This window comes from Phragmites australis, chromosome 1, assembly GCF_958298935.1.
Source record: "Phragmites australis chromosome 1, lpPhrAust1.1, whole genome shotgun sequence".
Taxonomy (NCBI): Eukaryota; Viridiplantae; Streptophyta; class Magnoliopsida; order Poales; family Poaceae; genus Phragmites; species Phragmites australis.
Window position 1 is genome coordinate 51450060 of NC_084921.1, and position 71568 is coordinate 51521627.

The 71568-nt window shown below is 40.8% G+C and overlaps 5 protein-coding genes and 1 non-coding gene across 19 annotated transcripts; all 6 read right to left on the reverse strand.

Annotated features, from left to right (window-relative positions):
• Positions 1–4930: 4930 nt before the first annotated feature.
• Positions 4931–25021, reverse strand: LOC133926016 (uncharacterized protein At5g08430-like). Of its 8 annotated transcripts, none has more exons than XM_062371757.1 (19): positions 24466–25021; positions 24010–24089; positions 22799–22992; positions 21675–22536; positions 21370–21491; positions 18241–18300; positions 17245–17295; positions 16637–16708; positions 16316–16472; positions 15119–15172; positions 13842–13898; positions 13479–13535; positions 9875–9931; positions 8566–8622; positions 8260–8334; positions 7753–7809; positions 7562–7606; positions 6859–6924; positions 4931–5610 (listed from the first exon to the last, which is right to left on the reverse strand). In XM_062371757.1, exons 1-19 carry the CDS (start codon positions 24564–24566, stop codon positions 5126–5128), a joined length of 2709 nt encoding a protein of 902 aa, XP_062227741.1. In that variant the 5' UTR covers positions 24567–25021; the 3' UTR covers positions 4931–5125. The 8 variants fall into 8 exon arrangements, with proteins under 8 accessions (XP_062227741.1, XP_062227749.1, XP_062227735.1 ...); XM_062371765.1 differs by having other exon boundaries at positions 8278–8334; positions 22793–22992; XM_062371751.1 differs by having other exon boundaries at positions 22793–22992.
• A 2719-nt stretch (positions 25022–27740) lies between these two features.
• On the reverse strand, positions 27741–27822 carry TRNAS-AGA (transfer RNA serine (anticodon AGA)). The gene has a single exon. It is a non-coding gene; the product is annotated as a tRNA-Ser (tRNA).
• Positions 27823–29103: 1281 nt separating this feature from the next.
• On the reverse strand, positions 29104–31069 carry LOC133926065 (uncharacterized). The gene is made up of 2 exons (XM_062371809.1): positions 30294–31069; positions 29104–29403 (listed from the first exon to the last, which is right to left on the reverse strand). Exons 1-2 carry the CDS (start codon positions 30858–30860, stop codon positions 29296–29298), a joined length of 675 nt encoding a protein of 224 aa, XP_062227793.1. The 5' UTR covers positions 30861–31069; the 3' UTR covers positions 29104–29295.
• Positions 31070–45038: 13969 nt separating this feature from the next.
• LOC133926074 (uncharacterized) lies at positions 45039–48278 on the reverse strand. The gene is made up of 7 exons (XM_062371821.1): positions 47725–48278; positions 47209–47261; positions 46927–47019; positions 46619–46842; positions 46177–46243; positions 45375–45482; positions 45039–45193 (listed from the first exon to the last, which is right to left on the reverse strand). Exons 1-7 carry the CDS (start codon positions 48137–48139, stop codon positions 45167–45169), a joined length of 987 nt encoding a protein of 328 aa, XP_062227805.1. The 5' UTR covers positions 48140–48278; the 3' UTR covers positions 45039–45166.
• Positions 48279–51582: 3304 nt separating this feature from the next.
• On the reverse strand, positions 51583–53804 carry LOC133926081 (uncharacterized). The gene is made up of 2 exons (XM_062371831.1): positions 53535–53804; positions 51583–53004 (listed from the first exon to the last, which is right to left on the reverse strand). Exon 2 carries the CDS (start codon positions 52887–52889, stop codon positions 51699–51701), a length of 1191 nt encoding a protein of 396 aa, XP_062227815.1. The 5' UTR covers positions 52890–53004; positions 53535–53804; the 3' UTR covers positions 51583–51698.
• A 5770-nt stretch (positions 53805–59574) lies between these two features.
• Positions 59575–65360, reverse strand: LOC133926087 (protein WVD2-like 7). Of its 7 annotated transcripts, none has more exons than XM_062371883.1 (10): positions 65063–65360; positions 63248–63371; positions 62374–63022; positions 61598–62104; positions 61348–61409; positions 61157–61252; positions 60966–61053; positions 60369–60458; positions 60073–60158; positions 59575–59960 (listed from the first exon to the last, which is right to left on the reverse strand). In XM_062371883.1, exons 2-10 carry the CDS (start codon positions 63256–63258, stop codon positions 59936–59938), a joined length of 1614 nt encoding a protein of 537 aa, XP_062227867.1. In that variant the 5' UTR covers positions 63259–63371; positions 65063–65360; the 3' UTR covers positions 59575–59935. The 7 variants fall into 7 exon arrangements, with proteins under 7 accessions (XP_062227867.1, XP_062227852.1, XP_062227839.1 ...); XM_062371868.1 differs by having other exon boundaries at positions 62374–63072; XM_062371855.1 differs by lacking the exon at positions 65063–65360 and adding an exon at positions 64409–64652 and having other exon boundaries at positions 62374–63054.
• Between the last annotated feature and the right edge of the window lie 6208 nt (positions 65361–71568).

The window sequence follows — 71568 nt, forward strand, 5'->3', positions numbered from 1 at the left end:
GTCTTCGCGTTGTCGACTGTCTGCGCGCGCCTGGGGTTAAGCCATCGTGGGAGGTGCGTGAGGAGGCCAGAGCTGTCACGACGGACTGGAAGCGAGGCAAGCGGATCGGAATGGTGGTGACGTTTAAGCAGGAGACATTCACCTTCCTTCTTCTTTTCGGGGTGTTTGGGCTGGTGGAGGATGCTGGCGAGGTGCTCGCGTCACCGATTGCGTACGTGTGCCCTTGCGCGCCGCGCCGCCTGCCTGCCTGCCGACCGCGCACGCCATCGTCGTCCACCTGCGGCTTGCCCTCGGTGAGTCGCCGGAGAATTAGGGATTCGCTCGTCCAGCTGCTTGGGCAACACCTCCCCGCGCCACCCGCTTGCTTGCTCGCCGACTCCGAGTCGACGCCTCACCGCCGGAATTAGGGATTAGTGACGCGATTGCCAATTGGGGATTGTGTTGGGAGAGGGAGATTGACCGATTAGGGATTCACCGTTCGGCCTAGGCTGATTAATTCATGGGCCGTGTTTGCCATTCATGGGCTGGGCTGAGAAAGAAACACTGGCCACTTACTCGTCCACGACCCACTCCAGGGAGTCGTCTTCTTCCCAGGGGCGCCCCCGCCGAGCTCTTCCTCAGCGACTTATACGATGATGTATCTAAATTGTATTTCAATTAATTAATTAGACGATTATATATTAAGATAAGAATTAGCACACACTTACTTTTTAAAGTATCATGTGTTAACCCATATCTAAAAACACGATCGCAGCCATGAATGATTAAGATATAATTTCAATAGTGCTGATATGTATTTTATGCCTAGGATCTGAATACATAATTTTACAATAAACTTCATCATATCAAAACGTAATAAAAAGTGAGTAATGTAAATATATTGTAGGTCTTTAAGTCATTTCAAAGATCGAGAATAACGACTAGAGGGGGTGAATAGGCGTCTTACCAATTTATTTCGAAACAGATAACTTTCTCCTGTTCATCATCTAACACATCTCAAAAATCAATAGCGGAAGCAAAATCAGAGAAAATCAAGTTACTATAAAAATCACTAGAAAAATTCATAGCTCTTGTGAGTGTATATAAATCCTAGGTTCTATTGAAGTTCATCTCACGGATTATCGCCACAAAAGATAATAAGTTAAGTGGAAAAATCGCAAAGGTCATCAAAAGAACAAATTCTTCAAGTTAATGATCAAGAGACAAAAGAATTTAAGACCCACTTATATATATTTGTATGTTACTTTTATGCCTCTAGCAAAAAGAAAAACAACTTCTCACAGTGTGAAAATTTCAACCTTCAAACGAAAATGAAAATAAAAAAAAAAAAGAAAAAACTCGTAACAAAGAAAGGGAACTAATATACAAAGACTAGAAGCAGATGAACACACGCATTTAAAAAACAATCTGTTCATTTCTTGCAGAGGACAACCCTGTTTTCGATAGATTACAAGATATTTTCCTTATAAAAAGCTCTTATCTATTACAAAAGCTAAGCTCTCATCTTCACTCTTCTGAAACCTATCTCTCAAGGCTCAAATGGCTAGCTCAAACCTCTCCTATAGCCTTATCCCTCTATTTATAGGCCTAATTACATTGCTTAACTCTTAAGCTTCTTTGTTCCCAAAACATCCATCTCTTCCAATAGCCTCCTACCCACCACCGGGGTATTTTAGTCAATTTTTCGCTACATCTATCGAATGGTCATAGGTTCTTCATGACTTAGTTTCGCCCCGACGCAAGCTTCGCGATAATGCCACATGCATTCTATACTTCAACGTTTTTGAGGCCAAACCGTGCAACTACCTTGCACGCTTCTCAAAGCGTGACTCACTGCCACTTGATTTTACCCTAAGTAAGCATCCCGATATTGACGTGTGTACTCTATCTTGCGATCTTGATCATCGACAAGTGTATCCCACTCTCGATCCCTTCGGACTGTCTTATCATTTGCACTGGTATCCCTTTTGCTTTACTTCGTCAACACGTCGTCTTCATCCTTCCTTTCATGCTTTGCTTGACCTCCATGTACACAACTAGGATCATCTTTGACTCCAAGCACCCATATTGGCCCCGATCATCCCGTCATCAGCCACCAAGTTGTATTCATCACCTGTACAACACAAGACAAGCAATCATATATCTTCAAACCATCTCCTGTTAGTATCAAATCTAAATCCTCAGCTTAATACACATCCCAGAAAAATCGTGAACGTCGGATGATCCAGCGTCCACACCTCTTGAGCGCCAAGTCATCCGGCGTGTGCTCCTTCTCCAGACTATCTATCTTGCAACCTCTCTGCAAGAAATGTTCCGACGAAGCATCTGATATTCATCCATTTGAATGTCAAACTATCCTATATGTACAAGTTCACCAGAGTAAGTTTGCAACCTCAAAAGCTCTAGCGTTCAGTTCACTCCTCGGACCATCCGATGTACACTTTAATCTTTATCTATGGAATGAAATATTTTAGTGTGTACATATGCCTATTGTCGGACCATCCGACGCATGTAAGTCCACTAGAGCTAACTTGCAAACTCTCTACAAGAAATGCTCTGGCATTCACAGTACCCATCGATGAACTATCCGGCATGTACTTTAACCTTTTCTTCAGAGTTGAAATACTCTGGCGTGTACAACATCTGAACGCTAGACCATCCGATGAGTTCAAAATCCTAAGCATTGGACCATCCGGCTTGTACAATTTTCATAGATTCGGATAGAAACACACAAAATCCATTTCCTCCATAACTTTGGTTCGTTATTATCATAATTGCAGTATATATATATATATATGCTCATGCAATCCAACAATCATCAAACTAAATTCACAACCTTGTTAATCATTCATCACATATAAACCAAGACATATTTTAACTTGATTTCTCATAATTATAAATTCAACAATTTAAAACACTACTTGCTGAAATTACAGGTTAATAACCATTTACATAAGTCTGAATCTCAACAAAGCATCAACTAACGCTAGAAAAAGCAAAATACATCAAGTTAATCTCCTAGCATGTTAGAGTTTCTACGCAACAAAAATAACGTCTACAAATAACAAAAGAGGTGGCGCCATTTTCCGATGGCACCATCGAGTCACCACGTGTAGTCCACCACTGCTCTTGCTCATCGCGACATCGGCGGGTATAAAGTAACTGTATACTATTTCTTTCTCACTTACAAAAACTCAACGATAGTAACATGAGTACGAAGATACTCGCAATACTTACTCATAATGGGTACATATAATAACTCACTCAAAGGATCCTGCATTTGGAATAAGTAGCAAGGAGTTGGCTACAAATTTAAATGAATTTACACGCAAAATCAATTTATTGACTCAACAGTGTGAGCACCTAACACATCTCAAATATTTTCTATTCTAGCCCAAAAACATAAGTATAAACTTTACCAACTCAAGAATGTGCTGTTCCTAATATAGATGTACACGGCTCCCCAACATACAACTTAATCACCATCACCCAATTATCGAACTCTACGATCTATGTGGGTGGACATAAACATGCTCATAATCGAGAGCGTAACAATTCGAATTGATCTTACACCATGCAGTAGTACATCTTTACTCACATGACTTGGGTCCATCCACTTAGCCTCCGAGATAACTTTTCTCATACCCGAAATTACCCACTTGCACTTACCCCTATGGCACCGGAGTTACTACGAGCGTGTCTCGGACACCTCCGTCTCCCAACCACCTTGCTTCTCCTCATTATTTTTCTCTTACGTATCATAGGACCACAAATCAAGTGTTAACAACGACCAACAACAGTCGGTGCTTAATCGATACAAGCGGTCTATAACATTAGGGGTTCCCCTAACATCATCCATATCTTGTCTCATTCTCACAAACTCTTCATCCCAACACCATTTTCATTGTGAATAATAACTAAGCCCTGTAGTTTGTGAACGATAGAACGCTCCACTGTTCGACCTCTACCAGTGACCCAAGCCTACTAAGCACAACATGTTCATTTTAAGTTTGATGATTAAATAATAACACCCTGGTTTACAATGGATCAAGGGATAAACAATATCAAAATAGGACAATGCAATAATTAGAATCTACCCACGAAATCCTAACATCGACTTGCTAACCATACATGACATACATATAGTTATGATTTATCAAAATTAGATCTCATAAGATCCAAAGTAAAAGTGAAGTATGCATAGATGCTTACTTTGGTTTTCCGGTGCTTCGCTCATGTACGCCTCCGATACGATATCTGTCTGAAATGCATGAACCGTCGACGCGTCACTCTCTAAGCAATAGAGTAACGTATCACATAAATAAAAGAATAAGCTATGATATATGCTTATGATACATGATCATAAACAAGATGTAAAGCACCATGCCATAAAACATCTGTAAAAGAATGCTAGATCGATTGGACCAGGAGTAGTTTAAACATCGTATGAAATAACCTAAGTTTATTGAATTATGGGTAACTAGCGATCAGAGCGACTTGATCCATGTAAACAAGAAGCCTCCATTGCACAGTGCTAGTAATTTCACTTTGTTTGCGAGAAAAAGAACTACTTTGGTACGTCAAATTGCAAACCACCACGGTAATCCATTATTCGGAATGGAAATGGGGTATCTCCGATTTTTTTTTGCAAACCAAACACAAATAAAAGGAATCAAGAGGTAGCTCCGTATCGTGACAATTGACAGATCGCGCCCAATTTATCAAGTCTAATCCAAGCATAAGAATCATCTGCAGGAACCCAAGGCCTGTCCTGCTGAAACGCTGGGACTCGGCTAAGCCACTCGCCGGCAACGACTGCTGAAACTGCTACTGCTATCCCATATCCTGCCAGAAAAAGGAATTTATCGGAGGTGTCCACGGACGCGCCGACATTCCATATGAAACCAAACTAGTTTCCTTTTTTTCCCCCCCATTTTCAGAGGGTGCCAGTTTCAACCCTGAACATGCTATGTTTACCCAACTCGACTGTCAATGGAGTACCAACTGACTGTAAATCCGACCCAGAGTGAATTAAAGCCCGAGCATTCTCTGGCAGAATGACCTAAGGTGTTTCAGGACTAGACAAAAGGAAAATAACTGAAAAGGCTCGACGGAGAGGCACGCTCTACAGATTCAGCTGGAAGGCATCTGTAAGCAAAATAGCCTGCTCCACTGTCTGCCTCGTCCTCCACACTCGGAAGTCGTCGCTGAAGAAGCCGCCTAGTTTCCACTGCCTCAGATGCATCAGTGAAAATGGCCCTTGGGAGACTCCTTGGGGATCTACGTAATGCCACAGGGGTGTGAGAGGTGACATCCCATTCATGGCTGCACGCGCTGGCTCGTGCTGCTCCGGGTGAAGAACCACCCCGTTCATGGCTCCCAGAGCATGCAAGGCTACACCAGAGGCTGAGCCGGGTCGCTCCATGTGAAGATCCCCACCATTCGTGGCCCTTGGAGCAAGCAACGCTTCACGTTCTGGCTCACGTTGCTCCGTGTGAAGATCCTCATCTTCATCACTGTCTAGATTGATCAAAACTTTGTTGCCTTTGTCACGCCTGGAGTGGCCACCTTCATCTTTGTTGATATATATGGCTTGAGCTCTGCTACCATCTGCGTTAAAAAAGGTTAATTATGGTTGAATAAATAGGTGAAACCAGCAGAAATTTAATGACAGGATTGAGAATAGCATGCCACAGTGCAATCTCTTCACAACAAACAGTTAATGTACAACTACTTCTGCAGCGGGATCTGATCAACAACAATTCAATCAGATTAATAATCCATGTGTTTAAATGTGTATAAACTATATACACATACACACACTGTATGTATATTCTGCAGGTATGCTCACTGTAGTTCATGTCTACGCACACCCCACAAGTTGTAACTCACAGTGTTTCGGGTTGTAACTCACGGTGTTTCGAGTTGTAACTGCAGAATGTGCGCAGTGCGAATAACAAGTTGTAACTCACAGTGTTAGCTTCTCTTGTTACAATTATGTATTTATGGTAGTGAAGTTGTAACTGGTCTACCTAACAAGTTATAACTCATATTGTTTCGAGTTGTAACTGAGGAATATACGCAGTGCGAATAACAAATTGTAACACACAATGTTAGCTTCTCGTGTTGCAATTATGCATTGCTGGACGTGAAGTTGTAACTGGTCTACCTAATAAGTTGTAACTCATAGTGTTTCGGGTTGTAACTGGAGGATGTGCGCAGTGCGAATAACAAGTTGTAACTCACAGTGTTTTAAGTTGTAACTGGGGGATATGCGCAGTGCGAATAGCAACTGCGCATAGGCGCAGAATAGCCTCACCGTGTGTGTGTCTATATATATATATATATATGTATATGCTCAGTCATATTTACTATATAAAACACGAGTTGGTTCTTACGTCACTTTTTCTCTTACTCTCCTCGTGTATAATAAAAACTCGTAAAATTCAAAAAAATTACCCACTTTCACCATCCACCTTAATCCTCCAACCTCCCCGCCTCATTACCGGCTATGGATGTGGGTCCGATTTTACAAATGAAAATAAATAAATAAATTAGGATAAAAATTAGCGAGTAATCTCCTCGTCCTTTTTTGGCGCTCTCGACGTATTCGTTTGTCGGCGCTCCCATAACGCATCCACATTTCTATACATTGAGTTAATACTTGATGTTACCATATCCAATATTTGTGTTTTTATTGCAACGAACACTTAGCTAGTCTAAATTTTATTTGACACTTAAATTCAATATGACCGAACTTGGAAATTAATGAGAAATGGGAGCTGAGCACGCAACATAGGAAACCTCCAGAAACTTTTTAAGGGTTCATCATATTAGCAAAAGGTTTGTGTAACAAACCTAGAGTATTGTGCATTTGAGAATGCGGCACAGAATCACGAGTAACACCACTAGAAAGGGCTTCAGCTGCATTGATAAAAATAAAATACGTAAGATCCAAAACTAGCAGTACTAATCCCACAATCAATATTTCAGCAAAAAGATTGTGAAGGTTAAAGATGTTGAAGGGATAATCAAAGCATTACGGACATGATCATCACTCATACAATTGTGCATGAACGTTGTAATCGCATGCAAACAGAACACATTATATCTGCATGTTACATGCAAGGAGGTACTACTGCTATTAAATGTCACGTTCTAAGGAGTTTTTTCTCCTAGCTTGTTGCTTTGCATCACTGTACTAGTATCTAGTGCTACTGACACCCACGCCACTAAGTGCTATCGTGATTTGGGTGTTAAATCGGTTTCAAAACTCCAGTTCCTCAATATTATCAACCATCCTATTATGTTTTCAAGTCAAAACTCAAGGTACTGCGAATACAAGCATCTGTCCTTTTATTTATGAATTGCTCGATATTTCACTATTTTATTTATCCTAGCATCAATTGAGTTCTGATTTAAAATTTCATATGCAAGTAAAATATATCTAGGACTGCTTTCACTGTTTTTGAGAACTTTTTGAGTTGATTCGATATATAAATCAAAATGGTTAGCATGATAGCACTTGCTAAGTATTAGCACTAGATAGGTCCCATCTTACCTTCAGAAGTAACTTCACGAGTATCATAACCTTGCTTCGATGCAACTGGAAGCAGACAAAATCACCCAATAGCCCAAAGATGGTGGTTAGTTAGTAGTTACCAAAGGGATAATATAAGGTAAACAAAAGAAAAGCAGGTAGAATAATTTTCCTGAACATTAGCTACCAAAAACATCATAACTGAAACAAACCTTCTGATGATTCTTTGTTAAGAAGGCTCAAAGGATCAGTCATTTTCTTTGTAGCACCTGGAGACAAGCAAGTAAGCAGGTGCGTATTAGATGCAGAGCAGGTAAATCCACCATTAGTTCCACCCAATACTGGAACTGTAGTTCATAATAAGTAGAGGTGCGAATAGCAAATTATTAGATGGAATACAGTGCTTAGGAGAAAAAGTCAAAACAAAATCTCCACACACAACGATGTGACAAATCATAAGATGCACCTTAAATGCCCACAACAACAACAAAGCCTTTTGTCCTAAGCAAGTTGGGATAGGCTTATGTTGTTTCAACATAGCCGGTCCCAAGCCCGGGCAAAGAATGAGAGTTATGATAGGCTTGGCGAGACAACGTAAAAACCCAACCACTCATATGAAGATGAAACCCCAAACAGATGCACCTTAAATGCCCAATTGGCAAAAAAAAAAAAAAGGGCCAACAAATGAAAAACAGCATTGGATGATGAAAACTCATAACTGTTTACTAAAGAGAAACCTTCTGGTGATTCCTCTTCACGGACTCTTAAATAATCAGCTACTTGATCTGCTGCACCTGGAGACAATCCAGGTAAGTAGGTCTTAGGCTCCAATTGGCATTGTGGTGGCTTTCCAAAAGCACTTATTTATTTCTAATTTTGGATGCAATAATTAGTTAACAACATCTTTTGTGGGGTTTCAACAGCAAAATCTTACTAGAAATCTACAATTAATAGCTATTCCGTAACTAAGTGGGTTCCACAATATAGCACAGCAACAACGAAGATACCCAAGACATCAAACAAACCTTTTGGTGGTTCCTTGTTAAGAACATTCAAAGAATCAACTGTTTGCTGTATTGCACCTGGAGACAAGCAAGATAAGCAGGTCTTTGCATCAGAGAGTGATCAGGCAAACTGCCATTAGTTTCATCTGATACTATGTTCAGAATAGCACGTAGCAACTATTTAGAGAAAAAGTTAGATGCAGAATGTTGAGTTATTGAGTAGAATGGAACTTTAAGGGCAAAGCATGGTAAAAGTATACGTTTTAATCACACTGATACCAAATCAGAACAGCACGTAGCAACTATTTAGAGAAAAAGTTAGATGCAGAATGGAGAGTTATTGAGTAGAATGGAACTTTAAGTGCAAAGCATGGTAAAAGTATAAGTGTTAGCTTAAAAATGGAAGAGTCCAGTCCACGACACATTAGAGGTTATAAAACAGCTGACAAATCAAAATGCATAAATTGATCTAAGTTATATATATCTGTTGATACATAAAATGATAAAAATATGGATGCTTTTACAAAGCACATAACACAAACAAATGCTTAAGAACCTAAAAATGGACTTAGGGAATTCAATAAAAACTGTATCCAATAAATTTCGGACATGTTCAAAACGTACAGAAGTACTCCAAGTTACATTGAGTTATGCCTACTTCTAAATTATTATAGGCTATTCTAATTGGTCCTAGAACAGTTTTTGCATTAAAAGGGTGTACAAACGCCAACACTGGATTTTGGTAGAAAAGAAAATCTTTCTCGACACCAAATTACACTGATCTATAAAACTTTTACTAAGCAAAACCAATCCATTTCAATATTATTCTTTGAATTTAACAAGCAACGACAAAACTCACAAAATGAGAAGGACGATTTTCAATATTAACCAAAATTCAGAGTCAACAATGATGGTGGATCAATTCCAACCAAGCCAAAGTCAGTAAGATTTCTGAAAATAGTTCCCGGCTGTCCGTTCGAATGTACTTTTTATAAGGAAATATCACTCTTGATATTTTAAAGGGATAATTCAAGAGTTGAAGCATTCAATATGAAAAGGTTGAAACATTGTCATTTCGGTCCACCCCATTTAAAATTCCTTCCTATTTTTTTCCTGGCTTTTATGACAATTTTCAGCTTCTAGCGTGAAAGTGTAAGGTAGACAAAAAAAAAGAAAAGAAAAGAATGTAGAATAATTTTCCTAAACATTAGCAACCCAAAACATCATAATTGAAACAAACCTTCTGATGATTCTTCATTTGGAATGTTATTAGATTGAGAGCAGGCAAATACATCGTTAACTGTAGTTCAGAAAAGGAAATGAAACAAACCTTCTGTTGATTCTTCATTAGGAATGCTCAATGCATCAACTACTTGCTCTGTTGCACCTGGAGACAAGTAACATAAGCAGGTTTTGGTATTAGATAAGGAGCATGCAAGTACACCGTTAACTGTAGTTCAGAAAAGTAAAATTTTGTTATATACCATCCGGAGTTCACCAGTTCAGATTTTTACCACCAAAAGATGCCAATTCATTTATATACCATCCAATGTTGCCTCTGTTTGTTAATACCACTCCGTCTAATTTTACCCTTCCTACTTAATACAGACCGAATGCCCCTGACCCATTCCTAAAGTCATGCATTCAATCTCCGATCAAACACTCAAGCTGCTTGCAACCAACTTGTTCGAAGCCAACTTCGACACCCTGGTGGCTGTGATCAAGGCGTCCGAGCATCACAACATGCCCATAATCGTCAGCAAGGTCGGCTGGCCCACTGACAGTGACAAGCATGCCACCAAAGCATGTGCACAGCTCAGCGGCAACATCGGGACCCTGCTCCAGCCAAACTTGTACATCAAACAATGTATCTCCAACCGAACAAGTACCCAACTTACGGTTAGAACCAACTAATTGAGGGCTAATGAGCCGAGCGCTTGGAGTTTGTAATGCCAAAGTGCCGGTTGAGTTTAGTATGGTGCAGTAGTTCCTAGTGCTCCTTTTGTCATGTTTTCAATTGTGTAGCTCTATTGTCGTGTTATGCTATGAAATGGTGAATGCAATGTCATCTGACCTGTAACTAAGGGCTCGAATCCAAATCTAGATTGTGCGATTTGAGCAGGTAGCTCCCTTTAAATCGAAGTGGGAGGGTTCCGACGTTTGAATTAGGTAGCCAGTGTCAATTCCTATTTCCTAGTGGTTGCTTGCACAATTGTTTCCACTCCTCTGAACTGGGCACCATCATCGTCGAATGACCGCTCACACTCAACCGTGATGTGATTTGGTTTAAAAACAAAAAATCTTGAGGGTAAAGCTCAAATGTCACTATTGTGTCTTGCACCAAAGAAAAAGGAGAAGTGCAAAAAAAAAAAAAAAAACAAATAACTAAGCTCCTTCCTTTTGGCTTCGAACACCATCCTTCTCCTTCCCTTCAAACTTCATTACTGTTGTAATTCATCTTGTTGGCTCCAAATGCCGACACCTGATTTCCCACTTGTTGACATCACCTGTAGATGACAAAGCCTCTGGTTCTTGACTTCTTGTCCTGACCTTTTCGATTATTCGTTCTTCTCTTGAAACTCCACAAAGTTGGCTTCGGACACCAACTCTCTACTGTTTCTAATGTTGGCCCTGAGTGCCAACCTCGATCCTCTTTGTCTGTCTCCTCTTGGAACCCCTATTGTTGGCTCCAAACACCAACTCCTTGTTTCTTTGCTTGACCATCTTCACTATCTTGGAACTCATCATTGGTTTCGAACGCCAATTTCTTTCGACTTCTCCTCCCTCCTTATTGGCTTCGAGTGCTGACTTTACTTCCTTCCCTCCAAACCTTTTTGGCTCATCATTGTAGAAAGATGAATATACTGCAATGGGTGATTTGTAATGAGCCTTGTGAGTTGTTTATATAGAGTACATGGTAGCTTGGATCTCAAACAATCCTAAAGATAAGATGAAAACTAATTCTACCCTACCATAACAATTAGAGTATACGGTAAAGGATCCGCAACTCTAATATCCCTCTGCAGCCGTACATGAGTAATGTGGAAGCTCATACTGGAGTGGAAGCCGACGATTTGCTCAAGATGATGATAGCCCTTTTGTTGTCGAGGTAGCCGAGAGCGAGGTGACCGTGGTCGTAACCGTGGAGGAGGATGCAAGTCTAAAGCACCAACGCGAGCACATGCATGCAAAAAGTCAGGTTGATCCGCCCGAGGACCTCGACTGACGGCGGCTTCGATGGGGCCGCGACGGCGACCTGGAGAAGGCGCTAACTCGAAGCGATAGCTAGCGTGGTGATGAGGGCGAGTAGCATGGGGTGGAGTCATTGCTTGGAGAGGCGGCGACCCCGACGATGATGGAGTGACCACGAGTGCCAGAACTACAACCACGATGGGCGATGCAGCGACAAACTCGTTCTCGGTGGTGTGACGGGCTTGTGCTTGCAAACGACAGGCCGACGATGATGATCCAATGTGATGACGACGACAAAAGAGGTGCTTGGAAGGCCGCGGATGAGGACCATGTTGACGAGCAGTGTCCAGCCACAACGCCATAAGAGGAGAGGTGCTAGAGAGGTCGAAGACGAAGCGGTGAATTCTGGAGTCGAGGAACGTTGGCAGGGCGATGCAAACCGATCTATGATCGAGGAAAAAAATAGAGAAAACCCAATATGAAGATAATCGGGAAAGCTCTAATTGATGGCCGATCTATGGATCGGTGACACGACTAAACTACAGGTTGTGTAGCCCCGGGAGAGAACATGGAGATCGCATCTTCTAGGGCGGCGCAATGGAAGCTGTGGAGGCAGCGGCTCAGGAGCGGTGCCGAATCTATACCATGTAGAAAGATGAATATACTATAATAGGTGGTTTGTATTTGAGCCTTGTGGGTTGTTTATATAGAGTACATGGTAGCTCGGATCTCAAACAATCCTAAAGATAAGATGGAAACTAATCCTACCCAAGCATAACAGCCGGATCCTTGCAGATCCTTTACCATATACAATAACAGTCATGTCCATCTTGTCGACTCCAAACATCAACAGCATCTATGTTCTATCGGACTGGCTTGGTTGAAGCTAACAAAACCCACCACTCAGAAAGTATTGACAACGACAAATATATCATTAACTTTGTTATATTATGTACCTATGTTAGCCTCATTATCGCTCTTAGCCCTTCTTTTGTGCTAGGCTATAACTAACAGAGTTAGATGGAAAGTTGAAGTACTAAGAGATGCAACTTTGGACTGTATATAAATGAATTGGCATCTTACGGTGGTGAAATCTAAAATGTTGAACTCTCGATGGTATATAACCATTTTTTCCATCAAGAAAAAGTAGAAGCGCATAGTAGCAAACCATAAATGGTCATAACATAAAGGTTCCACAACACACTCCAAACATAGAAGTGTGAATAAAACATGAGATGCACCTTAAATGCCAAATTGGGAAAGAAAAAAGGCATGCAAACCAAAAACAGATACAACTTACAATATTTCTCTTCTCTAACATCAAATAATATGGCGTGCGTGCAAAGGGAAACAGTGAGAAGGGATAAGGGCAGATCGCCCTCTAATCACCAGGCTTCTCCCATGCGATAGAGGTTCTGATCGATACAAATTTGGTGGGCAAAGCCCTTTAATGTATTATTGCTTGATTGTAAACAAAGACTTGGCTAGCCTTATATAAGAAGTGCCCAGCTAGCTAAATTAGGAAACATGACTCTGAAAGAGAATAGGAAATAGATATACTAATCTAAATGTATTAGAAATAGTAATATGCATATCTCAGTCAGCCGTAGGGCCAGCTGAATCAGACTTGGTTGCTGATCCGGGCAAATCCAAGACCTTTTTCCTGTGCCTCTGATACTTAATCCCATAGTATCCGTCCATAACATTACTGAAAACATCACAGTTGCTAACTAAAGACAAACCTTCTGGTGGTTTCTCTTTAAGAACTTCAAAAGATTCAGCTACATGCTCTGCTGCACCTGGAAACAAGGTAAGAACATCTAAGTAATGAAGTAGAAAGAGATCAATCAAACACACCGTTAATTCCATCTACTAGTCAAATTGAAGTCCATAATAGTAAATATGTAAGAGGAAAAGGTGGAGAATAGAAATTTTTTAAATGAATGAAACCCCAAGAGGAAAAACATAAGAAAAAGGAAGCTTCAATTTGCTCCTTAAATGTAAAATTGGCAAAGGGAAAAAATATAATGCAAACAAAGGGAAGAAAAGGTAGAATGATTTTTCTAAGCATTAGCTACCCAAGACATCATATAACTGAAACAAACCTTTTGGCGGTTCATCTTTAAGTACATCAAAGGAATCAGCTACCTCCTGTGTTGCTTCTGGAGACAAGGTAAGCAGGTGTTCGTATTAGATAGGGATTAGGCAAACTCACCATCAGTTTCATCTAATTACATGAAGTTCAGGATAGCAAGCAGCAACTATATATGGGAAATTATTAGAGATATGAATGGAGAGTTACCAAACGTTGGTGGAACTTTATGGGGCAAAGCATGGTCAAAGCAAACCATAAGGATCAACTAAGATGGAAAGTCCAATCAATGACACAGTTAAGGATTAGAAAATGGCACATAAATCATATTATCATTGTTAAGGGTAAAAAGTCATTGTACTCTAGTATAGTGTTTGGGATGTGTCTCATGCCTTGAACTACATATATACCCTATTGGGGCTGTTCAATACAACTGGCTTATTCATCCTAACAATCATAATATATAAATTGATCTAATCTGTATTCTATCTATAAATAAAGACACGGATCCTTTTAGAAAAAGTATAGTACATGTAGATACTCCCTCCGATTCCAAATGTCAGTTAGGCTTGTGTACACAGATTAAGAAAATAGATCAAATGACTTGGTTGACCTTCATTTATACTACATTGGAAAAGATGGGTCATTTATTCATGAGTGATAGCATTTGTTTGGCAAGGGCAAGGATGGATGAAAAGAAAAAAAGTGCCTAGTGCCTACAAGTTCTAAGATGGCTTATATTTAGGAAGTGTTGGGAAAGCTAAAACGACTTATATTTGGAATGAGAAGGAATACTATAAATAGCTCTAAAGAGTATTTAGCAAATTCAATCGGGACCAATAAACATGAAAAATATCCAAAATTACACTTGGAATGAAATATAACAAGTAACAACATAATTGATAAGTAAAATTCTATAAGTACGAACTTCTAAATGAACCAAAACTCAGAGTCCATAGTGACGATCGATCAATTTACAACCAAACCAAAGTGTCAGTGAGATTTCTAAAAATGGCTTCCCGTTGTCCATTCAAATATACTTTTATAAGGAAATATCACTTTTGATAGTTCAAAACAAATAATACAAGAGTAGATGTATTCTTTGCGAAAAAGGTTGAGAATTGACTGTTGAGACATTGTTATTTGGGTCCACCAGAAGGATGGAATATTCTTTTCTGTTTTTTTAGATTTTGTCAGCATCTAGGGAACATCTCAGATCTCACCTGTCTTTGCAGGTGTAAAGTATTAAATATTAAAGAAACAGCTTTGCCATACGTAATATGAGCAAACCTTTAGAATTTTTCCCCATGTCCACCAAACAAGAAGCTCTGTCTCTTTTTTTACCTGCACAATGATCCAATGTTTTACTCTCACTAGCAAACTAAAATCATGTAATTCCTGTTCTAAGGACACAAATATTTTTTTTTTTAAAAAAAGAAGTAACGGCCAACGTGCACCCACAAGCAGTGTGATAAAATAACCCCACCATGGTGCAAAGATCCACCACAAGTAATTATGTAATAAACCCATATGGAACTCAAAATATTTTTTTCAGAGAAAAAAACATTCATAACTTTTAGAACTCCTCTTGATAAATGTGGATACAGATGTCGATGTATATCCAAAGATGTTCCAATGTCGAGCTTGATGTGGTTAGAATCCATCATCCATGTACTCTACTTTATAAATAACAAATTATACAATATGTTGTGCCTAATCAAAAGTTGTTTGGCATAAATTGTTCAATGATGCAATCATTAGCTTGATCAGACTTTTTATTATATCATTGGGAGTTGCTATTTGTCATTACTTTTATAGTTTCTAATTGTTAGGAATATAGAGTCCTTATCCTTTATGTACACGTTATTAGAGCCATTTCCCTGTACTCTCTCATGTACTTTGTATATTACCCCATTGGGGCTATCATTGAATACAAGTTGCTATTCCTAACACTAATGATGTTATGACTTGCACAGAATTATATACCCATAAATCTCGTATCCATACTGCCTTTTAAAGTCTAGTGTGTGTGCTTATATCCTATATATATATCCAACCCATAAGTATATTATCTGCGTTCACAACCAAATAAAAAAATGCGTGTGCATTGGACTTGTATCCTCTCCAAATCAGCTCATCTGAACACTGCATTGCAAGTATTTGCTAAATGAAAAACCGCAATCTTTCCCGGAATGGAGCTTCTATTTAACAGATAGCCAGCTTTTGCAAGGGCAAATATATGTACGTACTGCAAACAAAGCTAGACAAATAGTTCCACTTTGTCTAACTAACTGTGTTTGGTTTTCCCAAATGTCAGATTATGAACTTCTGTAATGTTGGTTTCTACAGTGGGAACCAGGGGGGAGATGTTGGATGGGGGTCATGAGGCATGTAACAACTTAAATATTTAGCACCATTCTGAATGTAAAACAGATGCAAGGGAAGGAAAAAAGTGTTTTAAGAAGATAAAATTTCAAGTATTTGCACCTCTATTCTCTTGAGAAGAGTTGCCGGCTGCAATTTCGAGTTCAATTTCTTTTTTCTCATCTTCTGGATCCGCAACAATTTCTGGAACCTCTTCAAGGAGACGCTGTCTTCCAGCTGGTGTGCTTAGAAGCTTTTTTCGGTGCATTAGCTCTTCCATTGTAATAAAAGAATCAGTCAAGGAAGAAAACCATGATGGAAAGTCTATTTCCTAATCCTAAGAAATGTACTATTAATAGTAAAATAGGAAGGCAAGAACACATCTAAAAATCAAACTCTATTATTTTATTACTATGTGATATCAGAGTCAATCTGGAAAGGATATTCTACACGCCACCCTTTTTCATGTGCTCTATCAATCTCTTTTTCCAGTCTCAGAAGTTCTTTATCAATCCACTGAAAAGGGGGCAATTTGGTCAATAGGAATGGAGAAGCACAAGACAAACATATGGAAAGGAAGAATAAATTAGTAAGGTAGTAAGAAAGTGCTGAAATTGGCATGAGAACTTAAAAGTTTGCTTCCAGACTTTGAATGCCATCTAAAAAATGTCAAATTTTTAATGTCACGTAGGTAACATGCCCACTCAGACCTATAACACTTCTACAACAATTGGCATGTTCTGTATGTTTGCTTGCTACAGGACAAGGTTAGGGTAAAGTGGGAAAATATATTCAAGTTTCAAACCCAAAGAGGAGGACAAAACATTTAAAATATTAAATTATTTCTGTATAAGTTTCAAATCAAACTAAGGTTGATATCCATACTCTGTGGTGGGTTTAAGAAAAAGTTCAGAATCTTTTGCTGAATGGTGCACTATGTCCTCCAGTAAGATTTACGAAGTCACTTATCTATCTGCATGTATTTTCTCTCCAACATATACAAGCATGAAGTATAAAATTAGTGCCATCCAGTGATTTACGAATGCGCTTACATGATTTACTATGTCCTTATGTACAGTTGCCACCTTTTCCTCTAACTCAGCCTTCAAAAAGAGCGAACTCAGAGCAGTAAAATAGGAGCTTAGCATATGCACATTAGATGCTCAAGTAAAACAGGAAGCAGACCATCTTTAAGTATTTCCCAGCTGACAGAAATTAATAGGTGTAGACTTAAGTAAATAAGCTGGCTTATATAGTAGCAAGACATGTGTTCCTTGTTCTTTGTGTGCGTGCTGCATACCCCCACCAATCACAAAAGAGTGTAGCAAAGAGATTCAGAAATTGTCAATATTTAAATTGGCTGTATGAAAAATGGTGTGAATAGATCTGTCTTGGAAAACCCTTCTTAATTCTATAATTTTATAATGCTGTGCAATATATTACTGTAAAATTGGTGGTCCACATTGCATTTAAGAGACTGCCAGTGCCCAAAGCATAATTTTTCTATGGCTAAATGGAGTAGTGGAAAAACATAAATGACATGACCTGGCATAAGCAAAGTAGGTAACACTAATGCATAACTATTAACTCAACATTTTCTATCCTTCTATTCAGATGATGTGCGAATTCCAGCCAGCATAACCTACAGAAAATATTACTGTGGTCCTTACATTGTCTCTATTAAATAAATAGGATCCGACAGGGCTAGTAAATTCCCTTGCTCTTAACTAAACAATCTGTTTTTTCATCCTCCTAATTCCTCAGTGTTGCTACAGTACTTTGAACAGTATAAGAAACTGCCTAAATCACTCTAACTACATATGTACAGTATAAGGAGCATACATACTCCTGCTTTACTTGTATATCATTCACGATAAATGGACACAGACATACAACATATGCAGATAAACAAAATATTATCATCACCAGAGCAATTAATGTGAGAAAAAATCTCTTATTCAACTACATAGTAAGTAGGCTCCATCCAGTATATTGCATGGTTAGGCATTGCATTTAGGAAAACAAAGGTTTTCAGAATGTGAGCTTACAACAGTAGCCCTTTTCAAGCGTCCTTTCTCAACCAAAGGAATAAGATCATTGCATTCATCCTGTTATCAAGGGAAAAAGGCACAATTATTTCACCACATCATTTATTCCGGGAAAAATTAACGCTATATTATGAGTTGGAGAACCAATGTTGCAGAAACTGCTCTACTTAGTAAAGATAACCTACTTGAAAACAGCAGTGGCACGAATTCAATTTTGTATCAGTAACAACTAATACACTAGCATTAATGGTGTTAGAGATATATTTGCCTTCTGTGTAATATCCCCGTGTTATAAGGGTTTATTTGCATATTGCTCACTTGTACAAGTATATATACTGGCATATGGCCTCTAGGAAATATAAGTTGTTATTTCTAACATGGTATTAGAGCTAGGTTTTCCTTCGGGACGCAGAAACTCATCCCAAACCTAGTCCACCTACCGCTTTTTCTCTCCCTGTCAGCTTTCTCCTTCTTCTTCACCAATCGGCTTTCTCCCAGTCGGATCCGGCTTCCCTCCGATCAGATCCACCTCCAGCTGTGCCCGCCCTCCCCGCTACCGCCACAGTTGCTAGGCCCGCCATGACCGTAGTCGTCGCCACGGCTGCCCCACCCGCCTGCTCGCCCCGCCGCCGCTCCGGTCATCTCCGCCTCGGCCGCCGCCCGATCCGGCTTCCCTCCAACCGGATTTGCCCCGCCCAATTCCTTTTGAGCGTATGTGGGTGTCTTTCTAACTACTTTTGTCTTCGTATTTTTGGTTAGTTTATTACGTTCTTCTCGTCCCTCGTGAGCGTGCCAAACTAACTTCTCGATCTGTTGAGTGTCTTTCTAAGTTACAATGTTGAGCATAAGGGTTCTCAATCTGTCGGATGCGTACTTTCGGGATGTTACTTTTGACGAATCACGTCTCTTCTATCCTCGTACCTCTCCTTCCACTTTTTCAGCTTCTTTGGTTGAACCACTGTCTTTTCTCACTTTTCCTACCACACCCATCACTGTTTGGTCTTCTTTTCCCAGGCACTTGGTGCGCCTTCTTTGGTGCCTCCTCTTGGTGCACCTTCTTTGGTGCCTACCTCGCCCTTGACTCCAACCCCATCAGATCCTACTCCTTCTGGCATGGTTGTGTCTTCTCCTTTCCACTACACTCGTCATTCTCATGTTGTCTCACATCCTGCTATGCCATCTTCTGACGAGCTTTCTCCTTTTGGTGATTCGGCTACTGTGTCTTCTCGCTACTCTCCATGATCACTAGCCGATTCGTCCTCCTGATCGATTTGGTTTTATTAGTGTTGTTACCGCTAAGCCATCTTCTTACTGTGATGTTGTTCATCAAGAATGACAACATACGATAGCAGAGGAGTTGGCTGCTGTCAAGCACACTGGCACGTGAGATCATGTTCCTCTTCCCCCACATATTCGTCCAATCATGTGCAAGTGGGTTTATAAAGTTAAGATCCGCTCTGATGGTTCTCTTGTGCACTACAAGGCCCATCTTGTTGCCCGTGGTTTTCAGTAGGAGAATGATCATGACTATGTTGAGATTTTTGCACCTTTAGCCCACATGACCACAATTTGCACTCTTCTGACTATGGCCTCTGTGTGTCAATGGTCTTTCTCTCAGCTTGATGTCAAGAATGTCTTTTTTAATGGTGAGCTATGTGATGAGGTATACATGCATCCACCGCCAGGATATTATGTTCCTGGCGGCATGGTGTGTCGTCTCTGTCACTCTCTTTATGGCCTTAAGCACACCCCTAGTGTCTGATTTTAGCGTTTTTATTCTGTGATCATTACTGCTGGTTTTTCTGCTAGTGCTCATGATCCTACGCTCTTTATCCACACTTCGATTTGTGGTCGGGCTCTTCTTCTCTTGTATGTTGATGACATGATCATTACAGGAGATGATTTTGAGTATATCGCATTTGTGAAGGCTCATCTCAATAAGCAGTTTCTTATGTCCGATCTGAGTCCTCTTCATTACTTTCTTGAGATTAAGATTTCTTCTACACTTGATGGCTTCTTTCTGTCCCAAGAAAAGTATATTCAGGATCTTCTTCATCGTGCTTATCTCATTGATAAGTGCATTGTTGAGACTCCTATGGAGTTTAACCTTCATCTTTGGTCCACTGATAGTGAGCCTCGTACGGATCCCACCCACTATTGTCATCTTGTTGGGAGTCTTATTTACCTTGATGTCACTCGTCCTGACATTTCTCATGCAGTGTATATCCTCGATCAGTACGTCTATGCTCCCACTCAGCTCCACTATAGTCATCTTCGTGTTTTGCGCTATCTTCGTGGGATTATCTCTCATCGTCTATTCTTTCCGTGTTCCAACTCTTTACAACTCTATGCATATTTGGATGCTTTTGGGCTAGTGATCCCTTGGATCGCCGGTCTCTTTCTACCTACTGTGGTTTCCTTGGTGGTTCTCTCATTGCTTAGAAAACTAAGAAGCAAACCACAGTTTCTCGTTCTAGTGCAAAGGCTAAGTTGCGAGCCATGACTTTGTTGACAGCGGAGCTCAGTTGGTTACAGTGGTTACTTGAGGATTTTGGTGTTTCATCTCCTGCACCTACTCCTCTTTACTCTGACAGTATAAGTGCTATCAGTATTGCTCAAGATCCGGTGAAGTATGAGCTCACCGAGCATATTGGTGTTGATGCTTCTTACACACGGACACAAGTACAGGCCATTGATCTTCAGTATATTCCTTCAGAGTTTCAGTTAGTTGATTTCTTCACATATTTTATTGTTTAGGGGGAATTACACTTACTTGCTTTCTAGTACAACTCGAACTAATCCAAATCCAATAGGAATCAACGAAGGCACAGAGTAAACCTCAACATAGATTATATCTCTCCAAACTCAGTGCGGTTGATCCATCATAAGTTTGAGGAGGTGTTAGAGATATATTTGCCTTCTATGTAATATCCCCTTGTTATAAGGGGTTATTTGCATATTGCTCACCTGCACATGCATGTATGTGTGTTTGTATACTAGCCTATAAACTCCATGGAATATAAGTTGCTATTCCTAACAAATGTGGTAGAAAGCAACGTGCGACTTGAAGGACATGTCCAAAATGGGGGATACCGCTATTCATACTGGTACTGGAATATAGAATCATACCTCTTCAAAGTCCTCCTCCGACAACATCGAGATCTCGACATCATCCCACATACCGGTAACACGTAAGAGAATATCTGTACATGTGTCCTTTACCTTATACTTCTCTGAAGACTGTATAATGCCTATTATGGATGTTGTCATGAGTAAGTGAGAAAGGTGTCTCCTTTCTGAGGGGGATGTAAGTATGTAACAAGAGTGATTTGACTTTGCACCATACTAGTCTACTACCAACATTAAGGACATGCTCAAAAAATGAACAATGGCTACTATCAAGGCTAAGGAGAATGCATTCAATTGAACTTTACCTGTCACAAGCCCAAGTTGGTATGTCTTTTTAAGTATTTGATAAATATGGGTCCTGGGCTTATTCTTGACTCTAACAAAACAACCAACAACTTTCTGTTCGAATGTGTCTGGATGACTCAAAAGATTAAGAACTAAAGATCTTCTCAAATAAATTAGCTTTAGGTTATTCTGATTAAGTGAGGCAAAGCATCTCTTGTTCCTTTCTGAAACCTTCTTAGCAATCTTCGGCTCCAGACTAGTCCGTGGTTTCTTTTTCATAGTTAGTCCACTGTCATCTTCAGAACCATCAAGACTTTCATCCTCTGAAACAGCATTTGCAGCAAAGTGCATTTCCAGAAACCTATGGATTGAATTCCAGTTCACTTTACTTCTCTTAAACAAAGGGCGCAGCTTATCATCACACCTGAATTTTTTTTTCTTATTGTCCTGGAACAGATTCTTCTGTCTGATGTACTCCTTAATAACTCCAATAACTTCGAATTCATCAAGAGGTTTTGCTGTGTCCTTGCCAAAACATGACAAGAATTCAATCAGCTCTTTCGAACCCCAGCCAACATATGTTTTCTTGTTTGATTTGCTTTTCTTCAGTGACGCGTTCACTTTATTTGGTTTGCCCTTGGAGTCAAAAGGAAATGTTTGCTCATTGTCATCATTATCATCCAATGAATTTTCATCTGCCTTGTGATCTTCATCTGGAAATTTCTCTGAATCTGCTCCAGATTTACAGTTTAGGCTTCTATCAAGAAGCACACTAGCTTCTTGCAGATCAAAAAATGACAAATTTTCTCTGTCTTTAATTACTTCCCAGCAGTCTTTAAACAAATTTTCATAGATCGCTGAACCTTGGTAATCGATCTTTGCCTGGGGATGCACATGAACAGTTGTCAGAAAAGACAAAAGGAAAAATACATAGAGGAGAGATCAAATGGGTTTTTGTGTAAAGTCTACACTGCCTTTGCATTCTTTACACAAAGAAATTCAACACAAATTATGTAGGGAAGAACTAACAAATAAATATACAGTGAATGGCTTTATGGTAAGCAACGAGTTTTTTTTGCATGATTAACTAATAGGAACTCAATACTATGATTCAAAAAATAGTTGGGTATATGCATACAATTACCCCATGAGGATTAGCATAAGCATTCTTCTCGCTCAAGATTGCCAGGTTCAAACAGCTTCTGCAAAATCCTTTGCTCTGCTTCCTCACTTGGACAAACTCAACTTTTCCAAGGCAGTCACGGCAAACCGAGTAAAGTGGACAGCACAAACACTGATAATCTGAACTCCCTTTGCAGTTGACACATGTGTGCCATTCTGTGCATAGTCAGGATTAGGCCCAAGAATCAGTAATATCAATTTACCACAGAATATAAGTTAAAATAGGTAGTTTGAAAACAGAAGTCCAAATTTGTCGAACATCAGTTTAACATAGCCCCAAGAATCAATACCATCAGTTTAACATAGTACAAAAGTTAAAATAGGCAGTTTGCAAGCATAAATCCACGGCTGGAGCAATGTAGAGCAAATATGAGGCGGATTTTCATGACCATATATGCCATGTTCAACACTGAACCAATACATGGACAAATGGTGCAGAACTACAGATTATCTGAGACAATTTAAGTACAGACTAGCTTATGTCTACATCTGATAAAAGTAGTCGGATAATTAATGATTTTCTTAAGTTTTTTATGGAACCATTGAAATGCTGGTACATATTTCCGTGTCATGTTGCTTGATTCTGGAACAACTAGCTAGGTAAAATGCCTAACAAATAAAAGTTTGAGCATCCAGCAGCTAATTTTTTTAAGAAAAACAAAAGATATCGTAAAATGAGCAATGGAGACTTCATAAGGTACTATGATTTAGGATAGGCGGACATAACCAATGGATGAGCAGGTGAACACGAGTAAGCGGAATGATATGTGTCCAATTTCAATGCGGTGCTATGTTTCTTGCAACGACCCACAGTACCCACCCCCACCCCCACAAGAAAAGAATATCAGTCAAAACTATGTTCACATTTTCATAGCAGTCATGCATGATCATGCATTATTGAAACATTAAAAAGGTTAACGTATAATTGCTCGCAACAAATTAATTAAAAAATCCATGAAAGGGAACATTGCAGTTTCATAAAGCCAGGATGGAATTTGCATTGGCCATGTTCACCAAATGATTAGGTGATCATGAGTGTGCAGCCGTATGTCATGCAAAAACCCCATCTCCAAAAGAAAAAAAAACATCCGTCTCAAACTATTTTTTGACATTAACATAGCATTCATGCATTCATGATAAGAACACTAAAAAGGACGGCATATAAGTGCTCACCACAAATGAATTGCTCGTCGGAAGTAAGAAAATCATCTCCCTTTCCCGTACAGTGTGGATGGTAAAACTTGAGGCAGTCCCTGGAAAGTATCAGAAGGCACAGTTAGCTTGCAAGACTGTTGGATGAGATTGGATTAAAAATGAACCAGACAATGCTGTTCCCAAAGCAACCAGAGACATAAGCTGATTGGATTCACCATGCAAAATCGCTGCATCAACATCTACCGAGCTACATTGCACACAATCACGCAAGCACGCCGGAGCAATCCAGCAGAATGCAAAACGCTAAAACGCAACCCACCAATAGCTACAAAACCCGGCCTTTATCGGAGTCAGCCCCAGAGCAGACCGAGTCAGCCAACGACGGGAAAAAAAAATACAAAACGCCGCATGTTCGCCAGCAATACCGCCATCAGAGCTGTGGAATCCGACGTACAAAGGACGAGGGAGGCTTACTTTAAGTCGCAGATGCGGAGGTCGTCGCCACCGTCCTTGCATGTGAAACAGCGCGCCTCGGTGATATCCTCCTCGGCGACTCGCTTCCTCTTCCCGGCCATCGCCGACTCCCTTCCTCCCCACGCGCGGCGGCGCGCGTCGGAGCCGGCTCGGACTCGCCCCCCCAAAACCTTCCTCAAAACCCTGAGGACTCCTTCGCCTCCCCGATCCCGCCCGTGACCCCACTACGCCGACGCAAAGGATGCCCGGCGTTTGACGATTCGAGCGGCGGCGGAAATGGGCGGCGGCGGGGTGGTCGAGACGAGCGAGGGTTTGGCTGGTGGGTCTGCACGCAAGAGAGGAGAGGAGAGGAGAGGAGCGGAGTGGCGCGGGCGACTGCTGGGCGAGTGAAGCGGCCGGTGCTGAGGGGAGGGAAGAAGGGACCGGAAACGGAAGAGGTGGCCGGAAGCGCGCCGGAGCGCCCGCTGACCCGCGCCTCGCGTGACGCGACGCGTGGCTCCTCGTTGGACGCCCGCTCCTTTCCTTCTTTGCGTGCCGGTCTGCGGAACAGGAGTGGAGGAGGGGCTGACGTGGTGGGGCAGGGCAGGGCAGTCTGTCCCTCTCTTTGTCTGTACTGCGCGCCAGTGCGTGATGATGCAGACAAATATTTTTTTTTGACTCTATCTATATTATTTATTTTATAATTTAATAGTTAGATTGAAGAGGAGAGAGTAGATACGGTTATAAAGAGAGAAGATCTTTTATAGGATATGATTTTATAAAATTTACTTCTTTCGTTGAGTGGTAGCTGGTTGGGTCAGTTTCTACTTCTTTTTTCTAGTTGAAGAATGGGTATTGGTTTTCTGCTTTTCTATTTTTTTTGCGAAATAAACTTGCTCAATGCCACCGCGAGTAAATTTACATTTCTTTTAAACATCAAAGTTTGTAGTTGAACTAACTTTTCTATTTTACAACACATGAAGGTGTAATTAAAAGAGGAGCATCTACACTTGTTGTAAAAGTTGAGCTAGAAAGACGAGTTTACTTGACTTCATTTGACAATCAGAAATGATGAGGAACTCATGACACTAGCAGTATGAATCGGTGTGAGTAACATTTTTGTTCGAAAAGTTTCATAGTCGTTGGTAGTAACCATAACGCAATAATTGCTTGTGTAATTTTGGATTGATACACAAAACTATTAAGATGTTATGTTCGAAACGAAGTCAATGTTTATGATTGTTTTGGCTAAAAAGAGAAAAATAGGAAATTTCCAATGGTGGGTAATTGTGAAGAGAGAACACTAAGAGGCGTTGGATGGTCTATTGATTATGTAGTGTCAGTGGTAGTTTCCTTAGGTAGAGCCTTAGAGGTGAAATGAGATGTGTGAATAAAGTGTATTGAAAGGAGGCATATGAGCATTTTATGACCACATATGACCAGGCAACAAATGGTTTGAATCAAGGTGGGTGAGGTTCTTTGCCTTTTGCATTCACTAGTGCATCAATCCACAGCAATCATATGATCCACATGGTTTGTGTCATTTGCATCTTTATTAAGTTGTACTCTATGTGTAAAAGACATAGATACGCTTATGTGATAAAGATATAATCTATAGGAACGTGGTTTTTGTGCCTTCATTGTGTTGTATTCTATATATAAATGCATTGGATGTGTTTATGTGACAAAAATAAGATATACACGCGATATGCATTGGTGCCTTTTATTATATTGTACTCTATATAAAAACGACATAGAGTGCACTTCTTGACATAAAGATATAGATCAATCCACTGTTAAGGATGATCCCTAGCACCTTAGGACATATGGCATTTTGGTGGATCCTGGATGCCTTATGAGTGATAGCCTTTTGTTTGATATAGGACTAATGGGTTGGTATTCATAGTAGAAAAATATATTATGCACGGAGGAATAATTAAATTGAAAGATATCATTTTTACATTAGAGGGATGAGTTGGCATAACAAATCAATAACACATGAGGAATAAAATTATCATTGATTCTGAGGCTGAAGTCAATAAAAAAAGAAGGATATGTTTTCTAATATTTGAGGAATAAGTTGGTGTAACAAATCAATAATACACGAGGAACAAAATGACCATTGATTTTGAGACCAAAGACAATAAAAAAGGAACGATATTTTTTCTAATATTTGAGGAATGAGTTGGTGTAACAAATCAATAATGCACGAGTAACATATGACCATTGATTCTGAGGTAAAAAATAATAGAAAAAGAAATATATCATTTTTTACATTTGAGGCATGAGTTGGTGTAACTAATCAATAACACACGAGGAACAAAATGATCATTGATTCTGAGGACAAAGACAATAAAAAAAGGAAAGATATATTTTCTGATATTTGATGAATGAGTTGTTGTAACAAATCAATAACACACAAGAAACAAATGACCATTGATTATTACGTCAAAAATATTAAAAAGGGAATGATAACATTTTTTACATTTGAGGCATGAGTTGGTGTAACAAATCAATAATGCATGAGAAACAAAATTATCATTGATTCTGAGACCGAATATAATAAAAAAAAAAGGAAAGACATTTTTTCCTGATATTAGAGGGATGAGTTGGCATAATAAATCAATAACAAAATGGCATTGATTCTGAAGCCAAAGATAATTAAAAAAGAAATATATCTTTACTGATATTGGGGGATGGGTTGGCATAACAAATCAATAACACACGAGAAATGAAATGACCATTGATTATGAGTTCAAAGACAATAATAAAAAGAAAGATATCTTTTTTTTTAGATTGGAGGGATGAGTTGGCGTATCAAATCAATAATGCATGAGTAATAAAATGACTATTGATTTTGAGGCCAAAGAAATAAAAAAGGAAATATATCTTTTTTTATATTGGAGAGATGAGTTGGAATAATAAATCAATAAATGGCCATTGTTTTTTTCCATCGAGATTTGGTCTGCGGGCAAAGAATAAAAAACGATAGAGAAAAAACCTTCTGTTGGATTTTGGATAGAAGAGTTGGCATTGAAAGTAGCAGAATGGATGACGTGAGACGAACAAAGGAACAAAGGATTCACTCTCTAGGCTTCATCCGAGGGGGGAAAAAAGACAAAAAGACTAACTTTTCGAAGGTAAAAAATACTGTAACTTTTAGGACATGTAAGAGGAACGAAGGATTCACTCTCCAGGCTTCATCCGGAGGAAAAAAAAGAGGACTAAATGACTAACTTTTTTAGAGAAAACAATGTGTAAGGTACGAGTCGGCACTACAGTAAAGATGAAAAAATCGTGGTCGGCAGGATTCGAACCTGCGCGGGCAGAGCCCACATGATTTCTAGTCATGCCCGATAACCACTCCGGCACGACCACTTTTCTTTGCATTCGAACTATAACTAATAACATTTAGAATGCTTTCTCTCCAGATTTCCTCCCCCCACACCTTGTTGTCGTCTCGTGCCCCGCACGATTGCTTTAGGAGAAGAGAAACGGAGTTGTGGAGTTTAACTGTCCATGATATTGTAGGAATTACGGAGTTAACTGTCCATGCTATAAAAAGGAAGTTGACCCTATTACATGCCAGTGACTCGGTGACTGATTTTTACACCGTGGCTAACCTTCTTTGTTATTCTTCTTCTAACGTAAATAGTGCAATGGGATGTACATAGCATGACAAAGTTTGAGTTCGACTTGTGCCATCACTTCAATCCTAGAACAGGACTAGCATGGTCACCCCCTTGAATCCAAAGGCTGAAATTGAGTACTATGTTGATTCTGTCAGAGTTAGTTGGACTTAAATTGTTCTAGGCTGATAAATCAGGAATCTCCGTTTCCAGCTTCAGTGTTTGAGAGAAAGAAGAATATACAGAACCTTTCTTTTGGGTGTTGAGAATTGAGATGCAGAACGAGGGAGTGACAAATCTCCTACAGCAGAGCGTATCGTGGGACTGACCGCGCGTTAGTTGCGAAATGCAGTTTTGTAGGAACCTATCTGGTGGCATTTCAACCAAAAACATATTATGGTTTTGACACATATTATGGTTTGCATTCTTCGGCTACCCATACCTCCACTGAAAACATAGGTAAAAGTCTTAGATTGGTTCACAGACATGGCCTATCCCTTGTAATGATGTGCTGAAATTCATAGTCAGGAACTTCTGTAAATGTAATGTAGTGATTAAAAACTAATCAACAGTGATGAATCGAAGCTCAGCACAGTTTATAACTTCCACTCTGCATTGACTTATGGGTACTTTAGTCTTCAGTCATATACATCCACACTACTATGGGTACTTTATTCTAACTTCCACTCTGCATTGACTTATGGGTACTTTAGTCTTCAGTCATATATATCCATACTATTATGGGTACTTTATTCTTCAGTCATATATATCCATACTATTATGGGTACTTTAGTCTTCAGTCATATACATCCACACTACTATGGGCGCGGAGCTAAGATTTTTGTGTTGGGTGTGCACTCCAAAATTTTATAAGACTATGACTATGGGTACTTTAGTCATATGTATCCACTCCTTGGCTCCGCCTATGACTATGTATACTTTAGACATATGTATCCACACTGATCAAGCACATAAGATGAAATAAGGCTACAGAAGGGGAAAAAAAAATAACATGAGTACAAAAGAAACATCAACTAAAGCAGGCCTAAATAGCATTGCACATGAGCAGGAACTTATGAGTTCTACAACAGTGTAATTTCAAATTCCAAGTAGCCGGTAAATCTGCTTGGGGTTGCATAGTATGCTAGCGAATAGCAGGGAGAGTGACACTGGGTGGCTGGGGGCAATTGTATTATTAGCTCTATGTCACTGAAGACACAATTCACAGGTGCCCCAGCACAGGCCATGGAGTCACTCCATTGGCAGGAAGCATAGGCTTTATGATCGGAGCTCGCCGCATCATTGCTTGACCCTTGAATTGGGATGCCTTCTGCAGAGGTGTGAAAGTTCAAGATGAAAGGGGCGGTCAGTAAGAGAGAATATAGCATTGCAAAGTGCGTACAGAGCTAAGCAGTAATGAGTCATGTAACAGAAATTGGAATAGCATGAATACAATCATTTTGAGTGTTTAATCCCAACATTCCAATCAAGGATCATTTGGAATGTCGATTTATCATTCACATTTCACATGTGGCGGGAATGGTCTTTGCACTGCCATTCGTTCCATCACCAAGTCTTATGGTCTATTTGTTTTAGCTGGGGATTATAAAAAAACAACTTGTAGATTGCGGATTGTAAAAGCTGGATTATGAAAAACTTTTAGATGGTTGATTCTTGAAAAACAATTTGTAGATTGCGGATTGTAAAAGCTGGATTATGAAAAGCTTTTAGATGATTGATTCTTAAAAAACTTTGATAAGTAGTTTAGTAAAATGGACTTTCACAATTATTGAAAAGCTAAGGAAAACCAGCTTTTTATATTCTCACAATCCATTAACAAATGGATTGTAAAAAACTGATTGTTTGTTTTAGGTTCAGATCGTAAAAGCTGAAAACAACAATCCGAAGCCGAAACAAACAGACCCGTCATAGCAGTAGAAGCAGCCACTGATGATGCGCTTGTGGAAGTAGCAAAGCAAGCTCATCGAATTTCTTATGTTTTCTTTTATGCTTTACCTTCAGTGAAAACAGCACATGAGCACCTAGAGCTCTCCTACATCATATATTCAGGCAAGAAAAAAGGAGCAGCTAGGCTCTCAAAATAAGCTGGTTATTGCTAAGCTCAGTATCAGTTTCTGCAAGCGATCCAGCAAGCAGCGTCTCAAGAAGGCAAGGTTCACAAACAAGACGCTTGCACGGAAGAGGATCGAAAGGCGTCACCTTTTCGTCGAAGACGAGGCGGACGCGCTCGACGGCCTTGCTCTGGCGCCGCATCCGGTACAGCCGCCGCCCGAGCACGGCGAAGCCGAGCAGCGCGACGGCAAACGGCACCGACCACGCGCTCCTAGCCGCGCGCAGGGCCCACAACCGCAGCGCGTCCAGCGGCAGCTTCCACCACAGCACCGCTCCTCCTCCCTTCGCCACCGCCCCCTCGGCCCCGGCCTCCTCCCTGGTCCGCTCCACCGGTTCGGTCGGCTCGACCTCGGGCCTCTCCCCGTCCGAGGACGAGTCCGACCACAGCGCCGCACGGTCACGGCTGGGGAAGATGAGGTCATCGGGGTCCGGCTCCACCCAGCTCGCGCTGCCGGAGTCCGCGATGAGCTCCCCCACCTCCTCCTCGGAGTCCCCCTTCGAGAGGGACGCCCTCCTAGGGTACTTGGCGTCGGAGCCGAGGTCGAAGTAGTCGTGCTTGATGGCGCCGGAGTCGTCCTCCACGCCGCCGGCGTACGGCTCGGCCGCCCCGGCGGCCGTGGGGGACGCGAGGAGCAGCTCCCAGTCCTCGTCCATCTCGAGGAGGCTAGCTAGCTATGGAGTTTGGCCGTTTGGGCGCGGACGGGGGTGGGATTCGGGGGCGAAGAGGAGGATTTGATTGCGCCTGCGCCTGTGCCGTGTCCGGTGGGGAAGGAGGGGAGAAGATTCGCGGGTTGGAAGGGAACGGTGGTTGTTTTGCAGTTGCTTGGAGTTTAGCGTTTGGGGGAGAAAGGAAAGGAAATGAAAGTAAAGAAAAGCGAAGGAAAAGAAAAGAATCGAATTTGATTCTTGTTTGGTTTGCATGATGAGGAGAAATCTGATGATGCATCCGTGAACGGGTCAATTTACAAATTGGTGGCCGTTAATTTCAGCAAGAATATTCGATACAAACTTCTGTCAGATTTTTCATCATTTTCAGATAAGAGGTCGTGCCGGATTCTCCAAAAATAAAATCCAGGTGATTTTCGCTTGACAATTAACTGCAATTTCTATTCAATAGTTTTGTTCAGCTTGGTTATAGTACTGTTCACGGCTGCCACTCCCAAATTTTGAAAGTTTGATCTAATCTACTGCCATCGTGATACGTGAACACGTGCAACAGAAATAAGGTGGTTATTCAAACCAAAAAAAAAATCCAGAAATAAGATGAAATGTGAAATGGAATTGCATTTTTAGAGGCCTGCATGCAGAAAGTGTGCTTGGTGGTGGCGGCTGCGAACCTGTGGATTTCCCCTTGTTTCGGAAGCGTTCATCGACAGCAATTTGATTTGTTCGGCGGTCAAATTTACGCTGCAGATATTTTGTTTCACAAGGCTACCCGTAATCTCGTTTGTCTGTTTTAGTTTTCTCTGGTGGTAGAGGTCTAGGGCGGCAGAGCATCCGTCCGGTGAGAGCGAAATTCTGGAGTCTACTCCTCCTCGTCGTCGTCGTCGTTCTCAATATTCGCAAAACGAAAATTTGACAAGTGTTTAGTCAATTGTTCGGGCTGTTATTCCTCGAGCGTAGTGATGATGCTGAAAGGCACATTGAAAGGCACGAGTCTGTCCACGTCGGCGTCTCAGTTCTTTCTTTTCAGCACGGATGCGAGGGGACTGATTCTTTCTCCGTGCGAAGGGCACGTCGTGTTCTTTACTTCTTTTAAGATTCCGACTCCGGGAAACTCAATTGAGTTGGAGTGATTGGGTGAACGCTTATCTTCTTTGCGGGTGGGCTTACGAGAGAGGTTGGCTAGCGGTAGTCGACCTACCAGAGGAGGCGGGACAGGGGTGTGGCGGTGAGGCGGCGGGACGCCGTTAATTGTGGATGGTAGATGATCGTCTGATGGATTTGTCGGACGATGGATTTGGTAATTATATATAACACACGGATTTATTCTAAATAACTATTATTTTTCACAGCGATACACGATTTGTTTATAAGTAAAAGGTAAATAATTTCGATCGACAATTTTGAGGATTGCCGCATGGACGATTTACGAGCTGATTGATAAAAAATTACCATCCAAATCACGAGGATTCAAAGTAGCAGTGTGCAACTACTCTAAAACTAACATAACATATAGAAAAATAAAATAAAAAGTAGATGCAATAGTTACGATTGACTGAGTTGTTACTTATAATCGGTCGCCATCCTCAACTATTTATAGAAGGGATATGATCTTAGTCTAGAAAATCAAAGTATTACTCTATTTCAATGCTAAACACATCAGGTTCGGACAAAAATGCAAAAGAAATCTGAACAGATCTTCGAATCTAAACTGACTCGAATTTAATTTAAACACCGGATGGTCCGATAAGAACAAAAATATTAATATCAAACTATCTAGGGAGTTTAATTGGCTGGAACCCTAGATTCTTTCCTAATATGTACCGAATGTTCCGATATATGAATTGTACTCGCTGAGTCTCTCGTTGAACTATATTTTTTAGAGAGCAAACTCTCTGCAGGAAATTGATTAACCTCACCGAATGGTCCGGCGCTATCCCGGATAATACATCGGACTAATTTTTCCAGAGAGCAAACTTCTCTGCACAATTGTCTTTACACTCACCGGATAATCTGGTGTATTCACCGGAACATGTACTGGACTGATTTTTACAGAGAATAATTCTCTCTGAGAAAGCGTCTATATGCTCATTGGATAATTCGGCTTTCAGTACATACCTCACTAGACTAATTCCTGCGGAGAGCATGTTTTCAGCGAGGATTAAGCTATGAGCACCGGATAGTCCTTTATCCGCTGGATGTATCGCCGGACTAATTTGTCCAAAGAGCATATTTTCAGCACAAACTTGAGCTACGTTGATCGAATAGTCCGACGTTCGCTTCATGTCTCACCGAACTATTTTCCAGAGAGCATGTTTTTTTTGCAATAATTGACTTAAATTACTGTATAGTCCGGTGACTACAAATTCTCTACACCGGACTATCCGACGTTCATAAAAAACCTAGGTTGTGCCATTTTTTGCTATCAACATATGCCTCTATTTTTTTTAGTAAAGTGTGCGTACGGAAAAAATACTCTAATACAGTATAATCTTGATTAACTCATTATCTACTTTAGATTATGTCTTAGGACTATATGAATAGTATATCGGTCATGTATATATGTTCTAAGGATGATGATAATTACATCGTCCATGTAAAATTATATTTCTTAGGACGATAGTAAATTACATCGATCATGTATGCTTACCTTCTCAAGCATTTTGCCAAACGCTCGAATAATACTTCTTCAAGTACTTCCCATTGAGAGCTCTAGGCAACTTATCTCCTTGTATATATTGCAACATATACGAATTTTCAGGTACGATTCCTGCAATCTTAAAAGGACCTTCCCAACTAGAAGATCATTTCCCGAAGTTATTATCTTTGGACCCAATAGGTAAAATCGTCTTCCAAACCAAATCTTCGACTTGAAACGATTTTGCATTCACTTTCTTATTGTAGGCTTTAGCTATTTTCAATTTATCATTCTCAATTTCTCTCAAAGCTCTAAACCTTTCAACATTGAGATCATCTATCCTATCTACCATAGCATTATAATAATCCATAGATGACAAGTTATTTTATCGTGCCACTTTCAACACATCAAGATTTACCTCAATGTGCAAAATGACCTCTTGTCCATATACTAACTCATAAAAAGTAACTTTGGTAGCATTATACTTAGATATACGATGAGCCTATAATGCTTCACTCAAAATCTCATACCATCTTTTTGAATGTTTCTCTATCTTCTTTTTTATGATCTTAATCAAAGTTTTATTGTTTGACTCATCCTATCCATTGGCCTGAGTATAATATGGTGAGGAATTAAGAAGCTTAATTTTGAATGATTCGGCAAATTCACGCACTTGATGAGAAATGAAAGAAAAACCTTGATCGGTAGTTAAATTTGAAGGATAACAAATCTATAAATAATACGCTTCAAAATAAACTTGATTATCTCCTTATGTGTCATGTTCTTCAATGGAACGGTCTCGGTACACTTTGTAAAATAATTTGTAGCAATCAAAACAAAGCGATGACCTTTGGAAGACGAAGTATAAATTTGGTCGATGAAATCTAAAGCCCATCCATGAAATAGCCATGGTTTGATAATAGGATGTAACATAGAAGTAGAAGCTAATTGTATATCACTAAACTTTTAACATACTTCACATACTTTGTAATATCTAGAGCAATCATCAAATATCGTCGGCCAATAAAAATCAGCTCTCCTTAACAACCACATCATTTTGTGATCCGACTGATACGTATCACAAATATATTCATGTACTTCACCCATAGCAATTTTACTTTGCTCCGAACCCAAACACTTTAAAAGCAATCCATCTAGGTTCCACGATATAATTCATCATCCAAAATCATATATTTTAAAGCTTGTCGCCTAATCTTTCTATCTACCGTTGAACTAGGATTTTGTAAATACTCAATCATTGGCTTTTTCCAATCACTAAGTGTAGGCAAATCTGATTTTCGGGGCAAAACTGAACTCCCTTCTTGTTGTTAAGCAAAATGAACACTAGCACAAGCCAATAACGGTCTTTCTAACACAAAGAGCATCCCTCTACTTACTCTATAACCGGATACTTACTGCGCTAAATCATTTGCCCTCATATTCTCTTCTCTAGATATGTGAGTAATGTTAAAATCATCTAAAGTTGCTATGATATCTAAATATTTATCTAAATAGCTATTTAGTGACCCATCAAAGTATTGAAAAACCTTAGAAACCTACTGCACCACTAATAATGAATCACCAAATGCTTCTATATATTTAACACCCATGAATTATAAAATTTGTAAACCTAACAAAAGAGCTTCATACTCGGCTTGATTGTTGGTACAAAAGTATTCTAAACAAACCGATTTTTCAAAAACAACACCTCTAAATGAAATTAAAATAATACCAGCACCTTGACCTTCTCTACAAGTCGAGCCATCAAAATATAGTTTCAATGGACACACACTAATAACACTAACTGATACATCATTATCAATGCGATGGTTAACAATAAAATAAACAACCATTTGGCATTTCATAGATCTTAACGATTCATAAACTAAATCGTATTCATTTAAAGCAAACGCCCACTTTCTGATTCTATCACTCAAAATTGGCTTTTGCAATATGTATTTAACAACATCCGTTTGGCACGCAACCACATAAGCACTATTTTTTTCAATAAATGCGTATCTCATTTTCACATCCAAAAGACGTCAGCTTAAATAAGTGATAACATATTCTTTCCATTCACTTTCTTGTGTAAGAACAACACATATTACCGTCTCTTATACAGCAACATATAGCCGAAACAGAATCCCAGCTTTGGGCGCCCTCAACACGGTGGGTGATGATAAATATTTTTTGATCTCATTAAAGGTTTTTTGTTGTTCTGCACTCCAAGTAAAATCGGCTTCTTTCTTCAACCGAAGTATAGGAGTGAACGCACTAACCTTACCGGATAAGTTAGATATGAACCGTCTTAAGTAGTTAACCTTTCCTAGCAACTTTTGCACATCCCTTTTTTTATTTTGGTGACCCCAATTTTTCTATAGTTACTATCTTATTAGAATTTATCTCTATCTCTCTCTCATGTATTACGAAACTCAAAAACTTGTCTGTCGATACACTAAAAGTACACTTGAGTGGGTTCATCTTTGAACCATACTGACGCATACTTTCAAAAACTAAATGTAAATCAGCTAAATGATTATCCATAGCATCCGATTTGACAACAATATCATCAATGTATATCTCTAAGATAACATTAAGTAAATCATGAAAGATCAAATTTATAGCTCTTTGATAAGTAGCACAGACATTCTTGAAACCAAACATCATGACAACTCATTCAAATAAACCAACAAAAGTCGGTCAACGAAAAGCCATTTTGGACATATGTTCTTCGGCCATGAAAATTTGATTATAACTTATAGAGTCATCCAAAAAACTAATAACTCTATGACCTGAAGTATCACTAATCAACATATTAGCAATAGGCATATGATATTCATCTTTAGGAGTAGTTTTATTTCAATCTCTAAAATCAATGCATACTCTCAATTTACCGGTGTTTTTTTGAACCGAGACAATATTGAATATCCATTCAGCATACCTACAAGGACGAATAAACCCCGCAGCGAGCAACCGATTTATTTCTTATTTGATCCGCCTATACATGTTAGGATTAAAATTTCTAGCCGACTGTTTGTGAGGTCTAAAACCTGAATTTATGGGAAGCTGATGCTCTACAAGCTCATGGTTAAGTCATGGCATCTCATGATACTTCCAAGCGAAACAATCGATATATTCCTTAAGAAATGCAACCATTTCACCTTTTTTGACATCATGCATGCTTTTGTTCACAAATATCAGCCTAGGAACAATGCCATCTCCTATATCTACCTCTTCTAATGGGTCGGCCGACGAAACCTTGTCCTATCTTTTCTACTTCATCAAAATCGTCAATAGTTTCATAAATATTATTCTTTTTGGACCGATATTGTTCCACATGCTGTTGTAACCAATCTAAATTACTTTGTTCATCCATTTATAACATTATATTGCTAAGTCAAGATGAAGAAATTGGTTGTACAGACATTGGTACAAAATCATCTCTAGTAACACTAAGAAAATCATAACCCAAGAGATCTTGACCGGATAAACATTGTACATTCCCGTGTTTTCAATCTACCGAAGCATCGGCTAAAGCAACAAAAGCCGATGTATCTGTATGGACACTCTATGCTTCATTATCTACCCATTGAATCAAGAATTAGTATAAACTAGAAGATACACAACGATTTGCATGAATCTAATCATGTCCTAATAACACGTTGTAATTAACTTGCACATCAGCGACGAAGAAAGAAGTAGTCACCATCTTGCTCCCAATGGTGAGCTCCGTAGAAATCACGCGCTTAGCCTCCGTAGGATCATCAGTAAAGCCATTAAGCACCAAGTTCGTCTTCATGAGCTCATTGTCCTCCTTCCCTAGTTTCTTGAAAACCGAATATGACATTAAGTTCATGGTAGCTCCACCATCCAATAGCATCCTAGAAATTGACCTTCCATCAATATGTCCCTTAACATACAATAGTCTCAAATGTTGGCTCGATTCTTGAGGCTTCTCAAATGTGGCTTCTTTCAGACCAATATTTAGTTGAGCAACCTCTTTATCAATAGCTCGAAACTCCAAAGATAAAACAAAAACCATATTGATATACATGCTATTATGTGGCGGAGTGTCATCTCTAATTACTGGAGATCCATTTAGTATATCATTCTCATCATCACTAGGTGTCACAATAGGTGCTATAACTTGCTTCACTCTCTATTCCTGCCGAATAGGCAACATCGACTTGATTTCATTAAATACTTGATCCCTCATCTTTTCGGCTTGAACTTCCCCCATCTCTTGCTTGCATAATCTTTGTAGCCTTCTCTTTTAGGAGTGTGAGAGACCTTTAGGACACCATTGAGGTTATGGTTTAGTTTCGGGCAGCAAGGACATCTTTCTTTCAATCTTCTGATCGCTCGAACTATCGATCGGCTTAACATTAGAAGTGACTTCTTTAATCCTTAGCACCACAAGCTGTGGTGCTACTGTAGGAGATATCAATTTAGTCCCAGGATCAGTATCAGCCATCTCTAAAACTTCCTTTTTGTTGCCACCCACCAAACCGCCACTAGCCGATTGTTTTTGCACTTTGTTTTCATCAACAATCGGTTGTTTTTTTTTCTCTGTCCAGATTTGATTTCTCATTAGGAATGCATGTATTCTTCACACGATATACCTTTTTAACTTCCTTCCTATCCCTCCCATTATTTAACTGATTGTTTGAACCAAACTAATGTTGTCTAAAATGAGATAACCGGTTGAATGCCGAATGTCGTGGTGCTGTCCATCCTGGATGGAATGGTGCAAACTGCATAGGAGGTGGAGCCCAAGGTCCACACAAACACCATGGTAGACATGGAGGAAACACCATAGGAGGAGGCCCCCACATCATAGACATTAGTGGTCCGAAAGGAGAAAATGAAGCTGTTGCAATATTATTCTCCTATTGCCTCTTCCTCCTTTCAAACTCACATTTTGGAGGTGATCTTGAACGTTTAAGAGTATTTATCCGGTTGCCTCCTTTTTGCCCAGCCTTACTACTTTTATATTTAGTTAAAGTGCACTAAATGCAGATTTTGGATTTTCAAGCTTCTTAGTGGCTTTGCTTTTGCTTTCATTGACCTTTCAACGACCAATCTCTGGACTTTTAGTCATGACCATCTTTGGCCTCACATTATCCTCACTAATATATAAATATTCAACTTTGTGTCTCTAGTATATAAATATTTATGAATTTTTTGCTCAAGTTGTGCTCATGTATGAATAGAGTTAGATGCAAGCGAAGTAAACAAGTAAATACATTGCCGAAAAGTGACAAAGAAAATAAGCGTAATCTTAAAGCATCACTATCACGGCTTCACCACATCACTACCATCCTTCCCGTTGAATTTAACAAAATCAGAAACTTTAAACCCAAGGGATATGTAATTGTGTCATAATAATCAGGGTATGGTTTTTAATAAACACGTAATTTACCTTTAAGTTCTACCCTAAAATGTTCCCTCAAATATTAATCATTTGCTCTTTGATGCTTTCAGGTCCCAAAAGTGTTTCAGCCGTAGGCCGATTAGGTGGTATATTAGCATATTGTTGCGGCCTACAAGCTTGGGGTGGTGTGTCACGGGAGTGTGATGCTACGAGTTGTACATACGGAGTATTTGGTGAAGGAGCATTAAAGTAAGTATCCGACAATAGATCATAAAGGATGTTGGTACCTTGTGGAGGTATGAGAGGCATATTGTATGCCACGGTATTGTATGGGATTAATGGCATACTTGCTGAAATTTCATTAGCTTGGCTATTAGCTACATATGGAACCGAAGTAATTATGTTAGATGTAGTGTTTGGTACTGGAAAAACAAATGAGGAAATCTCCGATTTGCTAGTATTCAACGTATTAAACAAAGGTGTCTCCACATTGGTCGAACCCACATTAGTTCGACTATAAGTTTGTTGTATCGACATACCTTGTTGTATAGACAGAGGCATTGCAAATTGTGCCGATGAACATAAAGGGACTTGCTGAAATTTGCTATCATTTTTGGAATTAGAAGTGCTAGCATTATGCAATTGGGGCTGTTTTTTTTTTTACCTTTTTCATCTTGCAAGTCAATAAACAAAACCCTAACACGATAGCACATGATCCGAACTTTTAACCAATGTTTCAAAATTATTAAACATAGAACCATCAACAGATACCTCATGCTTGGCATAGACGATTGACATCAGATCGCCCTTCTTGATGACACCTTGACATGTTTTCTAATAGCATGCGAGCATCATCTTCTCTACCTCCCGCTTTGAGCTTCAATAGCTTGGTGATCCTCTTCGGGAAGCTCTTCAAGCTTTGGTGAGATAATGTTGTTGGTGTTTATCTCGGCCCTCCAGCCATGGCGCGACAGCTAGGGAAGTGAGCAGTAGGCGCCAAAACCCTAGGTGAAGGTGTTGGAGAATCCTCGTTCCCCAACGGAGTCGTCAATTTGTGTTGGGTGAGGAATTTGGCAATCCCATGTAACACATGGATCCGTCCTAGATAACTATCGCTTTTAGCGACACGTGACTTGTTTACAAGCAAACAAGCAAAGGATTTTACCAACAACCTTAGGGATCACCACTCAGATGATTTATGAGTAAATCGATAAAGAACTACCACCCAAATCGCGAGGATTCGAAGTAGCAGCGAGGAACTACTCTAAAACTATCCTAAGGTGCAGAAAAGTAAAGTAGAAAAAAATAGATACAATAGTTGCGATTAACTGAGTTGTTGCTTGCAATCAGCCGCCACCCTCGACTATTTATAAGGGGGACATGGTTCTTGTCCCGGGAATCAAAGTAGGACTCTATTCTAACCCTAAACATGCTATGTTCGGCCAAAAACGCAAAAAAAAAAACCCCGAATAGATCTTCAAATCCAAACCGACTCGGATTTGGTCTGAACACCAGATGGTCCGGTGAGAACAAAAATGTTAACATTGGACCATATGGCGAGTTCAATTGGCTAGAACCCTAGATTCTTTCCTAATATGCACCAGATGTTCTGACGTGTGAATTGTACTCACTGGAGTCTCTCGCCAAACTATATTTTCTAGGGAGCAAACTCTCTACAAGAAATTGATTAACCTCACCGGATGGTCCGACGCTACCCCGGATAACACACCAGACTAATTTTGCTAGAGAGCAAACTTCTTTGCACAATCGTCTTTACACTCACCAGATAATCCGATGTATTCATCGGAACATGCACCAGGCTAATTTTTCCAGAGAGCAATTCTCTCTGGGAAATTGTTCATACACTCACTAGATAATCCGGTGTTCACTACATATCTCACCGGACTAATTCTTGCAAAGAGCATGTTTTCAGCGAGGATTAAGTTATGAGCACTGGATAGTCTGGCGTCCGCTGGATGTACCGCCGGACTAATTTATCCAGAGAGCATGTTTTCGGTACAAACTTGAGCTACACTGACCGGATAGTTCAACATTCACTTCATGTCTCACCGGACTATTCACTTCATGTTTTTTTGGTAATAATTGACTTAACTCACCGGATAGTTCGATGACTACAAATTCTCTACACCGGTCTATCCGACATTAAAAAACATGGATCATGCCATTTTTACTATCAATAGGGCCAGTGCCAGGATTAGAGGTGTATTTGGTTGCTCGAATCTCTCCCGGGCTGGCCCGGTGGATGCGTATAATCTCAGTAGAAAATGTATTTAGTTGCATGTATCTACTGCTCTAGCTTGACCTAGCAGATACAAATATACGATATCATCCTGCCCATTCAACCTTCACTCCGAAGTCTAGCACGACAGATATATGCTCTATATCTACTCATGCAGGTGAGCATCTTTGTTAGTGTCATAAAATCATCTTCATTCAAGTAATCAATCACAATATCAACTCTGCTATCCGTTCATGTAGCGTTCTATTCAGTCAACCAAACAAAAATTTAGATCAAACTATTCAGACAAATACAAACAACTAAACACTTATTTCTTCAATAAATATAATACAACTCAACCTACTTATACAGTACAACTCTATAAAACCTAGTTCAAAAAACCAAACACACCAAGAGTACGTGCAACGGGCACGTAGCTTTGTTTGAAAGCTGAGATATGGTTTATTAGACGTTTTGCGAAGTCATTGGTGGGGTTGGTCGGTTTACTCAGCGAAAGTCAAAGAGTTAGGCCGCCAGCGGCAAACTGGGTGCCTGCAGCTGTAAATGATCATACGTCGTTGCTGTTTTGCGACCCACTCTGAGTGTTGAGCTCTTCCTATGGCTGCAGCCTGCTGTTTGCAGATCGCAAGATTCCTCTTTGAGCCTTGAGATCATGGCATGCTTTATTGGTCTAGCAGGTCTATTCCATGGGGGACGCCCTCGTTTAGCAGCTCCGTTGGCACTGTACGGCTGCGGAGCTCTCAAGGTTAGTCAATAGTCATCTATCTACCCGTCGTATTATGCCATTTTCAGTGAGGACAACGAAACCACAGTCCTGCGATTCAAGACTAGAGCATTTGCGGCCGTCAACTTTTCTTTTCACACCTAACATAGCGAAATAGCCCGATTTTTTAAACTTTTTTCTCTACATTTTTTTTCAAACAATTCTGGAGGAACAGGTTCCCACCTATTATTATGGTTTGTTTGTATGCCTCAAACCCTATCAAGATTTCGGCTCATTTCATGGGTTTGCTCTTCCTCCTAACTCAGGTGACACTTTGGATACATCTTGGGCCGAAATAACCAAACCATCCACCCCTGTCCCCTTGATCCATGGGGATAAAAAAAGCCTCCCAATTCGTGAATTTGTCTCCCGCTCACTCATTCACTCCAATCCATGACCACTCTCCTTCGTCAAATGTCTCACCTTCTCTGCCTTGGCCTCGACGACCTTGCTGCTGCTCATCTCGATGCTTCTCCTCATTATGCCCGCGGCGCCTGGAGCACGATTGTTCATGGTCCCGAGCACCTCTCCCGAAACTGGGTCTTCTCGGGCCTCGGGGAGATGGTCCCCGAGGGAAGACGTCACGTGGCATTCTGCTGTTCTGGCCTCGGGACTCAGGGACCCTTGGTTCCCATGTCACCGACACTCGGTTTCTCCGTCACCGCGAGGGTGCCTCAAACTCCATTTTTTCTAGGCAGAGACACGAGGAACTCACCATGAATCCACTAATTGGTCACCAGCGCATGCGCCCAATTTTCAGGCTGGTGCGTCGCCATCGCCTCCACCTGCGCCGCCAACTGCACCAAATCGTCATCACATGGTCATGCGCTTATGGGACGACATTGTCAAGCCACTTCATCCTACATATGGGACCATTTGTTATGATCCCTCCTGCCAGGCTATCTTTGCTACCTCGTCATCATATCGTGTTGTCCTCACCGATGCTCAGTGGCGCACGGCCATGGAGTCTGAGCTTCAAGCATTGCACCAGAATGAAACTTGAACTTTGGTGCCAAAACCTCCTGGTTAGAATGTTATAAACTGCAAGTGGGTGTTTAAAGTTAAATAAAAGCCAGATGGATCTATTGACAAATGCAGGCTCGCCTCATTGCCAAGGGATTTACTCAACAATATGGCATTGATTATCTAGAAACTTTTAGTCCGGTAGTTAAACCAGCTACGGTTGTTCTCTCCATCGCCATATCCAAAGGTTGGGATCTTTGTTAGATTGATATCAGTAATGCCTTTCTTCACGGTTTTCTCACTGAAAGTGCATAAATGCAGTAGCCACCCGAGTTTCTAGACTCTCGCCATCCTAACTATGTATGCAAACTCAACAAAGCTATCTATGGCCTTAAGCAGTCGCCTCGAGCCTGTTATTCTTGTCTCAGTGATCGTCTTCACCAACTTGGTTTTGTTTCATCTGCAGCTGATAGTTCCTTTTTCATTTTCTCTCATGGCGGGGCCACTATATATATGTTGGTATATGTCGACGATGTTGTCATTGCAAGTTCTTCCTCCCTTGCCACTCACCGTCTTCTGTAGCAGTTGTCTGACTCTTTTCCAGTAAAAAACCTTGGCCCACTTCATTATTTTTTTGGAGCTTGAAGTGGCTTCCAATTCCAGGGGGATGACTGTTACCCAGAACAAGTATGCTATGGATATTCTTTGGCGTACTCATATGGTGAATTGCAAGCCTGTTTCCACACCCATGTGTGTGCATGACAAGCTGTCTCGTGGTATTGGCAAGCGTCTTGGTGAGACGGATGCTTTCACATATCGGAGTACTGTGGGTGCGCTTCAATACTTGACCCTGCCTCGGCTTGATCTTTCTTTTGTTGTGAACAAGGTTTGTCAGTACTTGTCACAACCCACTGACATTCATTGGGAAGCTGTCAAGAGGTTACTTCGTTTTGTCAAAGGCACGATTGATACTTGACTCAGTTTCGATGATCTACCTCTACACTTCTCAGCATACTCACTGATGCAAATTGGGTGGAGTGTGTTGATGATCATCGTTCAATCAGTGGTTTTGCAGTATTTTTTGGTCCTAATCTAATTTCATGAGTGCTCGCAAGCAACCTACTATATCTAGATCATCAACGGAAGCTAAGTATAAAGCTATGGCCAATGGCACGACAAAGGCTACCTGGGTGCAGTCTCTACTCGAAGAATAGTGTATTCCACAACCAAGGGCGCTGGTTTTGTGGTGTGATAACCTCGGTGCTACGTATCTAAGCGCTAATCCAGTTTTTTATGCACGTGCGAAGCATATCGAAGTGGATTTTCACTTTGTTAGAGAGAAGGTGGCATTGGGAGCTCTGGAAGTACGCTTCATCTCTTCAGTAGATCAAATCGCCGATGTCTTCACTAAACCAACCACCAAGCAGGTGCTGAAACGACTTCGATCCAATCTCAACCTAGTGGTTGTCGGTCGACATTGCGGGGGATGTCAAACAAGGAAGTTGTACATGTATATCTGGCAATATCTGACATCTCACGATATTATGAGATATTGATCTCAATCCGTTGAGATTCTTTCTATTGTAAAATTCCTTGTACTTCAATCCATTCTATACTATAAATTGAACATCAACCTTGTTGGTTGATTACGCCAAAACATTATCTCTGTCTGGCATAAACAGTGCCACACATGTTCCACGTTGAGGACCGCAAGCGGCTGAGATCTACTTGAAGGTGGAGGAGATGACCGAGAGGATCCGCGCAGATGGGTACGTGCCTGACACCGAATGGGCTGCAGGACGAGGAGCCGGAGGGGAGGGAGAGAGGGCTTTTGAACCACAGTGAGAGGCTCGCCGTGGCATTAGGGCTGCTCACCGTGCCAGACACTGCACCCATCCGCGTATTCAAGAACCTCCGAGTGTGCAGCGACTGCCACGCCGCAATCAAGATGGTCGCCAAGGTGTACGGCAGGGAGGTCATACTGAGAGATGCGAACTGCTTCCACCACATAGAGGATGGAGACTGTTCTTGTGGTGATTACTGGTAAGGATTCGGCAAAGTTGGCTCTGTTTGATTTTGGTACATTCAGAATAGGCATTTGAATGTTTATCGTGGAGTGAATCCGTGGTATGGGAAAATAGCTATTTCAGTTCAATGCGAACACATCGAGAAGAGATCAAATTCCCTCAGAAATTTGCTCTGAATTTCTGTTAGATTAAATTGCACCAAAGGTGCCAGTGATGTACAATGTGCTAGTATACTATCCGGATGGCACTTTCTACTAGAGAATCCTACCATTCTATTCGTCGATATCCTTTACAGCATCCTGAAAAACAGAAGGGGTCAGTCAGGATTAACTTCCAAACAGATAACTAAACCCTGGCAATTGCAAGTGTCACGAAGTTTTGCTATTGGGAGATATCAGAATTCAGAAGCATGCCGATATGTCATGCTTTTTTTGCAGGAATCCTCATTTGTGGATTGCCACTTAACAAAATGGGCATTACCTTCGCAAGCCTTGTTACATAAGCAGCAGCAATGGCTGTCAATAATAACCCTAACACCAGTGTCCATAGCTGGCCATTTCCTCCCAAACCAATTTCCGAGTCGTCTTGCTGTCAAAACAGGAAAGCAATGTCATTATTCCATTCAAGCCACTGATATTTTTGTCCAAAGGCCTTACAAACTAACATCTATGCAAATAGAAAAACCAAGAAAGATCATTTGGCCAGTGACAGTTGCATTTTCTCGTCAGTCCTCACCCAAAAAAAGGGGAACATTATATTAGGAATCAACAGAGCTATGTGAGACTCATCGTCAACAACATATTCTAATATTCTCATGAAATATTTGAACTGCTACGCCAAAGATGAGAACAATAACAGTAACAGCTAAGTAAATCGCAAAATTAAGGGATGTCTTGGGTTGGACTAAGGTACCGGCATTTGGATACGTGAACACCTTTACACCTCAAGTTTTCTTTCCTTAAAAACATCTTAAGAACTGTCATGCTGGACACTTTGATAGAAAGCAAAGATCATCAACGTATTGAGAGACACTCCCAGGTACATGGGACAGAAACAGCTCTACAGCTCTTATTAGCTAGTATCCTATATAGGAGAGCTCGTCCATATGGTAAGTAGGGGGAATCTTATTAGTAACTTGGAATAACACTACCTAACAGCTATCATAAGCTGAAAAGAACTTGATGGCGCAAAAGAAGTGGGTATTACAGAATAGATCCACTTATTTGGCAACGGAGGTTTTCCACTGAAGACGAACTAAAAGACTGATGGTATAAGAACTTACAATTATAGCTCGCCCAAATGCACCAGCACTTACATATGCCCATGATCCTGGAAGCATTCCCAACCAACTACATGTGAATGATAGAAAAAAAAATGAGTTAACAAGGCTTTTGAAGAAAACAAATCATAGTGTTGACATTATTCTTAACAAAATAAAGTTTCAACTGTAGTTCACCAGAAAGTGTAGTCTCTTAACAAGGTACCATATGAAATTTGCCATTCTTTTGGTCTCATAAATCACATAATTGGCAGAAATAACTATACCATGTCACATTAATCATGCAGAAGAAACTACGACCTTAACATGCCATTGAAACAGCCAATTTCTCACTAAATGCAGCTTGCTTTATGAAGTAGAAGGTTAGGACTACAAAGTAAAGTCTGTTATATACAGAGATAATTCCATAACAGAATCCAAGCAAGCAAAGAGAATAGAAACTAACCTGCCCAAGACATAAGGCAAGAAATTCACTGAAGTCAAACCATATAGGTAGTTTCCAAGGGAGAACGGTAACAGGGGACTCAAACGAAGCAGAGTAACAACCTTAAATCCATTTTCACCTATTGCTTTATCAATTGCTAGAAACTTCTTATTTCCTTCAACCAATTTAAGAATTCGCTCTCTGGCGAAGTATCTAGCAATAAGAAAGGCCACCGCTGCAGCTAGCTACAAAATCAACAAAGTTCAATAAGTAAGTGCAGCCTTGCACAGAATTAACAACAGAAGTACTATTGATGCAGAGTTACTTACTGTTCCACCAATTGAAACAACAATTGTACCAGTGACACTACCAAATAATAGACCAGCTGACATGGTTAAAGGTATTGCTGGAATCGCGAGAACCTGAAATAAAGATAAATCATATTATTAATATTCATAAGCTAAAGTTCCAACCCAGATGTTAAATTCATGTGGCAAAACTTTATCAACTTTATGTTATAAACTGCAGATGACTAGCTATTGCCATGGAAATGATCAAAAGCCGCTATAACAACACCATCGAGAACAAAGGCTGCTATCTTGAGAACATACCTCTAATCCTGCATATACAAGTATGAACAGAGCATATCCAGCAGGGCCATAGCCTGTCCATGTAAGGCAAGAGATCAGTATAGCCAAAAATCCAACTAGGGGACATGTACTACAGTTCCATGACAAGCAAACAAGAAGATGTGCAGATATGCAAATAGTCAGTTCTGCGATCCTTATTTTTCCATATATAACACAGTTAAAGCACATTGCACAGAAGGACCGAAATGATCAGGCAACGACTTCATATTATCATCACTACAAGGGATTTGTTATAAGGGTAAAGGTTGGTGGTAATCCTATCATTGTCACCACGATTCATAACCCAACTAAGCCCTCTACTTCTTTGAAACATGACATTAAAAACAAGCAAAAGCAAGCACTGGTATCTAATCACCAAGCAAGCCCTGGTCCACTGTCTTTGATCCAAGCCCAAACCACTAGTATCTAATCACCAAGCAAGCTCAAATGAGCACAAGGAAATACAAGCTGAAGGGCAGAGCTCGATTAGCCCATTACCATCAATGAACCCTGAGAACTGCGTGAGGAAGGAGTTGATCTGGTCCTTGTACACGTACCCGGCCGCCCCAAACCCCCCTACGACCCCAACCAGCAGCGCCCCGGCGAGCAGCGTCCCGGTGACTGCCCCCGCGCCACCGCCGCCCTCCTCCTCCTCCTCCTCCGCCTCCTCCTCGTCGTCGGCGGCCGGGCGGCGGTCCTTAGGGCTGCCGCTCCCGCCTCCGCCGAGGCGGAAGGGGACGTTGGGCGAGGCCTTGCGGAGCGTGGTCTTGTTGGGCTCCCGCAGCGAGGAGAGCGGCGGGTGGAACGCCCGCCGCCGCCGCCGCCGCCATGGCGAGGCCCCTGGCGGCGAGAAGTGGGAGGAGAGGACGGGGGAGGGGGAGAGCTGCGGCGAGAGGAGGTGCGGCTGCCTCATTGAAGGGGGTGTCAGAGGGTGGACCGGGCGGGTTCTTCTTTAATGCGTAGAGTGGTGTGAAGCCATTCGAGCGCGGAAGCGATAAGAGGAGGAACAGTAGGGGAGGGAGGCGCTGGAGAGGAGAGGAGAGGAGGGAGAAGGGCACGTGGTATTACGTGGAGCTGTGGAGGCACGGGTGGAATATATGGAAGCTGGGTGTAGATCTAATATATCAGTGTGACGATGTTTTGGTTCTTTCAAGGGTAACACAGAAGCTTCTGGTGCGAATGCAACGGCGTGGTCTGCAAAATTTTTCATTTTAGGTGTAAATATTGAAGGCTTTTTGGAACCTAGGAATTAAAAAAAGATTAATTTTTAGTGACTGAAAATAGGATTGGTTTCGATCAACCATCTGAGTCGTCTAAATCTGATCCAATATTCCACTTTTTTTCTTCTTCATTCAGTTGACCTCACTAATTAATCGATTTTTGAGCTCCCTCATCATCGCCCATCGGTTGTCCTCCGTCACTCATGGCTAGCGGAGGAGGACGACGCTATGGTGTTTGCTCGTTTAAACGAGGAGACGAGGCGGCAGCCACAAACCCTGTAAGAGACGTGTGGATGCATAAGAAGTTACCGTAATACCTCTATGTTTTCCTGCTAGGCCCCACAGTTTGGTGGGGTGTTTTGGGGAATCGGGTGGCATGATCAAGTCCAAGTGCTTTCCGTTCTATGAGCCCATTGATTTTTTCCACCGCTAATAAAGACCAATCTAAATATGAAATAAATAGATAGTTTTTTCATAGCTTTTTATAATATGTTTATTGGATTATGAAAATACAAGAAACTAATTTACTTAATTTTTTATAGATTGAGAAAAGCTCATTTTACTGTACTGCTCATTAAAGTTTTTTAAATTCATAATATATTTTTTTTTACAATTAACAATCTATAAACTTCTTTTCAAAATCCCTAGCTAAAACAAACGTACCTAAGAAATAGCTTTGCTTATTTTTCAGTCTGATCCACCGTCGTTGACTCGAACAGTTTCACAGTTCATCGACATGAGTAACATCAAAATGTCAATCTTTTGGCAAATCATCATTTTATTCCTATTCTATTGGGCCGACCTGCGTTGTGGGCCTAGCTCCGCGGGAAAGTTCATATGCACCAAAGCCCGGATGTTCTGGTACCCTACTAAAGCCCAGAGCAGAAGGCGTAGAGAACAACGAGACAACGGAATCTCAAAAAAAAAAAAAAAAACGAGTCAACGACTACATGCATCATGCAGCCGCGCCAGCTCATTTGAGTCACCTTCATGTGATCCACGGCTCCAAGCACGTGTGCGCGGGCTCCCACTCGCGGCAAAGACGAAGACCACCTCGCGCCGCAGCCTGGTCACCCAGCACCGCTGCCGGCCGCCGCGTCGCGGTGCACGGGGGTCGCCGCCCGGCTGCACCGGCGATGCCGCTGCCCGCTGCCACCGCTCGAGAATGTCGTCGACCAGTTAGCATAGAACAAATAGGCCGCACACTTGTGCCCGCAGCTCTAAATGCCGCAGTCTCGTGTGGTATGTAGTTCGTCTGCTGATTCTTTTTTTTTTTAGAGTTTCTGAAAGAAGCTCGACCGGAGCGCGTTCAGCTAGGACGATTCTGCCATGGCAGGGCAGGGATTGGGACCGGGAGGCTGGGAGCAACACACGGGACGAGAGGTCGCCAAACACTTGCTAGTTTTCTACGATACGAGTCACGACAGTTTTGAGTGCTCGATGATTAAACAAACGGCATGGGGTGATTTGTCGCCTCGCCAAACATACGCTGTGGTACTCCAGTGGGCTAGTGGTATGCTGTCCTGATTCCCGAGGAAATGCAGCGATGCTCCGATGCACATGCGGTGTAAGTTTGCAGCCTGTACTGGAAGCAGTACGCAGCCTACCCCTTGTGCGTCGCAACTTGCATGAGTTTTGTGTGGGGGTGTGTGTCCTGTCCAACACTTCTAGCACATGGTTTTCTTGAAGATTTAGCTGAGTTTGGGCAAAGATTGTGCAGAAAGAACTTATCTGCTGGACAAACTTGCGTCGTTGAAAAGCCTTTTTCACTATTATGCCAAAATCACTTGATTTCGCCACATTGAAGGACAGCTTTCCACAAGCTGGTCGCCATCATAAACAGCTGAATGATTCAAACGCCAAAAAAAGGAAGGGGGAAAAAAGCTAAACGAAACTAGGTTTGAACGGCATGTTGGCAACTGTGAAGTTTTAGCTCAGTGAAAAGGAAATTTTAGAGTCCCACAGTTTGAACGTTCATTTGCTTAGTTGCTTTGCTCCTCTCTGAGAGAGGGCGAGTTATTCCAAGAAATAGTCAATAAAAATACGCAGCACCACAAACGAATGATGCCCAATCCATCAAAAAACCTAGATCCCATATTACTACTACTAACAAAGGAGCCAAGAAGTCACAGAAGTACCCATATTACCCCAGCTTCAGGAATCCGATGATGTAATAGAACGAACACAAATGCCATGTCTAATCTAGAGAGAGAAAACACAAGCACACGAGATCAATATAGTTAATCTGTAGGAGCTGGACAAGAGAAAATGGCAAAAATAACAGGGACTGCATTGTCCAGCTGACTAATTCCAGAGAGAAGGGCTTTGGATTCCAGGCAATGAGCATCTAGATCATGCACAGCTCTATGCAGGGGAGGATAGCCATACAGAAACATTTAACTACACCAAACATCCACAGACCTATGCATAGTCAACAGGCACGTAAGACAGGTGAAGCGAACCAAGAAAAAAAATCCAAAGCAGCTCATGACAAAAACCTTTGTAAAGACAAGCTGTCAGTCAGGACCACAGCAACTCTTGGGGCCTTCGGCCATCTACATCTAGTAATCTCAACCGATAGTGCATCCAGGTGAAAGTGAAACACCAAACTGAAGGCGAAAAACGATTTGAGTTTAACCTCAATTAGTATGACTAAATTTGGTCAAACATTGTTACTATCTTGGTATCTTCACCGTTCAACTGTTAGTTTAAACAATGAAGAAAAGGCTGTACAGAAATGGAAGGGAGATGCCTTGGTGGTGGTCCTTTGTCCCTACTCAGAATACACTATTAAATTTCCCCCGAGCAATTTATATCCGACAGCCCCTTCTTCACAGACCTTCAATTCGAGGCCAAGAAGCAAATATAATATACTCGCATAGCTGTCGCAGAGAGGAACAGCTAAGGAATAGATGACACAGCAGAGGCCCATTCCAGCCTATTCCATGGTGTAACTTATTAGCTAAGATATTATGAGTTGTGGAGTAGCAAAACCGACCAAAAGTGAATTCCAACTCAGCCTTTCCCAGCCAATGCCAGGGCACAGCTCCTCAGCCATTGCAAGATCTAGCTACTTGCTACTTTGATAAATGGAATTAAGGTACTGAGCTAATGATGAGTAAAACTACTTGAAAACTTTACAAAAACCTTTTGATTGCCACAAAACTGTTATCATTAAGGTAGTAAGAGGAGGAGGAGAAAGAAGAAAAGAGAGAACATAGTAGACGGGCAAAAGGCACAGGTGGATACTTCTTAGTATCTAGGAACTTCCTTCAGAGGGAGCATGGGCATTGCAGCGCTTGGCGAAGAGCCTGAGGGTGATCCAATATGGACACCACTGCGAGAAGAGAAGCCGATTTCATCCCCACCATCCTGCTGGAGCTGATCTTCCCTGATCATTGTACGGAAGGATATGGAGCCCCGCTTCGTTGAAGTGTCAGAATTCCGCTCGATTTCTCGGAAACTCTGGTTCGCTACAAGTGACGCACCTTCATAGTAGTAATCATCATAAGGCACCATCTCTGCTATTTCCCTGTGGCCTATATCTCGGAGGGCCAGTGAATCAGCTACTGGGTAGTAAACCAGCAAGAGTATCCCAACAGTCGTGCAGGATAGCATCATCAAGAATGACAGGAAGATAATGCCCTCAAAGGCAACATCTCCCGGCTTGGGCAGGACTGAAAATCCAAGAAGAAGAACCCTGATAGGAAGAAAGCAGAGCACTGACAACATCAGCAAGGAAACCCTCCTCCGCAGTGCCTTGTTGATGACCAAGGACAGCACCCGAGATCCAACATAAGATACATAGCTCATCAGGATAGCATCTACAAGTCCCAGAAAAATGGTGCCAAACAACGGGTAAGTGCAAACGCTGGTATCTCCAACTGGCATGGACGTCCGTATGAAGTATTTAGCAATTTTCCTCCTCCCAAGTTCACTGTTCTCATCTGTAACAAACCTGGGCCCAAGAAACACTAGAAGCGCCTGCACAAAGAACACTGGAATGCAGAAAACCAACATGTAGGCTATGGTCTTCCAATTCCATCTTTGGTTCAAAGTGCCCAGCTCCCTCTTCTGTAACGAGCCATGGAGAAGGAAAGCAAATGCAAAGAAGATGCCTGGCTCTGCAAACCCTAGATTGGAAAGTATGTACACGTCACATATGTTCCTCTGCCATGCTAAGCTGGAGAACAACTTTTTCTTCAAGAAGCTCAATCTCACTATCTCCCCTACTCCCCACCAAATGGTGATCAGAATCAGGGCAATGCGAGTCACCCAGGGGCCGTTAAAGTAACCAAGCGGAAGGAAGGAGGACCCTCTCTGAATCTGACACCTGAAGTGGACCGACTGGAAAATGCAGAAGAGGCCCAGAGCAGCGAACAGCGCAAACAGTGCAATTGTCACCACACCGAATGCATCGGCAGCTACTCTGGTCAGGGGCATCACCCGAAGCACAGCTGCCACGCATGCTCTCCGCGCGCATTGACAGCACAATGGCCCACAAATACCATATATTCAGCTGCCTTCTAAGTCTCAACGATGGGCAGCTTCCACAGCACTGCAATCGTCAAGTAACTGCATAAGATTGATTGGAACAACAAGGCAAATTTGGTAAAGAGCACATGCTACCCCCTAAAAAAGCTATTTTCCATCACTATCTCATACCTTAATCATACAAATTTATTCTATTTGATTTTAATATATCCTAAACCTCTGGCGCTCATAAAAAGATAAATCAATCAGTAACTAAGTGCGCAGTTAATACAGTACTGAAATGCCGTAACTTGGTCAGCTAAATTAGCAGGCTCATAGCATAGGACATCTAAGTTGGTGACGAATTACTTGAATCAGCTAACTAAAAGTTTACCATTCCTGCACTAAAACACAGCAATTTTTACCTACTAAACACTTCAGAAATAGCAAGAATAGCACTTCTTAGTTCTTAACTACCAGTAAGCAACATATTTGCTCGTTCCGCCCAGCTAAACAGCTCAAACCAAACCATTTAACCACCGACGTAAGAACTAAGATAAAAAAAAGTTGCCTAAAAAGGTTCGGAAAAATTGGCTCAAGCTCTAAGCAAATCACCTCAGCGAAGACCGGAGAGCGGCGGGGACCGCCGCCAGGGCCCTCCCGGCGGCGGAAGCTGAGGCAGCCGAGAAACACCACCGAATCCGGCGATTCTGAGGTCGAACGGGCGGTGGCGGCGAGGCGGGGTGGGATCCGGCGGCGACGGTGGTGGCGAGGAATGGTAGCCCTAGCGGCGGAGGTGGGGAGGCGATCGAGTGGGGAATGGGGGAGGAGAGAGAAAGAGAGAGAGAGACAGGGAGAGGAGAGAGAGCGAAGAAGAGAGGAGGGGGGGGGGGGTGGAAGACAGGCTGTCTCCAGTTGTCTTGCGGCTCGGTGATCGCCGAGCCTCCAGCCTCGGTCGTCCCCACCCGAGCCTACGTGGAGCGGAGCAAATTGATGCGTGCACCACTCCATTCCACCAGGTTTCATGGTTCTTCTCTTGCGCCAATGCTTAAGTTCCACATTAAATAGTAGAATTGTGAGATGATGAAGAAGAGATGAGATTATTTTTTGTTGATAGATTTGGTTGGTAATTAGAGACAGAGTCAGGATTGGATGATAGAGGGCCGAAGAGACACAAATTTAAACCGGTTTTAGAAGAACAAATTGTAGGTGTTGAGATGAACTCATTTTCCATGATCAACTTAAAATATATTAATTCTTGTTCATATACAAACTCACTCAAAATAGTAAATCAATGATATTTCATCATCTATTCAACGTTATAATATTGTATTTGCCATGGATCTACCATAAAAATTGTTAAAAATCTCTATAGCTGGAAATAACTAGAGCATCAATAAGAGAGAGTAATTGAACATGAATCATGACCATTAAAGACAAATGTTTTAAACCTAGTAAAGTTTAGCTAGAAAAAACACTTTTTCATATGTATTCACAATTACCATAGGTAGTAAATTTGTATTAAGAAAGATATATAATACTTAAACATATATAATAGATAAAATGAGTTTATATGATAGTGAACTTTTAAGTATTTTAGCAATATGGTGTTCGGCAGAAAACATGAGGTTTGTGTTGGTTCTAAAAACATTAATAGTAGGTTTAATTCCACGATAAAAGAGTTGTTAAAAAAAAGTATAATAGTATGACTTAGAAATTGAGCGTATAGATCAAGTAGCAGACAACCAAAGTTTACATACCTATATAATGTATAACAACATCATTTCATTGATTGATTATATGTGTTAGGTTAATTATTTATTTATTTTGACGAAAATAAATATGATTTTCACGTTAGTAATGCGTGCAAGGTGATTAGGGATACTGGGTTGTGGCGATTGAGCGGCAAGGTGACAGGGCAGATGCAACATTACCACTAATTGAATAGTGGAAACTGTCAAGGGAATGTGACTTGTCGTGTAGCATGTGATGGTGTTAGGATCTAATGACGTCCATGATGAGAATACACTCTGATGAGAGGGGATCATTAAATAATGAAGGATTTGCTAAAATTACGGTATATCTTAAAAATATATCAATATGGTACACGTGTCTTTTATCCTGTAATGATAGGTTTATTAACCGTTATGAGATAAATAAGATATGTACCGATATTTCAGACAATTCATCATGTCACATACAGAAATCATCTCTGGATTAGGAATAAGTCCTCTAAATATTCAAAAGTAATACAATTCAGGAAGATTCACTCAGAAACTCCGAGTACGATACCTTTTCTCGACCCAGCTATATAAGGAGGGGAGGGTTATGTCCAAGGGGAGAGGGAGAAAAGAAAGATAACCAAGATAGCAGACATGCAATATGAACTAAGTCTAGTCAGATAGAAACAAAAGCAACATATTGAGATTCACAGGAGATTTGAGTCATAAATAGATGCATCCGATAATAACTTTTAGCATTTAAAATATGAGAAAATTCGCTGATATCCTTAGGCTTAGATCCAAACACACCCTATTGTAATTGTCTTCTTCTAAAATTAATCAAGGCAAAACAAAGCATATGGCTATTATCTAAAAGGATGACTGAACCTGTATTTTTTTGGAAAAAGAAGTTTTATTAACTTTCATCGTTACATCAAGTTGATATAACTGCACAAGAGTCCACCTTCGGTCTCTGTATTACTGAGATACGCATAGCCTCTAAAAAAGGAACCATAAAGTTACATGAGTCTCAAAAATAAAAATGGCTAACAAGAAGGAAACACATCTCCTCGGCTGAAGTTATTATGCTCAAGCTTAGATATGGAGTTTAGTCTATCATCCAAACTAGGTAAAAAGCTTCTTGGTCACCCGCTCCAGGCATGTACATGCAGTAGTAACCATATGTCGATGCTCATGGACATATGCTTGTGCTGGTGTAGTACAAACCACGAATGGAGTCAATGTATACGTGTTAAAATAACCTGCAAAGGAGAAATATAATTCCTTTTGCTAAAGATAATGTCATTCCTACATAGCCATATAGACCAGCAAAAAGTGGTTGTCGCCGCTAGTATATAGCCTTTTAAGTTTTTACTAGGATCTCAAAGCCAATTTTCAAGCATGTTTTGAACACTTCACGGTTGGTAAAGATTTGATGTACTTAGACTATTAGCCATACAGAACATGCAAAACACAATAAAAAAGAGATGCTTAATTATCTCACGTTTGTGACAAAAACAACACTTCTGATCTTTTGGCCATTGCCTTTTTCTTACGTTGTCTTTTGTTAATAGAACTCTTTTTTTAGATGTCAAATAATTTTTTTATTTTTAACGATACCTTTAATTTTCAGATTTTACTATTCTGGATTGGTTCATCAACTTGCACCAGAGTCCTGTACAGAGAATTGATTGTGGATTTTCTAGATTGTTTAAAGACCATTTAAACTCATCCTGGTCCCTAAACAGAGTGATATTGGTGAGACGAGCCATCAAAACATTCCATTCTACTAATTTCGGGCCAATCAAGTCTCGTCTGAATGAAATATTTATGGGAAATGACTCCATCACATTAGCTACTATGTCATATTTATTTCACACTATATTTTATAATGAAGGAAATTAGAGTCTCAATGGTGAATTACCTAACCAGGTATCCTGCAAAAATCTAATTTTGGATCTGTCCTTTAGGTTAAAAGTAACATATTGAAATATGATACTTTTCATTTTCATTAGTCCGATCTAGAAATGAGAGTCACATGACTTTCCTTCAACTTGCGAAAGAGTTTTTATCCCCATGTATTTGTTTTGAAGTAATTCTTGCCTAGTCACATCCTCAATTAGTATCTTGTACTACTACTTACATAGGAGAGAGGTATTTTTTATGTCGATATCTTTTTTCCTAAACCACCTATGTATTTTTAGGTTTACAAAGGACATTTCATTTCGTCAGACAATATTTCTTTTTTTTACTATTATTTTACCAATAGAATCTTGATCAAAAGAAATCGATCTTTTTTAGCACTCAGTGTGTGATTTGAAAGAATGACGTCATATATGTGGGTAGACTACTAAGAATTAAGTTTAGAAGTATCAATATGCCACTCATAGATAAATACTTGGCCTTCTCTTTGATGCACTCAGTTGATGACCAAGCATCTCTACTTTAAATAAATATTTATATAATCAGCTTTAACGATTGTCGACAAATGCATAATAGGAGGAAGAATGTATTTGTGAAGAAGAATAAGAGTCGGCTCTGCCTTGGTTGTTGGATTGGCCCATCCACCGGACATAGAATATTTAAGTTGAAAGGGGATAATATGTTTCATATTGTTTAATGTGAATTACTTTATCCAACAATTAATTGCTTATTTCAATCCATGTCAAGTAACATTGCAAGTCAAAATCTTATCTTAAATGCCACCATTGTATGATACCATGAGCTCCATTAAATTTGCAAAATCATATTGTTAGAAAATATACCTACCTGCTGATAGATGTTTTTATAAAAAGTCCCTAGCAAGCGTTGTGTTAAAAAATGTCATATGTTCCATTTTCTTTTATTGCCCATTGTCGAGGTTCCCTAAGAAGAGCGACAATACAAATGCAAGATTTTTCTTTTTACCATAGTTGCTAGTGCCAGAGGTAGAGTTGGATACTCTGAATAAGGGCACAACTAGAAAAAAAATGTTGAGTTTCACAATTTAGCCCCATATCCGGCTGGAAGGTGAAACGTGGGAGCTTACACTATATGTTCAAGTTTACAAATGCGTTTTACCTTTGAAAATCGCTCAGCGGCGGTAACCGCGGTAACCACACAATAGGTGAAATTCGGTAGAAACCAATCGAATTTCATCGAATTTTTAAATTTTATTTGAATTTTCAATTTAAGTTTAATCAGTAACGGCTCGGTTTATAAATACAATTTAGACTGAATAATCCGATAACCACGATAATCAAACGATTACCGACGATATTTCAAACTCAGTATAAGCCTCTGCTAGTGCACTTTTAAAACTAAAAACACTCCCTCACATGAAACGTCTCTCGGTAGTCGGTAGCATTCCTGGCTCACGCGTGGACCCACAACTGTGACGTGGCAAGTAAAGGAGAAATGACTTGAGGGGTCCAGCATATCAGATAGTTGTCCACACCACTTTTTTGTTTAGCGATTTGTAGTCTCGGTGAAGAACTGAGCGGGTTAATTTAATTTGTGCAAACATTATCCCACAACATGCGACGTTGTCTGTTAGAATTCACATATGTTGTATTTAACAGGTGTATTTGCTTCACAATGAATGAAATACGTGCATTACATGTTCTTGAAATATTTGCCTCACAACAAGGTGCGCAATCCGCTTACATGTGAGTCTATAATTACTGCACGTTTGGACTAAAACCCCTAACAAAATTCGTAAAAAGATACTGCTAGAAATACTTGAGGCAACCGGTATGTGGTTGCAAACATTGATAATGTACTAGCTACGGTTTTTTAGTGACTGATTAGACGTAAGGTCAAACACAATGCACCGCTGTACTTCAGTCCGTCAAGCTGTTGTTTGTTATGTTTGCTCTTGCTGTGCTCTATGTCTAGTTATTTCGTTAGGTTCTTAGTCCACTTTGTTTCGTGATTTTTAGTTGTTTTTTCTTATTTAATCGAGCACTTTAGCCTGTGGGTCTTTCTTCTGTTAATACGGGCCATGTATCACACAGCCCTGGATCTCCGCCGACGGGGCCAGCGCGGGAGGACGGCGGACGGAGGGGAGGATCCACGGGCAGGCAAGCAAAGCACCGGTGCCGCCGGTACACGGCCCCTTTTTTTTCTCATTTTTCTTTCACAGCCTTGCGAGCCAAAGGTTAATCATCGGTGGCTTTCGCTTTTGGCGAGATGGATCGCGCTGCCGACGCGGCGAGGAGCATCGCAGGATGCGGGGGCTGCTCTGCCCGTCTGCCGGCCGTGCGGTCCTGGCGGCGACCCCAACCTCGTACCGCCGGCACGCGGCGTGCCTGCTGCGCTCAGATCTGCTCGCATCTTTTTCTGATCGGAACGGAACGCACTCGTCACTCATCTCTGCCTGCCTCTGCCCCGGCCCCTCCGTCTGTCTCAGTGGCCAGTGTCAGTGACCGCAGGGGATCGTGCCATGCCGGCGCTTGGAATCGGATGTCGTAGGTACATGCGGCTGTACGCGACCAGTAATGCTACCGTCTTTACACGAAACGCCGTCTGGAACACGCAAACACGGGAGGGTAGGGGGAAATCCAACTCCCCGGCGTATCTTGATAGTCCTGATACCAGTGTCTATTTGTCAGAGTTTCCAAGCAGTTTTTAGCTTTCTAAATGAAATTCGTAAGAGTGATTTTTTAAAATAAACTAAAAATTATGAAATAAAAAAATAGCTTTCTCTGATCACTTTTCGCAGAGAATCACTTTCTTCATATATTTTATTTTAAATAATCACTTTCAGCCATAAAATCATTTCTTTCAGAAAACCACTCCCCGTAGAAAATTTAAATCATAAAAAACTCTACCAAATAGATCCTCATTCTTAGGTAGATATATATTCGTATATCCTTAGTATAATTTTTGTGTTTAGCGGGAGTTCTGTTCTTGCCAAATGTGAAGGCATACGGGGCGATTAGCACATTTGGCAGAAAAAAAAAGAGGACTTTCATTGCTACCGACATACCATAGATGTTCACAAATTTTGGGCCGAACTTACTTTAGCTAAACAACAACTTATTTTCGGGTATTTACACTGTTCTAATTGGACGACGAAGCTAAGCAATGGTGGATATGATACACGTGACTACATGCGCTAGACTACACTTGGAGCTTCTCTGCGAGGAAGAGAAGGGCGAACGGAGGGGCACTGAGATTTACAAATACGCCGTACAAGAGAAGTGAATTACGCTGTAGATGCTTTTAGATGCGTGTACGACAACGGCACAACGTTTCTCAGATCCATCATACTCTCCACACCACTGGATTGAAGGCTCCCCAGTCTCCACTGCATCAATGGCATTGTGGTACTGAAGCCCTGCATTGGATGGGCGAGATGACTTCAGTAAGACTGTAAAAAGCGCATATTTGACAAGATTGCAGCGAGGCATCATAAGATGGCTTTTCAATGTTCATGATCAGTAGCATACTTTGGCTTTCTTCCAACGATCGATGGGTTACTGGCATTTGGTTTGCTCATCATTCGTGATGGCCGACGTGGCGGTGGTGGCGGTGGCTGTAAGAATGAGTAAGGCAAAAGGTCAAGTCTGATTTGAAAACATAAGGCTACATTTCGTGCGCCAACAAATGAGAATCTTTGGTGTGCATGAGGTATGAATGGGTTATGTGCGTCCTGATTTGTACCCTCTTAAAAAAAACAATTGAGTATCTTTGAATTCTGGTAGAAGTCATAATATGAGTACTGTGCTGTAAAAGAAAGTCATACGTTTGGAGCCCTCGCCTTTACGTTTCTAGTCTTCAAAGGCGTTATTTTCTTTGATGTGGATGCTCGAGATTGCATTGTTACTTGAATGCCCTACACAAAGGTTCACAACAGTCGTTAGCAAGTCCAATTTAACTGTTGATGCAAGATTTACATTACATTCACAAACTCATTTCAGTTATAACTGTTTCCAGAAGGATTATTTGAGAAGATTTGCTGGTGGTATGTGGTAGTTTCCGACATGATAAAGAATCCTTGGAAGTCAGATCTAGGTTGACCTGGAGCCTAGACTAAGTAAAGTCCAGACCACACTGTTGGGCGCATCAGTATAGCCTGATGATCAGACATAAATTTTTGCTGCGGTTACTGGAAACGAATTTACAATTGGACTGATGGGATTTATCAACAGAGGACACAAATTAGCCTCTGGATTCAAACATAGTTCACTGTATTACCAGACACTAGTTACTGAAAATAAATAACAACTCGTATAAACATTTACATGACCAATGTAAAAACTCTGTTAAAACTGCTAATTTTGTCAAAACTCACATGCATAAAAAAGAGGCAAGCATCATAAAGAAGTCATGAGCAAATTACCTCTTTCTTTTTTGGCCTGGCAAAGGTTTCTACTGCTGGCTCTCCAACACTAGAACTGAAAAGTTTCCTTGGAGAAAGGTTAACAGAGCTACAAAACAAGAAGTTATTGTCAGGAAATATGGCGAAGACAGTTTCTACAATCATGTTTTAGAAGCATTGTAAGACGTTCCAACTTTAATTTAGATTAGCACCTTGATTTCTGTTTGCCAGACACTTGCAAGTCCATTCTTTTTGACCTAGTAGAGTGACTATCCAATGCTGAAGGACCCTTCGGTCTGTTGTTATTGCTGTTCATTTAAGCAGGGAAAGAAACAATGCAATCAAAATCCCAGACACAAAACCAATATTTTCAAGAATCTGTCAATATGTTTGCAGGAGTAACCTTTTTGTTTCCAGCTTGCTACTTCTAGCAGCATTTGGAGTGACAGCATTTTTCAGATTGCCCTGCATGAACAAGCAAAATGTTTCGCTGCCATTAAACTTTCCCCTGTTAATCGAACATGTATGTAAGCATTAATCCAAATGAGGATGCTATTGAACTAGCTACCGCCTCAAAGAAAAGATGCTACAAACTACAATTGTCACATGAGATGCTTCAGTTACAGTTGCCAAGAAAGGGGACTGGAGCATACCACTGTGGTTGTTTCGCCCCTTGGATGAGCCACAGTTGCTCTTGCCTTGCTAGGCGTCTTCACATCCGTTCTCAGAACACTATCCCTGGTAATAGTGCGTCGTTCTCCTGTAGAGGGCCAACGTATAGTGGAAATATCAGCATGCTGCACTGCACTCTCTCTTTTGACGAGGTGTCTTTCAGAAGTAGAAGGCCGGCGTGGTGTGATGACATTGGCTTGCTTCTGTGCACTATCTCGGGTGACTGGGAGTCTTTCAGAAGTGGAAGGTCGTCGCAGGGAGGAAACATCAGCAGGCTTCTTTGAATTCTCCCTGGTGATGGGGTGCCTCTCTCCAGTAGAGGGCTGTTGAGCAGATGCTGAGAAAGGTCTTCTGAGACCTGTAACCTTGCTACTTTCTGCAGTGCTAGCCATCTTCCGGGGTGCTGCATTCGGCCTATGCAAAGGACGAACGCTGTCCGGCTTAGTCTTCCGGTTCATACTTGTACTGGGCTTCACTGAACCAGACCTCTGAAATGATTCATGTAAAACGTGTTACTTCTTTTACCAAACAATTCATGTTCTTGGGCATATAAAAACAAACCATACACTCATCCAGCTAGTTGAATACAATTCAGTGAGTACAGAAACAATTAGAAAAGTTGAGAAAGCATGCCAAATCAAAGAAGCACTAATGCACTCGTCTTGCTAGTATGTAATGTCAGAAGGTGACAGTGTAGTAGATAGCAGCAAGTTTTCTATAAAATAAAAGAATACTGGACCAAAGTTTATGCTATTACCTCACTAGCAAATGTGTAATCCAGGGCACTTTTTGAAAGGGTTTTGATAGATTTCGGTATGATCTTTGGAGTGTGTCTAAGCCTGGAATCTTTCTCAACAAGTCTTCTAGGAATCCTTGAAGCTTCATATGCTGTTATAGTATCATCATGACCAGAACAGGCATTCTGCTGCCCCACATCCATTTTGCTGGTAGAATTATCATTACGAACAGTTTCTCGAACATCCTGGTTGGTTTTCTGCAGAACTCCAGCTGACGAAGAAAGATTAGATGAGGAAAATTCTGTATTGAAGTTCTCATTTCCTTGGTCATCATAGCACTGCAATCCATGCTCTGAGGTGGTTTCATGTGGAGCTTCTTCCACATAATCATCAACAGCTGTTCCGCATCCAGTGGGAGTTTCAAGATCAACAGCCTGCTCATCTTCTGCTGTCTGGCTAGAATCACTGCCATCACCACTGTATTCCAAAGTAAGTTCAGTTTGCTGGTTTTGCTGCTGTGAAGCCTTTAGTTCCCTGATCCTCTTGTAGTACTCTTCAAAATAAGCCTTCTTCTGAGCGACTAGACCATTGAATTTTCCAAATTCTTCATTGCGTCTGTCATTAGTAAATACGGACCACTTCTCCCACGATAGTGACTCCAACTCAAATCTTCCAAAGGATATGGAACCATGATCAAGTGTCTGGGATACAGATAATCCCTGAGGAAAGTAAATAATTGCAACAGAAAGGGGGGTGGGGGGGTGAGACTACTAGCTTCCAGTGATGCTTGCCAAGAACAAAATTGTACTGGTTCTCCTTTTTAGATGTGCTAATTTCACATAGTATAAATAAATTGAACAAAGCTAATTGATTCAAATGCATCAGAAAACTTACTTGAGAACCATCCCGTTCAGTTGATTCTCCTTGTGACCATGCAAAATAAGTTTGATTGACTTCCATCGCTATCATGTACTGCCTCCCTAATTCATCATAGTTGGGTGAACTCCGTTGGCAAACCCTGCAAATGTTTGCAGAAACGTTTAAATACAAGCTTAACAGTATATCTGAGATTTGGTCTAAAATGCTAACAACTGAAAAGGAAGTTTGAAAAATATTGTTTTGGTGCGTCTTTACTACAAGTAAAAGATTGTAGTTTAAGATTTAAGAACACATTAGTAAGTTTACAAACAGAAGTCACGATGAAGGAACACAAGTCCTCATTTGCACAACACCACACCTGAGAAGCAAAAACTCCAAACTAAACCACAGCTGAAGGCTGAAAGTGGTAAAGAGCGCACAATTCTAGAACAGCGGCTTGGAATAAAGAATTATTTATCACTAGAAACTAACAACATGATAAATTCATGGAGTCAATTCTACTTGAAGCATCATCAAGCCCTCGGTACCCGTTTCAACACCTATCCTTTCCTTTCGAGTCAAGTTTCCATACACATAAAATTCCAACCTTACACGCTACAATTGAATCCCTAAGCCTGAAACCATATACAGCCGGCAACACCAACCTTCTTCTCAACAACCCATTACCCATATTATGGTGTTACTCGTTCACATGGCAGTAACTCAAACCAGTTGCAGCCCAAAGGATAACAATATGTAGAACTAAGTAAAAAGAATTATCAAGAACTCTAAAAGCAATTGCAATAAACAAAGGAATGAAAAAAATCCTGTAATCCCAAGAATCAGCTATGTGAAATGGAGGTTCTCGGAAATACAGGATTTAGCACACAACTGCATCAACAAAACGTCAGAACTTGGCAATGTTTGGTGTACCAGAACAAAATCAAGAATAGCGATCGGCTTGGAGCAAGGAAAAAAGAATAATCCTCGCAAATCCTGGTCTACACAACTGTGCAAGGACGCCGAATTCAGGACGTGTTCAACCAAGCATAGCTGCATCAGTGACACTAAACGGAGCAGAAAAGGGAGAGGGAGAAAATAATAGGAAAGAGAAGGGGAAAAAAGAGGCGAAACTGGCGATAATCATCATAAGCCGGCAGATCCTCAAAAAAAAACATGAAAGTGAGATTAATTTACCATAGAAAAGAAAAGGAAAGGCAAGAAAAGTGAGGCCACCGAGCAGTTACACAGCGGAAAAGGTAGAAACTGAGAAAAGGAAGCACTTTTGAAGAGTAGCAAACTATGCGCCCCAAAACAAACTTTCCGTCAGACAAAAGCTGAATCGAACCTCCAACATCTACAGTGCATAATTTAACATCTTCCCGCATCAACAGTCAAGCGAACCGGTTAACCGTGTACAGAGTCATTCACCCACAAGACTCTACAAAATTAAAAGTTCGCAGCGTCAGAACAAGAGAAGAAAAACCAAACACCTCGGCGAAGAAAAAGAGGCGAAAGTTACGCATCACTGATCCAAAACTTAATGGAGTGTTTGGACGAGGGGTACTGCATGGAAAAGTTTTGGGACATGGTTCAAATTTGAACTAGATCTCAAAACTTTCCAACGAAACACTTCCAATCCAAACATGGTACGCGGAAGGAGACCAAGAAATGTTCATTGAGTACCAAAATGCGGCAAAACTGCTCTGCATTGCAGAATTCCGCACCAGCTACCAAACACACGCACAGCTCGGCTCCCAGAATCTCATCCTCATCACAAAACCACCCGCCAATATTCCCGCCAGCACCGCGCCGCTCCGCCCAGAAGCAACGAGCAGAATTCTCCATTACCTGACACCCCGAGCCGCGCTTCATGGGATCCCGCGAGGCGCGAGCTGCCGCCCCCGGCTACGGACCAGACAAGGCCGCGAGAAGCTCGCTCGGTCGCTGTTCAGCGCTGCCTCCACCGCTGCGGTGTAGTCCGGCCACAGGAGGGGAAAGAACAGGACAACGCAGGTAGGTAGGTAGGTGCGTGCGCCAAGGCCAAGGGGCTCTTGAATTCTGGGCGTGTTCAGCGCTGCCGCCACCGCTGCGGTGCAGTCCGGCCACGCGGCCGTGTAATTACCACGGCGATTCCTTGCGTGCTAGCGAGAGGGAGGCTACTTCACCAGCGAGAGTGAAGCGTAATAGTAGCAACGCTTGGCGCGTGTGTCTGCCAGTGGGCCCGCGTGGGAGGTGGCTTGCTTTACGTGCGTTGTTAAGATAATGTAATTACAACGAGAACCCCGGCTTGGTCGTATGGTTAGACCATCCAACCATATTCCGGTCATTTCGTTTTTGATTTTTTTCTTATTTTTATTTCTTTTATTTTCTCTCATCTTCAACAATTTTCTTTCGAGAGGAATCGTAAAGGGAAGAAGAGAATCTCGTTCTGAAGAAAATGATCTTAGGAATCTTATCGTGAAGGGAACCGTAAAAGTAAACCGTTAGAGCGTTGAAGGGAACGAGAATTCCTTCACGATGGGAATCTCGCCCGCGAAGAAAAACCAGAAATGGCCTTAGCGAAGGTGATATAGTACACTTTACCCATTAGAGATTAAATTTTAAATTTGTTTTTATTTTATATAAGTATATTTTTTTATTAATAGATGATGTATATGTTGATAATAAGATGTTTACGGTAACTTCATCAATATTTAAGTTTTGTATTTTTATTTTTTATAGATGTTATATGAGTGTATACATATACTGATATAATTATGTGTATATGTCTGTAAGTTGTAGAATGTTTTAAAAAAAGATAGTGTGATTACAACTTGCAACATCTGCACCAACAAGCATTTTACATGTCTCACTTATTGGGAAAAAAATACTATTGACAATCAGATAGAGAACACCTTAGGAAAAAAATATCATCTTATATAACCTAACATGGTTTACGAAAACATCACATCAAGCATTGAAGTTCGTACAAAAATTTCCCCTTTCCAACGTAACAAATGTATGGCACACATCTCAATGCTATGTTAACAGAATCATAGTTTATTTGCTAACATATTATTTGGTGAGGTAGTTAATCATAGAGACGTCCTTGTCTCTTGTACTCCTACATGAATGATGGGCAGTAAACCTATAGACGAGGACGCTGAAGGCTACCACTAGCATTTTGGTTAAGGTGATAGTACTCCATCTCTGGATTCTCTTCTAGCTAACTTGTTGAACAATCCTGCAAGCACGTGAGGCAGGTTGGTAGAGGACAAGACTAAGGTTCTGTTTGAATAGATTTTTTTTTTTAAAAGATAGAAGTTATTTAAGAGTTGGTTTTGGACTGATTTTTTTATGAATTTTAGTTAGCTGAGGAAGTAGTCGTGATTGAAATAAACTAGAAGCTAAGAAGCAGACTGAGATGAGTTTTTTTGATTTTTATTGTGATAAGAAGCTAAAAATTTATTGTAAAAATCAGCGATCAAAATTTAACAATTATAATCACTTCCTCAACTAGCCAAAAACTCTAAAGTCACCATCTATCCTGACGAGACCTAAAAGGCACCCAACTAACCATACCCCAAATTATTGAATTTTAGAGGAGTTGATAACAAATAGATAACTTTTGAGAACCTTTCTCCTTCAACATTTCTCTGCCTGCCTAAGCCCTAATTTTCAGCTTGTCTAGTTCTCATGTGGGGGAACTTGTTGGCCCAGCCAGCAGTTCTCTTGTCCTTTACTTTTGCCAGGGTAAATTAAGGGTGACAATGGCCCATAATCTTATAAGAGCAACTCCAACAAAATCGTTATCTGACTTGGCATCGTCACATTTGGCAAGTTGGCAAAAAAAAAATCCACCTCCAACCAACTCTCCAAACATGCCTTGCTATTTTGACGCTTACTATCTAGCCCGGTTCGCTCGCCACCGTTGAAAAGCCAGGAGAGACTTGCTGTCTCCCGAACTGAGCAGATGACCTGTGGATCCGTATGTACAGTACTCGTCAGCTCTACTATTTGTTCCCCTATGCTCTATTCAAAATATTGGATTTCTATTGCTCCAAAAATCCATGAATTTTTTATACGTGTTTCATAATCTATGTGCAACCCATTTTAATTTTATTCACCTAAACAACCTATGTAGAATTTAAATTAAAATTCTTCAAAGAAGGTCACTTTATAACTTGTAACAATTCTTAGAGTCCAAATAAATTCTGAAAAATATGAAAAATTCACTAATATTCTTTTATGTGATGGACTAATTTATAAAATTATTTCTAGTCCTAGATTGTATGGTGAAAAAGTGAGTTCCTTTATAATACTCTATTTATATGTATTTTTATTATTTCATGTGATATTCTTCTTTTAATTCAATTTGAATTCAAACATATACAAAATTTAGCCATTGTAAATATAACCATTGCAAATATTTTTTATTTATAGAATACTAATAAAATATAGGTAAATAAAATTTAGAGAGTGAGATTTAGGAAGTCGGTTGAAGCGTGTGAAGAAATAGAGAGAACATCTTTTAGAGAGGCTTTCTATATAGAAAATTGGGTGCGAAATTTAGAGAGTCTGTTAGAGATACTCTAACGCAACAACGCAGCATTGGGTCTCACATATCTTCCTCTAACTTCACCAGATGGAGTTAGGTTCATGATGGCGGGCCTAAGTTTTTTTTAAAAAAAACTTCAATACAACACGGTGACGTACTTATACACTCATACCACTGCACATATTTACATATCACATATTGAAGACCGGATATGTATATCAATGAAGTCATCAACATGTACATCACCTATCATTAAAAAAAATCCTAGATATATAAGAGTAAATCTAAAATTTGATACTGGTGGGTAGGATACCACCACCTCTACTACCCATTCAAATTAAGACTTAGTTCTCGTTAGCCTCAGATTTAACGTTTAAGATAAAATTGTATCATGAAGGTGATCCACTAGGAATGTCCGATTAAGACATAGTAAGAGGTCACTCTTGAACCGTGCTCTAGACATTGATTGGACACAAATGGCAAATCAAGCCTTGATAACTCCATGTAAGAAAGGGAAACCTTTCCGTGCACAGCAGTGAATCACTTTCCGGATCGGCTCTCTCGTGCAGGTGCAATGCAAAATACCGTAATGGCAAGTCACCAACGGCTTCACGCCAAGTACTAATCAAACTCCATCATGGTAGTACATGTCACACATGAGCAGCGTGAGATCGATCGTGACGGTTGGGAGAGGAAAGCATATGGGTTTGGTTGGATCTCGGGAGCAACGGAGGAAAAGGTAGGCAGCTGCGAGCACGTTGCCATGGATGGACGGAGGGATGGATCTCTGACACGGGACGCTGCCGCCCATGCTACCTTGTACTACCAGCAGCATACAAGCAGGAAGAGGAAGCTGCTGATGGAGCAGAGCCTTCACGATCTCGCCTCATGCGTCTGTCCGTTTGGGAACCGATCGATGGATCCAGCGATCTAGCTGCAAGCATGCTCGTCGTCGTCGTCGTCGTCGTCGTGGCCTCCTTCCGCCAGTTGCAGGGGACGAGTTCAATCATGGAGGCGGGTCGGACTGTAGTACAGTGGCGTGCTCATCGTGGTTAGCAGATGAGGGGCCCTGCTCTGCTGCCACGGAATGCTCGTCGGCCATAACGTGGCGTGCTGCAGCTGCCCATTGGCTCTCTGTTCAGTAGCCTCTGCCCTTGTCCTTCTCTCTCATGGATATTCTAAAATCCCAGATGTGACGTGTGAGGATCACTGACGACTCACACAGTCACACTTGGCTAGGGTCAACATGTCGGACCAGGGCCCACTTGCAAGAGGACGTGAGCTCGGAGAAACGTCCAAGGAGCCCCATCTTGTAAAATGGTAGTTTCGAGATAAACGATTAGAGCAGGGTAAATAGGTGTTTTATAATTTTTTTTAAATAGATGATCTACTTCTAGTTTATTTAATGTTTAAAATATATAAATAGAAGTATAAATTTTAGAAATATAAAACGAGAATTTTTTTTTAAAATAACATAACTCTACGAATAAAATATAAATCATATATTCTATTCAAGATCATTATATTTGTTTTTAAGCACAAAGCTTCAACCTTGAACAAAGAAAAAAGCAAAAGACATATATCGAAAGAAATAACCCTCTAAATTGATGGTACAGAGGCAAGAGTCTTCAAAACATTCTCAAATATATGAGTATATGAATATTTATATCTATAACAATAATAAGAACAACTTTTAAGGTTGAAAAATCATAGCTCAAAGGTAAAAACAAAAATCAAAAAGAAATCAAAAAGCTTGCATCGAAGTCAAAGAAACCAAAAAGAGACTAGAAGAAGATGAACACAAGCTTATACGAGAAAATAAACTTCATTAAGCATAGAGGTCAGTCTTATTTTCCCAATGACTGGCTCAAAGCTCTTCCACAGCTCTACCCATCTATTTATAGCCATTAGGAGCTTCCTTGTCCTTTAAGTTTTCTGGTTTCCAAAATACCCTTCATCAGTAGTGTACTGCTACCTACCACCAACGCATTTTGGTCCAGATTTCGCTCCTTTTATCGAGCAGTCATGACTTCTTTATGACTTAGCTTCACCTCGATGCAAGCTTCGTGATGATGCCACGTGACCCTCCAGTTCTCTCGTGGTTTTGTGGCCAAACTGTCAAACCCTAGCACGTTTCTCAATGTGTGACTAGCCGCCACTTGTTTTTTTTCTTAAGCAAGTGTTCCGATGTTGACACGTATACTCTATCTTGTGATTTTGACCGCCAACAAGTCTCTCCTGCTCCCAATCCCACGGGTTACCTTGTCACTTGCATCAGTATCCCCTTTGTTTGACTTTGTCAACACGTCATCTTCATCCTTCTTCATATATGCTTTGCTTGATCTTCACGTGTATCACTAAGATCATCCTTGACTCCGTCCGACCTCCTTGATCGTCCAGCACTAAGCCTCCCACTTGGTCCTGATCATCTCATTGTCGATCATCAAGTCGTATCAATCACCTGCACACCATAAAATAAGCAAACATATTTCTCCCACTCTAAACCATCTCTAGGTTAGCTCAAAACAAAAATCCCGAAATGAAAACACATCATGTAGAAATCGTGAACACCGGAACATCTGGTGAGTCCAACTCCTTTGTGCACCGAAGAGTCTCGTATCTGCAAGAAAATGTCCGGTGTATTGCTCCGGTGTTCACTGTCTAGTCACCAGAACATCCGGTGCCTTCATCTCTACCAGAACACAATGTTCCAATCGCTCTGCAAGAAATGGTCAAATGATTAGTCTGGTGTTCAACCCTGCAGACCCCTGACCTTACGGTGAGTACCACTACACTAGACTTCATAATTTCACTCTCTTTGCAAGAACAACTCTGGTGCACTCTCGGGTGCTCACATAGCTTATCACCAAACTGTCCAATAGGTACCACTCACTAAAACCCAATTTGCATCTTTCTCAGTTGGAAATAGTCTGGTGCACACAAATAGCCAACATCGGATCATTCGGTGCCTATTTCAAAAAATTTCGCCAAACTGAAAACCTCCGACGTCAGCATCAGCACCACACCAGATCATCTAGTGAAGCTAATTTCCCAGGCACCAGATAATTCGGTGAGAACAAATCACCTGGACTTAGAGAAAATCGTTCTAATTCCATTCTCCTTCAACTCAAGTTAGTTATAAACAAGAACGAGCATCAGCAAACACATGCTAACCAACTCCAACTCAACTCAAGCATTATCAATTACTCATCACACATATCAACCATGATACTTATCCATTTGATTTCTCAATCTCCCCTTGACGAGTCTATTGACAACACACAAGAAGATTAAAGAAAGAGTTGAAGCACGAGAATCAATAAGCACATCTAAGTGATCAAAAACCAAAGAAAAGCAAGAACAAAATCACTTAGCATAAGATAGAATTGGAAAAGACCGAAGCTAAAAGAAGCAATCAAAGCTCATGACATAGGATTTTCTCTCTCTTGAATTATTTTTCTCTGTCCCTTGTTGACAATAGATTCATCATGAATGTAAAAATGGTACATATGAATGCAAAAGCTCCACTTTCTTATGCAATTTCGCCTATTTTACTCCCCTTGGGTAAAGCAAAAGATGTGTAAATACAATACAAACCTACCAAGCTTCATATATAGATCACAAAGCACTTTGCAAGGACTAGAGATGTTAAAGCACTATGAGGAGAAAACAATATAACTCAAAGAAGCACAAAGTCTCAAAGTGATTTCATATCATAAGCATCGGGAGTATAGCAAGTTTTGATCATGTTGTTCAATTATAAAAAATATCACCTCAAAAACATCTACCGTTTTATGATCAGTGCAAAGATTAGGGA

Coding starts and splice junctions, on each gene's coding strand:
- LOC133926065 (XM_062371809.1), bottom strand. CDS start 30,860: ATGGACGAGGACTGGGAGCTGCTCCTCGCGTCCCCCACGGCCGCCGGG. Junction 29,404..30,293: donor GCCTCGTCTTCGACGAAAAG/GTGACGCCTTTC, acceptor ACACCTCTGCAG/AAGGCATCCCAATTCAAGGG.
- LOC133926074 (XM_062371821.1), bottom strand. CDS start 48,139: ATGAGGCAGCCGCACCTCCTCTCGCCGCAGCTCTCCCCCTCCCCCGTC. Junction 47,262..47,724: donor GTTCTCAGGGTTCATTGATG/GTAATGGGCTAA, acceptor TTACATGGACAG/GCTATGGCCCTGCTGGATAT. Junction 45,194..45,374: donor ATGTAACAAGGCTTGCGAAG/GTAATGCCCATT, acceptor TCTGTTTTTCAG/GATGCTGTAAAGGATATCGA.
- LOC133926087 (XM_062371846.1), bottom strand. CDS start 64,599: ATGCGGGAAGATGTTAAATTATGCACTGTAGATGTTGGAGGTTCGATT. Junction 63,073..63,247: donor CTGAACGGGATGGTTCTCAA/GTAAGTTTTCTG, acceptor TACTTTCCTCAG/GGATTATCTGTATCCCAGAC. Junction 62,105..62,373: donor ATTACACATTTGCTAGTGAG/GTAATAGCATAA, acceptor GAATCATTTCAG/AGGTCTGGTTCAGTGAAGCC.
- LOC133926016 (XM_062371751.1), bottom strand. CDS start 24,566: ATGGCCGGGAAGAGGAAGCGAGTCGCCGAGGAGGATATCACCGAGGCG. Junction 17,296..18,240: donor GCTTGAAAAGGGCTACTGTT/GTAAGCTCACAT, acceptor CTCTTTTTGAAG/GCTGAGTTAGAGGAAAAGGT. Junction 9,932..13,478: donor TAAAGAGAAACCACCAGAAG/GTTTGTCTTTAG, acceptor ACTTGTCTCCAG/GTGCAACAGAGCAAGTAGTT.
- LOC133926081 (XM_062371831.1), bottom strand. CDS start 52,889: ATGCCCCTGACCAGAGTAGCTGCCGATGCATTCGGTGTGGTGACAATT.